Below are 72,089 nucleotides of genomic sequence, written 5' to 3' on the forward strand. Positions count from 1 at the left end.
ACCTAAAAGTTGGATTCCCAACCAGAAACATATAACCACAACTCTAAAAACACCCTCATAAATCACAGCATGTCAGTGACTGATAATCTGGATTCGAACAGAGACACTGTACATGCACAGTACTGTATAAAGACCTTATCCAGGCCCAAGACCACAGCAGCCCTGCAGCACAGAGGCATTGTGTTGAGTTGTAATGTCTCCGGGCCACGTGTGACAATATAATAGTGTCTTTGTCTTCCACTTATCTGGCTGCAGCTCAGGCTGCAGAGCAAAGTGTTTCAACAGCCTCTGTCGAACTATCAGAGCTAAGGACACAATCTTGCTCCTTGTGTGAAGGCTTATTGTCAGCCACTCTGCACGGACAAAATAATCATCTGAGCCGAGACAGATAAGTAGATTTTTACACGCCCACACAGACGCCATTATAGGAGGCTGGAGCTAGTGGAGGTTAGCTGCTTTTTCTATTACTGCATGCATTTAAATGCTGCACCAGAAGTTGACACTTAAACATGAGACAGGGGACATTAGAGTGGTTGTTCACGTGCAAAACACTTACATTCTCCTTTAGTTTTAGCACAACAAACACAAATACTCTGAATAAATGTAGAAATAAAGAACTGATCAGATAATAAAATCTTTACTTCAAAGTGTGAGCTCTGAATTAGGAAATGTCCTTGGCTTTTTGGTTGTTTTCACGGTGAATCCCAGAGTCCACCCACACAGGCAAGCCCTGCAGAGACCTTCTGTTCCTCAACCCAGGATTCACACACAAACATGCACAGTAAACACACACTTGCACACACACCTACAGTGAGAGATGGACACAAAGAGGAAAAAGCAACAACAGAAAGTCAAAAGATGACTGTTAGAGCAAAGCATCCTGATTATTTGATGGTTTTGTCAAAGTCTGGCATTTTCTACTGGCTGATTTTACCAAGCAATGTGCAGATGGTGATCTCCATAGAGGAGGATGAACAATACAAAATATCATGCATGACTACTCGCTGCTAACTTTGAATGTTTGACTCAGATTTACTCTAAATGAAATGAGGACACAAAAGTAGCTAAATTAGATTCAATAGCACGCATTGACACCAGCAAAAACAGTTGGGTCTGTGTGTTTTATGGAGCCAGCAGAGAGCGGAGTACATATGGACGCCTCACATTAACGCACATAGCACTATAATGTGGTGCGGTAATGGCCGTGAAACCACATGTCACTGTGGATGGGAGAGAGACTCCAGAACAGAGGCGAAGGCCCCGAGCCAGAGCGATGCTGCAGTTCACCTTCAGCTGCTCTCTATCTCTGTTTTACTCCACGTCTGTTTATGTCATCTCTCTTTTTTCTTAATCTATTCCAATCTGTGTCTCTCATTGCCTTCCGAAATATCTCAAGTTCCTTTCTTGTGCTCTGTGGATTTTCCAGACTTCTCTACTTCTCTACAAGGGTTACTGCCTCAGAAGGAATGTCCTGCACAGGCCAAAGTTATATTGTGGTTATTCTTTGTAAGAGTCTATTTCATGCCTCTCTATAACATCACTTCAAGGGTAAACCAATGACAATCCCAGGAGCTGAACTTCTGTGTATATTTTTTTTATTTTACAACACTTTCAATCAACTTTGCCTTGTCCCTTTAAGACTCCTTCAAATGATTCTTGATAGCTGTCTTCATACAGTGCCGTGAAAAAGTATTTGCCCCTTTTCTGATTCCTGACTTTTTTGCATATTTATCACACTTAAATGTATCGGATCATCAAACCAGTTTTTATATTTCACAAAGACAACCCAAGTAAATAGAAAATGCAGTTTGAATGATTATTCAATTTTTTAAGGGGGGGAAAACTCCAAACTTATCTGACCCTATGTGAAAAAGTAATTGCCCCCCTTGTTAAATCATAAGTTAACTGTGCTTAACCACAGTTTTTGGAAAGCTGAGTTCAATTTCACTGGCCACACCCAGGCCTGACTACCAGCAGATTTGTTGAATCAAGAAATCACCTAGATAGAAGCTGTCAGACAAAGTGAAGTACGCTTCAAGATCTCGAAAAGAAACACATCATGCCACGATTCAAAGACATTCAAGAACAAATGAGACACAAAGTGATTGAAATCTACTAGTCTGGAAAATGTTACAAAGCCATTTCCAAGGCCTTAGGACTCCACCAAACCATAGTCAGAGCCATTATCCACAAATGGAGAAAACTGGGAACAGTGGTGAACCTTCCCAGGAGTGGTCGCCAACCAAAATGACTCCAAGAGTGCAACGATGACTCAACCAGGAGGTCACAAAAGAACCCAGAACCACATCCAAAGAAATACAGGCCCCACTGGACTCAGTTAAGGTCAGAGTTCATGACTCAACCATAAGAAAGATACTGAGCAACAATGGCATTATGGGAGAATTCCAAGGCCAAAACCACTGCTGACAAAAAAGACCACTAAGGCTCATCTCACATTTGCCAAAAAAACATCTTGATAATCCCCAAGACTTTTGGAGAAATATTCTGCGGACTGGCGAGACAAAAGTGAAACTTTTTGGAAGGTGTGCGTCCCGTTACATCTGGAGTAAAAATAACAGCATTTGATGAAAAGAACATCATGCCAACAGTCAAACATGGTGGTGGCAGTGTCAGGGTCATGGTCTGGGGCTGCTTTGCTGCTTCAAGACCTGGACCACTTGCTGTGATTGATGGAACAATGAATTCTGCTGTCTACCACAAAATCCTGAAGGCGAAAGTCTGGCCATCAGTTCGTGCCCTCAAGCTCAAGTGCTTTCGGATTATACAGCAGGACGACAACCCGAAACACACCAGCAAGTCCACCTCTGAATGGCTAAAAATAACAAAATAAGGTTTTGGAGTGGCCAAGTCAAAATTTGGACTTAAATCCAAATGAGATATTGTGGTGTGACCTTAAACACTCAGTTCATGCTCAAAAGACCTCTGCTATTTCTTTAAAATTTTGTCTTCCCTGGACTTATTGTCTTAAAAAGCTTGTAAAACATCAATCCTGTGGGGCACAGTCAAGCTCTAAACATCATTCTTTTAGGACCATCAGGGCTCTCAGAATATGAATGCTGCTGTAATATCACTTGATTTATTAAAAGTAAAGGGACTATAAAGACAAACGAAAAAACTCAATGAAAATTAAAGCTCAACGAGTGGCACACAGTAAACAAATTTGTTCTCCCCTCTCCTGGAGACCAAAAAGTGAAAAAAAAATTAATTATTCCTTCACCAAGTCTTCAAAATGTTAACATTTTCAAAAAAGGGAGTCCTTGTACATTTTATATTGGCTGATTATGAGCCATTATTCAAAGAAATTCCTGCCACTGATTGTCACAACCCATGGGACATCCATTTTAGGAAAACATTATGGTGGCTAATGCTAAGCTAGCAGCAGAGATAATTGAAAATGGATGTAAATGGATAAAAAAAGACATTCAGTATCAGAGATACTAGTGTGGAGGAAGAGAGGAAAGAGGAAAACACAATAATAGGCCTTTCAGACTGGCAGGGCTCCGTGCAGGTTCTGGTTGAAAAATAGTTTGGAACCTGAAAAGTTGGAACCATTTAATTCTTCCTCGTAAAGTGGGACATCATCAGTAGGTGTGTCATATTCTAGGCTGTGAAGATGAGTGGGAAATAGAAAAAAAGACTGTTGATTTATATCTGCTGTCACAAAGGGGCAGACAAATGTTAACACAACTTACCAGGCAATCCCACCTCCTCACTCACTATCCTCCACGCTGCTTCCTTCTTTATTCCTGTGCCGGTAGAACAGGCACATTGTGTCATATAGCTCGGGGTAGCCAAAGACAGACTTCACAAGTTTCTCCTCCATTTCCGGTTGAATAAACCTCCTCCCCTCAAGGTCAGTCCTTCTGGGATCCTCTGGTCACTGGGGGATCTCCAGGCTGATTGGCCATCGTACTGCGAGTGATTCACTTGAGTTCAGATTTTAAAACGCTTGTGGATAAAGAGAATGAAGAGATGACACTTTGAACGGGGCACAAATTTGCACCATTTTGTGCAGTTCGCACTGATTTGCATCTGCTTTCTTCTTTACATTGACTTTACGTGTAATTAACGACAAAAATGATTTTACTCGCACTTGGTGCGAACACAACATCAGTGGGCTAATGCAGATATTCCTCTGTCATTTCTCCTGCAGCCAGGCTGATAGCACCTCACTTTAACATTTTTCAGTGTGATACAGTGCACTTTCTACAAAGGCAGGAGGTGTTTTTAGTCCTTATTCCAGAGCATGCTGGCAGCCTGAGCCCTCTCATGTTTGTGACCCCCGTGAAACACTGCCTGGTAAAAGTCCACAGAGGCTGTTGACAGTGGACTTTGGAGGCTGGTGGAGAGATGAAGGCTCACACCACCAACACACAGCAAAAGATACGCAAACACAAACTCACACTTGGATCACAGGCTGGTATCGCCTCAGGCTACTGCTGGGTAATAAAGTGATCCAGAGAAAAAGCAGGAGGAAATGACAGGGACATAACCATGTGCGTCTTACAGCTGCTACTCTAATCAGATGTATGCTCTCACTACATTTAACTCGGGTCTTGTTTGACTGAAGGAGCTTTATTGCAGACACTGGAGAGGGGTGTTATGTGTGCATGCATTGCTGTTGCACATAGAACTGCAGCGGTTACATGAATTTATTGGTAGTTTGCGACAAACAGGGCTGTGGCAGGTTGTTGAACCCTGGGTGGGCTATGGCTGTTTCACCACCTTCTGCCATTGTGGCTTACCTCTCTGGAAACTGTGGCTGTGCTGTTGGCACAATGGCTGCCAGATGTAAGGTACAGGCAAAGGTGAAAGTTGGCAATAATCGAAACTTTTAGGAAAACTAAGAAGAAGAAGCAAGTGATGCAAAATAAATATCAATCAACATTCATTTATCCTCAATCGTTTAGCACTTTCATGCTTGGATAGAGATTAGACTGTGATGACATTCAGATTTAAAGACACACTTACTGCAATGTTTCTCGCAGCCAAAACCACAGTTTCATTAAGAAGTCTAGACGAGACCTCAAGTGTTCCTGATTTCTGCTCCAATATGTGCTCACCTCCTGTCACACCACAACCTCAATTATAACACCTCGATTACCCTTAAAAGAACACAAACATACGATACAGTGCACATTTACGAAGGCATACAACCATATGCATGGTAACACGTTTTCATAGGATATATACACACACATACTACTTATCTAGAGATCATCTGCAGAGAGAGAGCTGTTATTATATGTCCGTCTCAGACGTGATGTCACTCAGCTAAACCTGACACACTTCTAAACTTCTTCTATGATAAAGATTGAGCCATTCTATTCAAATTGATTTAAAAAAACATTAATTTAGGTGAAATCTATAGTTATGTGAGTCATGAGGCTTTGTGTTTGAGGACTTTTTGTCTTTGTGTCTCAGTGAGTTATATATTCTACTGAAGTAGCCACAGTAAGAGTAAAAGCCTCTTCATGGAGAGGCAGCAGAGCTGGATAATTATGGGGTGTGTTTGTGTGTATGTATGTGTGTGCGCATGTGTGGTTTGGGGTAAAGGACTACAGGGGGAAAGGGGAAAAAAATGTTGTAATTTTTACAGTGAATTCCAGCTTTTTAACCAGAACCAGCTGGCTTTTGTCTCTTAAACACACACACAGACACACAAAAATATACAGAGGGAAAGTACTCACAATCCTTAGCATAAACAGTTGTTTAGATAAATATATGAAGATGAGAGTGAAGAACTACAGACTTAGTTCAATGGGTGCAGATGACAACTTTTAAACTTAAGCTAAGCTTGGTGGTGGGCTGTCAGCAGGTATCAATATGCTCACCTGTGAAATTTCTGCCATAAAATGGATTTCTGTGACACTGTCATCACCGGTTCAATTGCATGTGTTGTGCTGTAGCGCACACCATTAGCATATCAGATATGTGACAAAGAACAGGTCAGAGAACAGCCTGGTTACAAGCCAAACATAAACGCTTTGTGCCAATGTAACGCACAGCAAGGTTATTATAGTTAATTTCAACTGACCAAATAAGCAAAACTAAAATGCTAATTTTTTTTTTAGTTAACTGAAACTAAATAATAACAAATCTTTCCAAGATGCTCCTTGGGTTAGACAAGAAGCATGCTTTGACTTTCTAGGGAGCGCATAGCTAGACACCCCCATATGGATCAATACATTTATGACAATATGTCCTTTATATATGCTATAAAGGAGGAGGCTGGGTTGGAGGTGGTTAAGCTTTGCCAGCAGCAGCAGCGTAGTGCACTAGCATTAATGCAAGCAGGTATTAGTGAGAAGTCCATTGTATTTAAATACACCGCTGTGTTGAAAGAAAGCACTGGGAGGCCATAATTGGGAACCACTGGTCACAGCTAGGTGTATGACTACCAGGCCTGGCATGAACTTACTCTAGGCTGCATTTAAATATGAGCTTAATAAACTAAATACAATTTTTAAAAAATAGAGAGAAAAATCTCCTTAGTGTTAGTTTTTGACAGCAGCAGACTGCTTTACATGTACACTCAAGCCTGGAGAGGGTAAAATGGCCTAATTGGATTTACGGAGACTTCAAACAATGGTTAAATTTAGGTCTTGAGTTGTACTCAAACATCAACTTTAGATAGATTAAATGAAAAATGAAGAGTAGCCATTTTGAATATGTTTTTAAAAACTGTATTATGTTTGTTTTTTCTGTCCCTTTTGTATCTCACCCTTGACAAGCATACCATATTGCTGAAAAACTAAAACAAACATCAAAACAAATCAAATTTAGTTTAAACAAAGCATTTTTGTATAGTAAAATGGAACTTAACTAACAAACTAGCAGGAAAACTAAAACTAAACTGAAATTTAAAACAAAAAGTAAAACTGAATTTAAAGAAAAACTAATGAAAAATTAAAAATTATAATAACATGGTGAACAGCAATGAGTTAAACCTGTTCTGTAGTGTATACAATAACAGCAACATACAGCAAGTGTCCTTGTTTTGCACAGCATCTCTGTCGGCCTGTCTAGGGCATAAACATAAACTGTGAGCTGCAATAGATCAACCCGGTTTGCCGTGAACTCAGTGCTGTGATTCGTGTAATAACGGCTTCAATGATTGTTTAAAGGTGTGTTTCAACTCATGATTCACTCAGTTAAGTCCATGATTATTGATAGATATGAACTGTGGCCTTAAACAAGGTTGGAGAAGCGGCTGTTAACACGGTTGCTCCTTACACTTACTAGCACATCTACTTAAAATAAATCAATGATAAAAATGTTATTTCTGACAAGTTCTTCATAAAAAAGAGTCCATAGATGTTATCATACTTGAGTACCTTTATTGTGAATGCGACATCCATAAACGTGTTGTTGTCAGTAGCAACTTGACACACCTCAGCAGGAGATAAATGAAATTTAAAACTACAGGTGCAGTTAAAAAGAAGTGAACTTAGAGAATCTTATCATTTTTCTGTCATCTTATGCTCTCATGAGTTTAGTAGTCATCAGGCTTGTTTCAGGGTAGAACGGTGGCTGTAACATCTGCACATGCATTTTAATGCATTATCTCTATAAATAATTTATAAAACTGTGATATAATACTGTTACTGCAAAAGTCAAATAAACAAAAACAAAACTGTGACACAAGTTTCATGCTATAACTCCCAGCCCTAGCTGAACTCCATGAAAATAATAAATACTGCAGCCATCATTGCACAACCATTTGCAGTAATTGCGTTGTGCAACAATATCAACATTTTTTACTCAAACAAATCATGTGTTTATACTCCTTCAAGAATGGCATTTAAACATTCCCTGCACACATTAAATATCAAGTTTTCTTAGTTAAATGATTTAAAAACTAACATATTAATGTTTATACAATATCTGCTTGATGGAAAATTTTATGGTGTAAAAGATGACTAACACAAGTCATGCTTTAGAAATTGTTCAATTCCCTTTTGTGAATCATCCTGTTCATCTTAAAGGACCAGTTACTAGACAACATCTACACACACATAAACAACAGCAGTTATCAGTGAGATAAAAGCCACGAGTGTGACATGTGTACGCTCAATGTAAATGGAGGATAAACCACAGGAATATCTCCCACAATGCATTATCAGTATAACAATAGTTTTCAGCCCTATGCACTTCAACCTCCAACGTGCACACAGATTGCTCAGCAGTTGACATCTCTACTAAGCTGCCTCTCTGACCCCTGTTGCTCCAGGCAACCCCTTGTTGTTGCAGTGTTTAAAAAGATGTGAGAAGCACAGTCTCCCACCAGGCCGACACTGGGAGTGAACACAGATTAAAGTCTCCTCGGCTCACAATGGGAGCCCTTCAGGCTACACAGAGGAGAGTAGGTCTACATGCATACGTGTAATTTTTGCCTCTGCGTGTTTGTATGAGGATGCAGCACCTCCATGAGCGTGAACCCCCTACTTCTATCTTCCATCTCCAACATGTACGGCCTTTAATTTTGAATGGAGACAAATGCTGCGCAGGCCCATATTGAGGCAATGAAAAGAACCATTTCTCTCTACCTACAGATCAATGGGTTCCCATTCAATTAGAAAGTCTGAAACCATTAGCACCCGGCTAATGACTCCATTCTGGGGAGCTGGGGAGCTTTGGCCTCAGGGTAGGAGGGTGCGCGGGTGGAGGAGCCAGAGAAAGCATCTAGGCTGGGTGGGGGATTTCTTTAACTGCATTCATTACGAGTGCATTACACTTCTTTAGTGTCTTATCGCGCAACACTTTCCAGATAGCATATTGCAGCAGGGTGTTGAATGCTCTGTCCCCCTGGTATTGTTCCAGGAAATGTTAAAGCTGCGTGTCTCCTATACAAACTCCTTTGTTTCACTTTCATGGTTACTTCTGTTTTTTTTCTATACCAGCCTATTTTCTGTCCAGTCAAATCAGAACCAAACTTAGTGTCTCCAAATTAAGCATGGGGTTAAACTTCAGTTTCTTCTTCCATTCCTGTAATAATGACAGCTATTCATTAGTATTTAATGGCTCTGTTTGATGAAATCAGACATTCCTCCACCTCCAGTTTTCTTCTTTCCTTTTCAAAACACAGTCCTTGCCAGTCATATACATAGAAACACACACTGACAACACTACCTCTAAAGAAAACGGCAGTTGGTTCAGACAGACATGTTAAAAGGGGAAAAAAGTTCAACTTATGTCCTCTCCTCTCCAAATTTAGGGTGTATAATATATAATAACAGCAACATACAGGTAGGGTACTAATTTTGCTTGGTTAGTAATTGGTTAGTAAGTTAATTTTGGTTAGTCTTGAGTGCAGCGCTGCTGCTGCTTACTGCTTAATCAACTGTTAGGGCCTATTGAAATGCATAGGATTATAATTATTTCATATGTCTGGCTTGACTTTTGAGTATCTGAAGATGCATGAAAACTCATGAAAACTGGTATGAACATGAGGCCTAATGGAAATGTTCATATTTTATTGGTCCCCAGCAGGAGTTTGGGAAATTGGCTCAAAGCACCCCCTAAACAGAAACATCCGAAGACCTTTATCTTGCACCAGTACAAAGACCTTGACTTTTTGTCCACCATGATGACCATGGCGATATTTTGTTCGCCATGAAACAGGAAGTAGTTTGATCAAGGGGTAAAAAGTGAATTCAGCCATGAAACTTTGTCAATAAAATTTGTAGTGTATTTAAAAGCTCATTGATATGAATTTCATTGGTGGCTTAATGTCTAAGTGGCACCCCCTAGAATTTTTTTTATTCCTGGAAGGCACATGTGTCATGCCAGGACCTACAACAAAGCCTCTTGGACCCATATCGCCAAGTCAACAGGAAGTCTGCAAGTTTAGTTTTTTGTGACAACACTGGTCAACCAAGCCTTTTCCAGGTGTTTTACTAGGATTATCTCCTCTGAAGGTTTCATCCGACTTGGTTCATCTTGAGCCCAGTGATGCCAAAATTTGTGTAATAACAGCTTAAACAATTGTTTAAAGGTGTGTTTCAACTCATGACTCGCTCATGTTAGCCCGTAATGATTTAAAGATCCGAACTGTGGCCATAGAAGAGTTCAGCGATACGGATATAAACAGGGTTGCTCTGTACACTCACTAGCAATCACTGCTAAAGCTAAGTAAAATCAATGATTAACATGCTATTTCTGAGAAGATCTTGACAATTAACGTCCATAGATGTTATTTTACTGGAGTGCCTTTATTGTGAATGCCACATTCAGTTTCACTTTAATGGTTACTTCTGTTTTTTCTGTATTGACCTGTTTTCTATCCAACCAAATCAGAATCAAGCTTACAGTCTCTAAGTTAAGCAGGAGGTTAAACATCAGGTTCTTCATCTATTCCTGTAATAATGGCAGCTATTCATTGGTATTTTATGGCTCTGTTGGGTGAAATCAGACACTCCTCCACCACAGTTTTGTTCGAGTTTTAACTAGAAAAGCACTTGGAGAGCGCAGACCTCCGCCATTAGCCCTATCTCCCAATAGTAAAGAATCCTTTAAAAAAAATTCCTGGATCCAGATGGTGATCTGGATCACTCCCAAAATCTAACCAGTTCTTCGTTATGCCATTTCTGACATTTCCTGAAAATTTCATCAAAATCCGTCCATAGCTTTTTGAGTTATGTTGCTAACAAACTAACTAACTAACTAACAAACAAACCCTGCTGATCACATAACCTCCTTGGCGGAGGTAATAAATACAGTCCTTGCCTGTCATATACATAGAAACACACACTGACAAACGGTACCTTAAAAGAAAATTGTAGTTGGCTGAGATCAGCATGTCATAAGGAGGAAAGAACAGAAAAAAGGAGGAAAAAAAGAAGCAGACAGAAATGAGCAGAAAGTCGGCAAACAGCCAGGCAGACAGAAAGCGGGTGTATACAAGAGGGTTTACAGGTAGGAACCATGTGGCTACAGGCTGAGGTAGGACGCCGTGGACAGAGTCCATATCCTGTGTCTTAATAATGCGTGCCACGGCCTCAGGGGAATGGCAGCTTTAATAGGGAGGCAACCGGCCACTGGTAAACACATGCTGGAGCTCAGTGAAAACACTGCTGGCAAGGAATTAGGTCATTTGTGATAAGCATGAGAGCAGCGCAGCCTTGAAATCATTTTTGGCAGCATGTTTGTGTGTGTTGTGTGGAAACTCTGCCCCGTTAAACATTTGTTTAGCCTGACGTTAGTTTACCTCAACATTCTGTTTACTAGAGAGGTCTAAATCAAACACTTTGTGCAGTTAAACATAAGAAAACTCATTCACTTTAGGAAACAATTCATTTCAAATTGTCTGTAAGGGAAAAAAAAAGTTTTCTTTGTGCCACGAGTTACTTAAGCTGCAGATTTTGACCCAGCTCTCAGGGATCTAATGATATTAGATTTCACAGCAGCATTTGTACGCAGGGAATGAGCCATGACACAAGCCGCATGAGGTAAGGAGTTGGCCTGGTACTGAGGTAGCTGAGGTTAAACGGAAAAGCGGGGGGATGTGTCATTAGACTGAAAAAACATTCGTCATGATTCTGGTCACTCTGCAGCGAGGATCAAGTGTTAACATAATCACTTCTCCAGATTTCAGAGGGGACTCATCATTAGAAGAAGTGGAGTGTTTGATGGAGGGGACATAAGTCAAGGTTCATGAAAAGAGGAGAGGAGAAAAGAGGAGGAGAGGAGCTGCGCGGTCAGCCAATTGCTTCCCGTTTGATTGCTCTGGTCTGGCTCATCTGCTTCAGGAAGAGCCAGGAAAAAGGGACTGGGTCTACTCAGACTCGACTAACTTGGCCTGCCCCGGTTTCCTCCTGGGACAGGCGATGGGTAGTGTGGTATAGGGATGCACAGGAGAGGAGTCAGAGAGGTTCACAAGGGGCAGGGAGAAGGAGGAAGGCTGCAACATAGGGATGAAGAGGAGGGCGCGCAGTTCTCTCCCTAAGAAGTGCTAACTTGGACAGTGGGAGGAATTTTCTGTGGTTTATCCAACGAGAGCTGCTCCATCTGTATAAACTGGAGCCTGCCAAAATGTAGGCTCCCTCTCCATACACACAAAAAAAGGCACACGCACACGCAACAAAAGCTGCCAGTGTCGACTCCCTCTGTCCAAAGAGGAGCAGAGAAACTTAACTCCCTCATTACTCGCTTTGATAACTGGTGATAAAATGTAGAGAAAAAAGCACATGCATGCTTGCACCACATACACGCTCATTCCCCTGAGAAGGTAAGCGTTGAAGCTCTCTTGGCTCAAGAGTACTTAAAAGAATTGTTTTCGCCCGTTCTGCCGAGCTGCTCTAATGACAGTGGTGTGGAGACAGAGGTTATGTAAGTGTGAGCTGCAATCACACTCCACGCCACTTAGACGTGACTCAGCTGGCCCAACGCCTGCGTGAGTGAGCGTGTGTAAATGTGTGTGTGTTAAGGAAGAAAAGAAAGAGAGGGATGCAGTATGAAAACAGCTCAGTGAGTCCTAGTCCAAGTGAAGGACGATTGGCGGGAAAGTGGGGGAGAAAAGTTTGGTGGGAGGTTAGGAGCCTTGGTGTGTGTATGCGTGCATGTGCATGCATGTCAGGGGTCTTCAGAATATTTGTTATTGACCTTTTAGGGTATCACGTCAATATTGTTTGCCACTTGTACAGAAAAACAGCAAAACAAACCAGAGGGGTCTGGCTGCAGACCGTACAGTTCTGACAGCCACTATCACACTGAGACACCGCATATCTCTGAAAGGAAGTGCCGTGATTGGCTGGTACAACTTATTTCCAGTATTGTTGTTTTTTTTTTAATTTCAACTTAATTTATAAACAAAGTCTGGCAGCGGCATGCGTGAGATACCCACGCTGCAAACATTACAGACTAATCATTACATAAATTAAACAGAAAAAAAGGTCAGAGGTCTAACCCAGGATTAAATTATGCATTGACATGTTTTAGAAGTAGTTACCTGAATGGTGGCTAGCTTTAGCAGCATTAGCTGAAGCTAACATAGCTATGCTAGCTACTTAATTTACATCATAAGCCATTGTAGCTCCATAAGGTTTAGCAACATGAGCTTTAGCAAACCTAACAAAAGGTAACATATCCATGTACATAACAAACCTTTGTAGCTTACATAGCTGCTTTGTGAGCCTAGCTTTAACTCCATGAGCGTAGCTACAACAGCAACGTAGCTCTTTTATCTACAGTTAAGTTAGATGTAGCAACATAAGCTTTAGCAAACATTGCTAAAGCAAACTTAGCTACATAATGTAGATGTAAAGCTTATGTTGCTGTTAGTGAGCTAAGCCTAATCTACGTTAGCTATGTAGCTCTGTTATCTATGTAGCTTACGCAGCTACCATAGATAGGTAAGCTATGCTAGCTACATTAGAATGTTTTCCTGGAGTACAAGCTTTTTTTCCAGTAAGCAGACTTACCTGGCTTTATTAAAAGTTTTGCAGATCAGGTAATTGACTTTTAACTTTTGGTAGTCTAACCCTATCCCTAAACGTGAGTTTAATCTGATTTTATTTTAAAGTTTTAACCTGTATTCCCTTTCTGAGATTCTGAAATACATAGCGTCTCAGAAAACCAGTCTGTGAGATTGGATGTCAGACTGTCGTATGTAAGGCAAACTTGGTAATGAAAAATGTAACACAATGTCCCAAGTAGGCCTATCTTTATACACGTTTTAATAACCTTGATATATATAAACTGTTTTGTTTTTTTTCACTTAGAATAAGCATTACACGCAATTTCCATTTACAATGTCTGTGCTGCGCTCTGCAGTGCCATGGTTTTGCTTTTGAAGGCGGGCGACCTCACCCACTGGAAGCATGTCCAGAGCGCTGCACTATGGCGCACAGCCCTAATCAGTGGGCAGAGATCACAGGAGATCTGCAAGTTCACACAGGAATAGTATGTCAACAGGAGATTTTTTTTTTTTTTTACCTTTATGGGGTTAATTTATCATCCCTTCCGCTATGAGTCCATGATATTATTGCTTTTGTCGAGGATGAGTACATTAGGAAGTTAAAAGGTTAATTTTGAAATAAGGATGTGTGATTTTATGCAACATTTTTTGGCTAAATTGCCTCAAAAATTTAGTTTTCCTCGTCAATGGTGCTGTTGAAGGTTTTATGTCACACTGATTGCCCGGTGACTCTTTGCTCTCACTGCAGGATGAGACATAATGTCAATATAGTGATGATGATTTTGAAAGTACTGGATACTCTATGATTTTGACTTCCTGTTTGGAGCTTTCTGATCAATGGGTATTAATGCGATTTGGCAGGGATTTGGCAGCGGACGGTGCTGAAAATACACCTGCAGCGTATCTCCAGCGAAGCGCAGCGGAATGGCCCCTTTAGGGACACGAATGTGCCGGACTGAAGCGCGGGCAGTGGAACTGCTCTGATTGACTAGCAAGGGAGCAATTTGCTCTGCAGTATGATTCGCTGGCGGATCATGGCGCAGCTGCTGTATGTGGAAATTGCGGCTTAGAGTCATACATAGGACGGGTCCCCTGCAGAAACTCCACTATACAGGATTTTTCCATCTTGAAGGCCTCTATAGTACCACAGAAGGGACCAAATAACATAACACAATCTAGAATATGACTGCTAAGCCCAGTTCAGACCAAAGATTCATTTCAGAACATTGCTGTTGATGGTTGCGGCTGCAGCAGCTCGAATCAGGTCACCAAGTCACAAATGATAGCAGTGTTAACTTTGACAGCTATTTTTCATTTCAGTCTCAGTCCTAGCCTTTGGATTCAGTGCCTTTAAGGCTTAGTCATATTTTGGTCATTTCAACCCTTAAATGTTTTAGTCTAGTTTTAATCGATGAAAACTAAAAAAAACATTTTAGTCTAGTTTTAGTCCATAAAAAGTCCGATATTTTAGTCTTTACTTTAGTCCAAGTATTTATTCTCTCGCCTAATCTGGTACCAAACCATGTTAGTGGGATCTATGCACTCTGCCAAACCTGGGGTCACTGATATCTACAGCTGAGAGGCAGAAGATATACAGATGCATTGTATTCTGACAGATTTATCTACAGTGGAGAAATCTCAAGGATTTTGAATGTTCGACAAAAACTACTTTACATTTTTGTCCCATTGTAGTCATCTTGATGAAATCTTCACATACTTTTTGTCAGTTTTAGTCATCAAAGGTCTATTTTTGGCAAGTCTTAGTCTCGTCTTCTCATGAGAAAAGTGTATCCACAAACATATTTAGCACTAGTTTGATTTGACGAAAGAAACACACAAACTTGCGCCTGAAACATTACTGCCACTACCAGCTGTACATGTAAGCAGTATGCTCAGCACAATACAAGCTAATACATGAGAAATTCAAGGCTCTAGGAGCTACATTTGGCCTTGTAAAAATAATTATTCTCAGCAGATACCTTAGTTATGACAAGACTCATTTTTTGTGTTTATATGTGCCGTGAAATTATGATGCCATGCTGTTGATGACAAATGAATTAGTGATGAGCAGTAATCATACAGCCTGATGTTAGGCATTATCAAGATGATAAAGATGCAGGAAAAACTGTTAATGTGCAATACTGCCCCCCTTAAAGAGATAGATTTATTGAGCAGTAACTTCAGAACTAAATCTCTTTAAAATGAGTGACTGAGGGAGTAGCTGCATTGTCCCCATCAGTTGTAGTTGTGTGAACCTGGAGGTTTAGAATTGCAAGTTTCAACTTGTCCTGTCATGGATCTGGGCTTTAGATGTCTCTATTTTCCCAATTTTTACACTGTGTACCTTTAAAACTCACATTTGCATAGCCGTGGCTTGAAACAAAACAACAGAAGTGAGTGAATACTGAAGTGCATGTGCATAAGTGTGACACACACAGTGGCCTCTCAGTTTCCCAGCAGGGCTTGTGGCAGAGGACTGACATCTTTCCACAGGATATGAGAACTGTGTGATCATCCATCTGAGCTTGGAGCGAGAGGTTAAACAACCACTCCACAGCGCCTCCTTTCGTGCCTTAATTTGTATAACTCTCACTCACACTCTCTCTCTCTCTTCTACTGCTCGTGTCTCTTTAAAACTTTGCTCTTCTTCAGCCAAGGGGGCAGGGTTGTACTCTGTGAGTCACTGGGCTGTCCCTGGCACAGACAGACACACGCACAGAAGTGCACACACACGTACAAACACACACTTGAGGCTCTCCATGTCTGTGAGTGGAGCTGGCCCGATGCCCGGCCTCAGGGCTGCACGGCCCCAGCGCTGTAGTGCTTAACCCTTGAGGAGCTCACACTGGTCCAGTTTAACCCCTCAAAATTTGAAGTATCAGTTCAGTGTGTCAAAGTTTGACTGTAGACTTTTTAACTTGATTACCTGTTGTCCAAATGGCTGCAGGAAAACACAGGATATAAACATAGCTTCCATGAAGAGTTCAACAACTTTTCAAGTGAGCTGCTCCTTTAATTTCAGTGAAGTTTCCTGTGTTTAACTCTTTGCTGGGCCTGTTTAAGGAGCTGCAGTAGTATTGCTTTATCAAACAATAAAGAAAATATGTTTTTATAGCAAGATTCATGCAGACACAAACAGAATTTGCTTTAAAAGCTCATGTTGTTTTTCATTGCCTCTAAATAAACCTGATTCCATCTGTTTAAAGGAGAACATGTTTTTTTAATTGTCTGAAGCTTTAATTTTGATTCCAGCAGAGTTTGAATTTATTGTATGACGTGGTGCATCAGACACACTTTTAATACAGATGTTTTCAGAAAAAAGTTTGTTCTATCCTTCACACTGATGCTACAAGTATACCTGTACAGGCCTGCCCACAGAATTGGCTGGGCCCACCTCCAGTTGTGATTTATTGATGATATCAACACGTGTGCTGGATCAGCCGCATTGATTCTACTTCCCTGCTAACAGTTACCTCATTTTGGAGCTGGAAAGAGTGTCACACTATTATTGGGTCACGATATCATTTCAATTATTTGTGCCATGTTTAACCCTTTTTCAACACTTTGTCTACCCATTTTTAATCTTTTTTTGTTTTTTGTTTTTTACCCCTTTTAACTAATTTAGCCACCCATTAATGTCACTTTTTACCACTTTTAATACATTTCTGCCACTTTTTGACAAATGTTGACACCTTTTGTCAATTATTGCCCCTTTTCAACATCCACCTTTTTGGCTTCTTTTGGTAATTATTTGATAATTTTTCCTTTGAAGTTATTTCAGGTCTTTCTACTTTATTCTCTGTAATCCTGACGCTTGTGTGTGCACATCATGGCTTCGCTTTAAAGTCTGACATTGCTTTCCAAATGGTTTGGTAAATGTGCCCATCTAAAAAAGGTAATTCTTTTTTAAGAGAAGAGGTTTACAATTGAGAAAAGGCTATGTTTTACAACAGCTTAAATAAATGAAATTTACTTTTTGTTTTTTGATAAGAATGGTTATTATTCAGGGTGCATATAAAATATTGTTAACACAGATTAACTGTAAAATGGACCTCACCTCCATGGGCCCCCAAATTGTCTGGGCCCCAGAAAGCTCTCCTTTTTATCCCCCTCATGGGCGGCTTTGTACCTTTACTTGTACTCACTGTCATATTGCAAGTGCAAGAGCCACCAACACACATTGCATCCAACCTAACACTATTGAAAATTTGCTCCCATTCACTTTGTATTGTAAGTGGCTGCTTTGCTTCACAAAACATGCTGAGATACAAATGCAGACCAAACCAGTGACACCAGTTTTTAGCAACTTTTCTCACTCATTAGGTCAGAATCATGCATTTAATGGAAATGGTGGTATACTGTTACTGAAGTGATCTTTGTGCATTGCTGGTTTGATTGAAAAGACTCCTAAGATAAACACTGTTTACATGGTGCATCAAAGATTTGTTTTGAGTATTTGGATACCAAATGGCAGGAATTTAGTCCATGTGTCAATAAATTGCTTTAAAAATAAAGAGTCAGTGAGGCAAATTAGCCATGAGCTAACAGGCTGGCGATACCACTTGAACAGCTTTTCTCCCTCATCTTATCCTTTAAGATCTAAGCTATTTTTAAAAATTTTGTCTCGCCTGGACTTACTGTCTTAAAATGCTTGTAAAACACCAACCGTGTGTTGCACCGTCAATCTCCTACATCCTTTTTTTACAGCCTGCACCTAAAGAATATTTGTGTTGCAGTAATGTCACTTTCATTCTTTTTAAGACTAAATACGGAAAGAAAACACTTTCATGTAAGACACAGCTAACAATAATGACTAACTTTTGTTTCTTTTGCACAAACTTGTTCTCCCATCTCTTCGGGGCCAAAAAGTGAAAAAAAAAAAAATCTTCCAAACACTGACATATTTACAAAAAACATCTATGTGCTTTTTTGTCTTGGCTCTACTTGTGCTGTTATTCACAGCAGTTCCTGTCAGCAGTGACAAAGGAGGTGATGCCACAGGATTACAGGATCACAATCTCCACCGCAGTTTGACAACGGTTGACATGACGACTGAACAGCATGCCATTGGTTGTCACAGCCTGTCACAAAGCACCGCGGGGTGTAAAATAGTGTTTAGTATTAGCAGCTAGCGGCAGAAACTTTTAAAAATTGATTGAAAAAATGGATAAATAGCTGTAAAATATTGGATTTGCTGGTTTGAATTTCAACTTAAAGATCCAGGAGGTCACCCAAGGTCCAGGCTCGCAAGAAAAGCCTCTGTAGGGAATTTGTGGGTATAGATAGGGTTAACGGCAAACTTCTAGAGGAAATAAAAATGGTAGGGGCTAAGATTTATGGCATAAAAGTTATTTAGCTTTTTACAAACTGTCAATTCTTGCCGTATATGGCAATGTCTGTCTCAGAGGGTTAACCTGCTTTTGATGGACACACTGATGTGTTATTTAGCAAATAAAAGAAGGATTGTCTTTGACTTCATCAGAGCCAGTTACAAAGATTGATTTGCTCTAATAATGGGTATATTTTACTTGCTGGCGGTTTAAGTTACATAGACTACCAGCGGTTCAACCAAAGACGTAAAAAAGGCAAAATGGAACCAAATGAAGAGCTGCTTGGGAACTTAAAGTGGCTCCCAAGAAAGAAAGGTTCTGCAAAGTGGCTCACATGTTGTGGGTCTGTACTTTACAACTATCAATTTGACCTTATGTAAGATATAAACTACCAAGGCGGCACAGAACTTGAACATTGTGGGCTTTGTTGATAGCAATGGAAGTCTTCACATAGAAAAACAAACTTTTTCACCTTAAAATGGATCCCCACTGAAACAGACTGAATCTTTCATACGTCAACTTAAATTCAGGATTTATGGTAAGACTTCTGCATGTTACAGCATCTTCTGTTTTTGTCTTTGACACATTTCTCTCAGTGCAGATTTCCTCTTTTTGAGCGTAAGGCAGGGGAAAGTCAATATGTGGGTTATGATGCCAGTAGCACACCCCTAATGCTGTCAAATGTTTAATACTTTGATACTCTGATACCAATTTTATACAATGTCCAGTACTTTAATGATTTTATCTAAATTGCATAAATGCAAGCATGGTGTGCAGGATTTTGAATTTTCTGGTATTGTGACAACCCAATTTATGGTGAACAATCTGTAGAAAACCTGTTGTCTGATCATGTGAACACAAAAACATATAGAGCCATGGAGTAATGACTGTGCAGTACCTTGAAACATGACTCAGACTGTGTTGGTCAGAGATGGGATGTAAGGCCATTGAGAGCAGGTGTAAAGTACGGTAAGTATGATGGCTGCAGTGACAAATGGTTTGACCTTATCAGCTGCAGTTGTGCGATCTGACTGTGAAAGACGTTGGAGCTCCTCTCCTCTTCGTTTCTTGTGAGATAGATCCCCAAGGTGCTATAGCCACTCCAATAACCATGTCAGCTCAGAGGCAGGGCTATTGCCCTCCCACCTTTACCAGAGAGTAACCTCTGGAGTAATCCCTGGAGGGTCCAGTCTAATAATAGTATATGGGTATGATCCTATGGAAATGATAGTCCAGCACAGAATTAAACGGCAGTCAAATGTATGTTAAACACTGCTTGCTTATATGTGGTGAATGTAGAGTGTCGGAGGCTGAAAGCGAGAGGTTTGGGCTGTTTTAACTAGAACTGTTGGCAGCACCTGAACATACAGTGGCCGAGTCAAAGAAACATGCATACATACACACTAGAGGGCATGTACACACATATAGCGAGTGTGGTTGCTGAGGAGTGTTCTGTAATTCTAGTGTGTGTTAATGACTCTCCCAGGCACACTGGAGAAGACGTTAAAAACTCTGGCTGTGATTTAGTGTGCAGCGATGCAAGCTGGGACACGACCCAAAGATTCACACTGTGGCACGGATACAGATTTAGCCTCACACACAGAGGGTGGAATATAACAATAGACAAAGGAAGTTTTATACAGCGATAACAAGCTTAGATTTGTAGATGGAACAATTATTTTAGAAACTAAGTAAATAATTAAACCAGTCACATCCTCATCATTGGGCCTTGCATTTGCATGTACTTTGTAGCTTTACAGCTATTGCACTGTATTTAAATTAAACACTATAAAGCATGGTCCAATTCTATTTGTACGGGCTGTTGACTGGCATTACAGTCACACATCAATCATGGGCCAAGTCACTTAGCAGCCATTAAACTGTAACATTGTTTGTGTTTCTACAGCTTGGCTCCAACTGAAAACAAAAACACACGTCCTCATTTGCAGACCACAAATCTCATTACGGCCATGCAAGCAAGTCATTTTTAATCCACCAATTGTAGATGAGAAAAAAAAAGGAAGAAGACATGAGTGAGTCGATTCATCACAAGGCTGTGGTAGGTGATGGTTTTGAAGTATCACCGCAATGTCGCGTTGCAGTTTTTCCAAATGCCTCTTCAAGAACTGAAACTCAAACAAAGAGCAGCTTTTTAACCACTGAAAACAGTAAGACGATAGGTTTTGTTTTATAGCAAGCCTTTGTGTGCTTTTGATTTGCCTAGAGCTACACACCTGCCCTGGATTGGCTCTGTAAACCCCCGCTCGGGGCACACACAGGCCTCAACCTAAGTCACCTGTATTTACCTTGGATTTACTGAACGTCTTGGCCAAGTGGTGCGATTTGTAGGATATACTGCGGTGTGGATTGCGACACGAGTTGGGTAACATCCCCTCTGGTCGGGTTAAGAAAAGACTGGTGGAGGGCCGATGAGATTTGTTTTGGAGAAATCTTCGCCCCACCTTCAACAGAAAGGGTTTGTAAAGTCCTATTCCCACAGCTCCATGCCCTACTTCTGTCCTCCACCAAGAATAACATGCACCTTGACAACACTGACCCTTTGGACAGCTGCAGGAAGGGAGGAGGGAGAGTGAAGGCTAAAAGAGAAATGATTGAAGGTAATAATGTGGCATTCATAAAAGCAAGAGAGGATAAGGAAGAGAAATCAAGGATTGATGGGTAGAAAGGAAAAGGAGGAGGGAACCCATAAAGTTACAGTGAATGAAGGAGACAGAGAGATATGCCCCCATCCTTTAAAAAGTTAGTTGAATCTCCGGAGGTTTAATTGAATTTGAAATGAGTCGGGAGGCAGAAAGTTAGCAGAAGCTCTGGGAGGCTTAACGCCAAAGATGAAGAGTGGGTGAATGACAGGAGAAGAAACCGAGGAAGAGGAGGAGAAGACTCCCTAACAGTAGCACAGAGGAGTCCTGAGCGAGGAAAAAGGCTCGGCCACGCGCAGGTAAATTGATCTCACGGGAGGGTGAGTAATAGTGAAGTAAAAAGAGGAAGGTATGGATTGGAAATGCTAAGGGATGAAGAGAAAAAGTGAACAAAAGCTTGAAGATGAGGAGAAATGGCAGAAAAATATGCAGCCGTACGGCTGGGAATGAAAAAGAGAAGTGTAATGAAGTTGGAGAGAAGTGGACGGAGGCAGAGCTTCCGTAGAAATAGAAAAAAGAGGTTAAGGGTGGGCCGGGATTGAGGGTTGTGAGGTGCAGGGCTCTCTCCAGAGCAAACAGAGGCTAACAGAGACAGCGTTGTGTGGGTCAGGGTGGGCCAGGGGAGGGGACAGCAACACAGGGATGTGAAATGTGACAGATCTATTTTAGCGCTCCAGCACAGGAGCCCTTCCCTGCTCTGAACCAGGTGTCAGGGTCAGGTGTCAAGGGCAGGACAGAAGAAATCTGAAACACCATTTGAAGTGGATTAGCTCGACTGGAGGAGGTCCTGTAATTTAATTTTTTATGTGCTGTGTGCATGCCAGGGCCCATTCCAGACGACTGCTCGAGCTGGGAGAAGGAGCTTTGTGATTTCCTCACAACCTACATGTAAAAATGTTATGATCTATGAGTACTTAAACACTGGAAATCAAACTGTTGGAACACAAAATTTCTATTTGCCAAAGTAACTATTTTTTTGTTTGTTTGTAAAAATGTGCATAAATACCACAGGTTTTCTCATGCTTACCTTAGTACGGAAGAGTATTAGGGCCACTGAAAAACAATTTTTGAGACAAATTTTTTTTTTTTCAATTGTGAGATTAATCTCAGAATTCTGACTTTTTTCTCAGAATTCTGAGATTAAACTCAGAATTCTGACTTTAAACTCAGAATTCTGACTTTTTTCTCAGAATTATGACTTTAATCTCAGAATTCTGACTTTAAACTCAGAATCCTGACTTTAATCTCAGAATTCTGACTTTTTTCTCACAATTGAAAAAAAAAAAAATTTGTCTCAAAAATTTTTTTTTCAGTGGCCCTAATACTCTACCGTACCTTAGCTGTATAGGCCTGAAAAAGAAAGTAATTCTCATGGGATTTCCTCACAATTAAGTGTGAAATAATTTACCGAAAATAACATCATGCAGCTTTGTAAAAGGTCAAGCCATGTTAGGCTTAAAAACAGTGTCTAGCAGATTTGTCAGGCAGAATCAAACTTGGTCCTGTACTTCTCCGCCCTCCTGACGGCCTTCCTTCAGGCCTGCACCAGGCCCATGCCCCATCTCTCCAGGTATCCTCTGGACCAGCCTGCAGGGTCCTGGGCCCCCAGCATGCTCATCGGCGCATCAGGAGCCCTTAAAAGTGCAGATCGGATCAGACAGCTAAACTTCCCATCCCTGCTTTCCTGAGCATGTCAGCACTACACACACGGTCTTGCCAATGATACCCTAAGATACGCATAAGAAAAGTTGTCACAAATGAGTCCAGTCAGTGCCTCTGGCTTACTTTTGTCCATAAGCTCAGATACTGGGAACGTCACACTGTCTTGCTCAGCAAGCCCATTGCCCCATGCATGAGTCCAAGTCTGCGGTTGGTTTCAGCCAGGTCGTCAGGGGATCGATTCCACGCTCTCACCATTCACAGACTTAGATTCAATGGCAGCATCCAAATGCCTGGATCTTTGTTTTAGCCCAGGAGACGTGTATTCCCAATGCAAATAAATCCTGAAAATACTGTGGACAGGCTTGTCATAAGGACAGACAAAGTCCCACCTGTTTGTTGTTGAAAATGAAAAGTTCAACTTTTTACACAAACTGCTTACCTGATTGGTCAGTACAGCTCGGACTACAAGTTAGGACAAATGAAAACCAGAATAGTTAACATGGTGAATACTACAACCCCTGTTTACAGCTTTGACATCTCTTTGTAGAATCAGTAAATCACAACTTGCTCTTGTTCGTATCTTGTCATATTACTCTTCTTTCTCATTTTCTTTTATGCCTAGTCTTTCTTCTATTTCCTTTGTAGTTTTTTATCAGGTAGCAAACATCTGTGACAGGACAGATCCGTTAAAGTGCAACTAATGTGTGGGAGCACACTTCCTACAGTTGGGAAATATGAGAAATCTTCTTTTTTAATCTAGCTTTGATTCTTTCATTACTGATGATAATGATGGTCTTCACCTTGCACAATCCCTGCAATTTTGCTTTGACTTTTATTTGCAACAAATTTCTTAAAAAACACCTAAAACACTTTCCTCCCCATCATAAAATCAGAATCTTGGTCATACTGTTCTTGTTACTCAAGGTTTCTCAGTGTTTTCAGTTGCTATTTTACAGAAGGAAAATCATCTCAGAACACTTCCTCTTCTCCTTATTAGAAATGTTTTACACACGATGATCTATATGTCTGGGAAGATCATGCCTATTTCACAACAGCTCTAATACATTGTCAGTTTTGGTTTTGTTGTTAAGGTTTTCTTTTAGGGATAACAAAAAACCCAACATCACACTTCTTCAAGACTTCTCGTACTCTTCATTCTCCCCGCTTCTTTCCCATAAATCCCATCATACTGCTCATACTTCCATTTCTTAAAAGAACCCAGTCTCCCACCAACCTACCTCCAACCTCCCCCTCTCTAACCTGCTCTCTGGTCCGGGCCTATCAGGATCCAGGTAGAGGGGCTGATTATGCAGGCAGCTGTCAGCCCTCTAAGGTGAGGCCCCCCAGGCGACAGTTCAACTGTTTCAGACTGAGGCTGTGCCACCGAGCCTGACAGTAGCACGAACAACACAGAGAAAAGAATGCTAATGGATCAAATCAGATGAGAGCCGGGGATGAGAGGAAGGAGTGCTGAGGAGAGGAGGAGGGCGCTGGCAGGCACTCCTGATCAGCTGTCATTCAGACAAGGGGCTCCAGTGTGCGGTAGCGTGTATTTGTTGTGTGTGTTTGAGCGAAGAAGCACTGGCCGCCCAGGATTACGCCCCCCAGTTACTGACATGTTTTCCCTCCGATGAGCCTTGAAGTTTGAGAGATGAAGGAAGGGTGTGAACGGAGGGAGGGAGGGAGGGGCTGGAGAGGCAATGGATAGATGGATAGATGTAGGAGGCTATATACAGTACACTGCTCTGTTCTTTTATTCCTCCATCTAACATGCCTTTTCCCATTTTCTATCTTCTCCGCGTTCCTCCACCTCTCTCTTTGACTATCTGTCTGCCTCGGAGCAATACCTCACTGTGGAGGAAAAGGCAACATATCAAAACTTAACGGCTTTTCCCTTTTCTGAATAATGCTGAGTTCAAGATTATTTTGTTTTGAACTTCACTCCTGCGCTTGCTTCTTCTCTCCTCCAGGCAAACCCCTTCATGACGAGAGACGTGATGCTTTAGCACCATCACTTACGGGCAGTCAAACAGCCTCCTGTGTGGTGGGAGCTTCTGATTAAAACGTAGAGAAGGGAAGACTTCCAAGATCTCTAAAAGTCTGATTGTGCTCCCATTAAGCCCTACATGTACATGTGTTCATACCATGAATGGATAATGTATTCTGACAGCACTAGACAGATGGATATATGATCACCAGCTAAAGAGGATTGCTGTGACACTGAACCAGGAAGTGCTTGTCAAATCGTGTTAGAACACTCGACTGTGAACTCACAGTAGATCTCTTTTAGCATTAACTCGATCGTCAACCACAATCAGAGGCAGGGAAGTTTTAAGTTTCAGCTATGTACAAAATTGCCTAAAACACTGGCCTGCTTTCCCCAAACAAACTTAAACCCAAACAGTTTAACCCTCCGTCCCAGCCTTACCCCCACCGTGCACCAATCCCTGGCAGATGGCTTTAATTAATATAGACATGATAACGAGATTCCCTGCCATTAATACACGCAGCAGTTATGGATTTAAGTGCTGGGGATTCCAGATAATGTGATTAACAGCGGCTGGAGAGGAGGCATCTGTCAGATGATTTGAAATGGAGGAGGGTGGAGTGGTTGTTAAATAAGCTTTAGCATATTGTGTGAGCAATCTTGTGTGTTTATATGAGAGACTGCCAATCAGAAAGAGGGATAGTATAACAATGCAGGGCACTGCTGTCATCTTAGCTCAAAAGAGAGTTTATATTCACTGTTTATTTTGGAGCCACAGCACCATTTCATAATAAAATAGAGCAAACATGAGAGAAAATACACATTACATAAGACTTGTACTGAATTTATGCAAATCCATTAGTGTTTGAAGAGTGATCTATGCAAGACTTTCAAACTAGGGATGGGATCTTACGGTAGTTTTTTACTTGAGACACACGTGAAATAACAAAAGATGATTGTGAAACAAAGGCTTATCAAACATAAAGTGCATTCAAAAATGTATTTTCAAAAACCTTGAAGTATCACATTGACATGAGCATTCAGACCCTTTGCAGAAACACTTGAAATTGAGCTCTGGTTCCCCCCATTTCTCTTGATCTTTGCTAAGATGTTTCTTCACTTTGATTGGAGTCTACCTGTGGTACATTAAAATGATTGGACATGATTCAGAAAGGCCCACACCTATGACAATGCATACCAGAGCAAAAACAAAGCAATCAGATCAAAGCAACTGCCTGCAGCGCTCAGAGCAGACTGTATTGTTGAAAGCTACAGATCTAGAGAGCCAACAAAAAGATTTCTGTTGCACTGAAAGTTCCCAAGAGCACAGAGGCCTCCATAATTCTCAGATGGAAGAAGTTTGTCACAACCAGGACTTTTCCAAGATCTGGTCAGCCAGCCAAACTGAGCAAGCTGGGGTGAAAGGCCTTTTTAAGAAAGGTGACCAAGAATTTAACGGACTGAGCCCCAGAGATCCGTTGTGAAGATGGGACAAAGTTCCAGAAGGACAAACATCATTGCAGTCCCACTGATCTGGGCTCCATGGCAAAGTGGCTAAATGAAAATTCTTACACATAAAAGTCTGCGTGGAGTTTGCAATCTCCACACAGGATCTCTGGAGCTCTGTCAGGACGACTATCGGATACTTGGCCATCTTTCTTTCGCTCTTCTCTTCTGATTGCTCAATTTGGCCAGTCAACCACCTCTTTGAGGAGTCCTGGTTGTGACAAACTTCTTCTATTTGTGAATGGTACCAGATCTGATGAAGGGTCTCATACCAGAACATTACAAATAAATGCACCTTTTTGGCAAATTGGACAGCATGCAGGAGTTTTCTGTTATTTACAAATAAAGCATACCTTCTGAAGTAGGACAGGCCAAATGACTGCTAAATAAAAAGCGTCAAAAATTGGACAAAAAGGTCCATAATACCAGAGGGTTAATAGGCAAATGCTGTATGGAAGGTGAATTCCTTTCAAACTTTTCTTTGCTGGTTTTAATGTTTCACTCACACTAGGATGCATGATCGTCCCCACTCACTAGCCTACACTTGCCTCAGGCATGACTGAGCCTGAGCATGGTTACCTGGTACATACGTCATCATGTCATAATCTGACACAGGGGTTGCTTTGTTTACAATAAGTCTCAGAACCAGTACAATGAAGAATTAAAGAGAAGGACTAAAACTACTGACATTACTTTTTTGAGTCATTTGGTAAGCCCTTAACCACTCCTGGATTCCTCTGTTTTGAAAGGCGGCACACTGATTTGCACCGAGGACATAGACATTACATACCGATGCTTGTGTGTGCACAAGGTGCAAAGGCAAACCTGTTTAGAGTGTATGATGCTTAAGCACAATGTGAAGTACCCACATTAGACTAGACAAACAAACTGGACTTTAGGGGTCAAATGTGTTTGGGCACGGTACAAATTACCTAGTGTGCGTGCACCCTAAAAAAAGAGTGAGTCATGCTTAATAGGGGCATGGCTATAATGACTACAAGCCAGCACGGTGTAGTTGTTTGTCAGGAGGCTTGTGGCCCACCAAAGCACTGCCTCTCTTTTTGTTTCTAGCCTGACTGAGATATTTTGAGATGTTTGGTAGCTGTCATAGTTTGTCTTCAAAATCCCCCAAATGCCGGATATCATTCAGGGTCCATTCAGTATTTTCACTAGTCTGTGGTTTAGACACAAGTATGCACATTAGAAAGGGTATTAACCATGAGGATAACAGCTGTTTATTTGCGTTAGACCAGCAAAGACGCTTAAAACCTGGTTCTGCAGCTTCATTTCCAGTCATATACAAATTATAAAAAAGGGAAGAACTGTTTGCCCAACGCCCTGGTCCTATTTTTGCAGTCAACACTACAACTTATTTCTATTTGATTCTCAGCTCTTGGCCAATTCCTGAAGAAAGAACTCAAAATACAAAGGAAAAGTACTAGGTGATGTGAAGGAGGATGATTTAGGGAAGTTCAGAATCTATTTTGATGGTTCCTCTTTAGCGAAAGTTTCCTTCTTTCTTCTGAACACAGGAGTCTTCTCAACAGCTCGTTCATTCCTTCACTTTCAGTGTGATTTATGTTCACCTTTTTCACATGTTGCCTGTATGGTGACACTAATCTGGACAAACTCAAGCCATATGGTACACAGTAACATCCTCTGCCCTGACCTTCTGTCTGTTGTTTACGCCAGTGGCTATGTGGCTGATATTTGTATTCGTCATGAAGCAGACAAGCTCACACAAACACAGCAGAGCACACAACCGCTCGTCTCAAGGGTCAGTGGTTGAAGGTTATCATGACAATCTGTGGTTTGTTCCAACTGTATGAAGTGTGCTCCCATACATCAGTTGCACTTTAACGGATCCGTCCTGTCCAAACATGCAGCATGAAGCTAAATAGGATGCAGTATAAAGACGACTCTGTGTGTGCACATTTGCATACTTCTCTTTGCTAAACATCTTGTATGTCATGTCCGTCAAAGGATCACGCAAGCAATGAAAATTCTCCAGTTTTGGATGAAATAAGCGACTGCTCTTCTGTACAGTTAGAGTGTGAAATAAGACTCAGACCCCTCATCAGGAAACTGAGGGAGACAGGAAGAGAAATATCCTCCAGTGCAGCTACAGATCATTTTTGACGTTTTTTTCCTCAAGAAAGCCAAGCTTATTGAAGAACAACTTGTCGCCGGCTTGTCTCATTTTCTTCTACTTTTTTTCATCAATTCCCCTAAAATCTTGAATAACCTTTGATAAACCTCCTGAGAATGTGCCCGGATTTCAGCGGAGAGTTTGACAGTCATGAATGAGAAGAGCAGCAGTACTAGTCAAAGCGCTAAAGTTAGCAGGGCTTGTCATGAAAAACTTGAGTTGTGCAGACTCTGCAGAATTGTACTGGATATAATCCCTCTACAGCTGCAAAGATACATCAATTAATTATGATTTTGCCTCTCTTAAAATTAACATGGACGTATCAAGACGACTTTGAACCCATGATTATTGTATACGGGCAGATCAAGGAGGATTTGCATGATATCAAGTGACAAAATATCACTCTTGTGTGGGAAATAAAAGGCAGTAATCCCCTTTTTTGTTGCAAAAGGACTGATTAAAAGCAAAGTAACTGATTAAATGATCACCTTAAACAGATGTTAAAAAATTAACCCAAGGCATGAAGGGGTATCGGGTTAAAAAGTCTTGATAGTAAGGATGCACAAAAATCAGATGACAATAGAAGTTTAATTATAAAATCTGCATTTCTACTGATACGAAACTGCAGCTAATAAATCAGCACTTATGTTTGCAAAATGTACAAACGCACACCAAGGGGGAATATTAAGATTGTGGAGTTGTAAGCAGAACCTTTAAGTGTACCTCAGCTGAATGCTTTTCTTTTCACATCCTTATTCCTTGAACTTTAAAGTGTATTCTGAGTACTGCAGTTTTAGCGTTGAGGTGTAGTTAGTCTAATTCTAAATGTATTTAAGATGATCTTGTGTTGTATAAAAAACTTTGTCAGGATATTCTCAGAGAACCACCCTGCAAAGCTATTATCAGGAGGATTCAGTTTCATTTGAAAGATGTTTCCATGAAAAATGAATATTTTTATTTAGTTCAGTACAGGGCTTTCTGTCAGTCAGCAGGCTGTTACGGTTCTCTTAGCACCCAACAGACAGATGATGTTTAATTCAACTTTAAGTCTTTTTTTAGAAATGGCATATAATGTGGCTGTAGTCCAAAGAACTTGTTTTTCATGACTAAATGTCTATATTTGAAAAAGAATACATCTTGTCATATCATGTCATGTCTTATTTATATCTGTTTCAAAAACAAAAAGGGCCTTCACAATAAGAGTAACCAATCTGTTATCAGTATCAGTTTGATATCAGCAAAATCTAGTTGGTTAACATGGGCAAAACAGATTAGGGCAAAAATCCAATATTGTGCATCTGTCTTTGAAAGTGGATTTCATTATATATTTTTATTATAGTTTAGCATGATTTCGTATAGGGCTGCCAAATATTAAAATTTTTAATCATGATTAATCTCAAGATTTCTGTAGTTAATCGCAACTACACCCTATTTATGGCATTTAAAATTTTCACTATTTTGCATTTACAACTGGTTTGTGTAATTTTTTTATTGTCCCACTGTCTTAGATTAAAGGTCAGGGATACGGATCTGCTTTTATTGGTTGATTGAAGATTTTAACATGAATTTTACAGTGGAGAAAGGAATTTTTTATGGACTTAAAAGAAAATAAGTGAGCAGTAAAAGTGGTAAATGTTTAATAACAAATGGTTCAGAGGATTTTTGACTTGTCCACTGAGCTGAGACATTCAGGAGCAGCGCTTGGCTTAATTTACATCACTGTGGCTGCAGGGAGGCGCTGATCTGGTTGAGCGCGAATGCAGCAGGCATTTAAAGCAGCATAAAGTTTTGTCAAAGAGTCAAAAGGCAAATCTATTGGTGACAAAATTGGTCTCAGTCGCTTGATCAGTAGCTACTTTTTAGACGTGTCCCTGTTGGATGTTTCATTCACAGCCTGATCAGTAACATCAGTGTAATCAGAGACAACAGCCTTTTTTAGAATTGGGGATGCATTTTACATTTTTTTCCTCCCTTTGTTAAGACTTTCACATTTTTAATGAAAGACATCAGCTCGTTTTTTTAAATACCATGTATCATGTACAATTTGATGTGTTTCATCTGCAGACAAATGAGCAGCAGGTTTTTTGTCCCCTTAACTTTTAATTAAGGAATTCACCCTGCATTTTTTTTTAATTACCTAAAACATGCCTGCTATGACATGCCAGCTGAGCTCTTGGTTAGTTGATCAAAATGTCAAATTTGACAGTTTGTCACAAAAATGTAATAATAATACTAACTCTAAAAAAAACTCTTCAAAGCCAAAATAAGCTGGAAATTAGATTACATGTAATTTGTTTGGTACAAAAAATGTTCTAGCTAATGTAAAACAAGAAACCACAGTAGCAAAGTAAGAGCTGTTCTCTGTTTTCTGCTTAAACACAAGTGATTTCTGTTATTGCCGGGTTATAAATATCTCTGCACACTATATATTAACCCCTCTTCCCCAAGATGTGCATTAATCTGGAAAATAAACTTCTTTTTAAAATCTACTGGAAAAAAAGATCACTTTTTATCAGTTATTGGCCATCAGGAGTGGGATTTTATCAACTGGTAGTATGAGTCCAAAAGAATAATGTGCATCACTAATATATTTATATAAAAATAGATTCCAATTCCAGAAATCATTGGTGGACAAAAGAGCCCTTTAAGAGCTTAAAGGTAGAGTAAAATGGCATGGATACACGTTTTAGATATCCTTTTTTAATAGCTCCTGTAGAAGAACTACTGTATGTCTCTATAATTTTAGATTGATGGTATCCCAAATAACCAAAGCACATGAAAACTGTATCTATTTTGGAGGACAGGTACATTGTTGAGGAATAAACCCCTCAAAGACTACAGTCAGAATTTCCCAAAAGCATTGGTGTTTTGTGCAATTTAAAGAGATCGTATCTGCATCCTCTGATAATAACAAGCAAACTATTTCCTAATACAGAGGGACAAGGGCTTTAATTGGTTGCCTTGGTTTCTGGCAGTAATTAATATGGTGTAAATTTTACTAGTATCATATCAAAGAGGAATATCTGGTATGATAACCATTGAATATTTTTTCAAACAAAGGACAAACAGCTCCATAGTCTGGTAAACACTCAGCTTTAAGTCAACAGGATGCATCGTCTCCTCCTTTCTCTCCCTCTTTTTCGGAAATCGTCCAGACTCTCTTTTGCAGCCAAGCATGTCCAGCAGAGAGAGTGAGGGAGAGTAATTTGACGAAGAAAGGGTAAAAGTTGGCACTGAAAGTGAATCAAGGGAGCAAAAGCAAACAGAGGAAGGAAGGAGTGGGAAGGGGGGAGGGAGAAAGTGGAGGAGGGAAGTCGGGAGGAAAAGGGAGAAGGGCTGGGGGGGTGGCTGTAAGCAGAGAGCGAACAAACTCCCAATAAAAACAGAGCGTCAGATGTAACACGTTTGTGCAGAGCCGGGACTGCGTATAATGACCCACTTCCACCTTTTGACAAAGAGTAGCTGGACACTCTGGTTCAAGACCCCGATCACCATCACGTTTGTTAAAAGTCAGAAAGACGTCACAGAACAGAAACGGATTACATGTCACAGAAGTATCGCTTACATAAACGATCAGGAATTGAAGTAGCGAGCTGTTTGAACACTGAGACCACTGATCTACTGTGTCATGCACGTCGTTACATACTCTGACCACATGTATACGCATACATACAGCACACAAGTACCTCAGTGCACAACCAGGGTCATGTTAACTGGAACCACTGGGACAGAAGTGTGAGACAACCATCTCTGCTTCCTGTTTTTCTGGAAATGAAACTATGTCAAAGGCAATAATGCTGGCAGGATGAAATCCTGGCAGTCAGATGGTGATCCCTAAAGATCAGACTAAACTGTACGCACACATAAAGACACACATTTTTTTTAAAGCAACAGTGCATCTGGGGGTTCTCCCAATCATGCTCCAGCATCCTGCTTTCAATCAGAAATTTGATCATTGGCAATGAATAGAAACAGGACAAGCAGACTGCTATTTTATCTTTGAGCACAGTCCTTTTTGCTTCTGGAACATTCAGCAACAGCTTGTCTTTAGTCCCTGCAGCCTCCAGACCAGACAGCAGTGTAGCTGTTAAAGAGAGAATTAACACAGCACTGAGGGCCCAAATACAAATAAATATAAGCTGAGAGTTTTTGTTGCCAATCCAAAAAGAAACAATAAAGAAGAGTGGGAACAGGGACAGATACAGGTTTAAGAAGGGAACATGATACATATGGAAATATAGAGAAAACACCTTAAAAAGAAAATGGTGCTCAAATTTTTTATGTATTTTAGCACTATAAATTTAATATGACTGGCCACTCTCACTAAGGCTACTGCAGCTCCTTTCTTGCATATCATTCCCCTCTCATTTACCCCCATATCCCATGCTCTTATCTTAATAGAGGCATAAAAAGCCCCCAAAATACATTTTAATAGCTAAGAAGAGTCCAGTCAATACAGTAGCAGTTGTGTCCCAAAATAAATAGCTGGAGTAAGATGTTTCCAGTAATGTGCCTTAAGCCAAATGAGTTGTTCCAGAACCATCAGACAAGGCAATGTTGACCATAACGGCAATGGCTGTGGATCTTAAGTTAAATATCCGAGTCCTGCAGTATTTACAGTGGTTAAGGCAGGTGAACCAGGGGTAGTAAACTGTGAAGTGTCATTTGGTGATTAACAGATCACTGATCTGGATTTTGCTGATGATGCTGTGATCCTTGCAGAGACTTTAAATGTCCTTGTAAGCGCTCTTATCTTGCTGAATGAGGAAGCTAAAGTGTTGGGAATGCATGTCACGTTGGCCAAACCAAAGATCCAGTCATTTGGGGATGCCTTGGATGTTGCCATTGAATCTGTGTCTGTGAATTATGAGAGCATGGAAATCACCTACCTGGGCAGTGTAATCCACTGATCCACTGACTGTGATGCTGAGATCAACTGCAGACTTGGTCTCATGCATGGGGTGATGAGTTCACAGTGAGGCATTCCCAGTCCTAGGATGTGGAGAACACTCAGAGTCCTTCGATCCTTGGTCCTCCCAGTCTTACTATACTCTTGTGAGGCCTAGATGTTGACTTATGGCTAGAGGTGCCAGCTAGACTCCTTTGTGGCAACTTATTTTGGGCACATCTTTGGGTATCGCTGACAAGACTGTGTGTCTAAAGCTGATGTGCTTAGGAGAGTTAAGATGGGAAGAGTCATCTGCCTGATACCGGAATGGCAGCGGAACTTTTACAGGCACCTGACACACTTTCCTTGGCCAGATCCAGCTCACCACCTACTAGGTGCCCAGGACCCGGTAGGCTGGTCCAGATGACAGAGGCAGCTGTATGCCTTATGGAGGGGTAGCTGGGAGTATACCTGAAGAGATGGGGCATGGGACTGGACAAAGGCTGTACTGGCATAAGCTCCAATACCTGATCTGATCTTGACAATGAAGTGTATTGTATCCCATTGTATTGCATCACTGCTCACTGCTCAAATCAAACTGTATCATACTGTATCATATCGTTGCTTCAAATCGAGTCTAGGACCCATTTTTTTCCCAACGGGCAGAGAAAGTGTACCCTAGAATATCATTATTTGCATTAGATCTTATACTGATTTGATTATAAAAGAAGCTGCATAAAGTTGAAGACTAATTTTTCCCACTTAAGAATAAAGTAAATCCTATGATGTTGAACCAGATCATATCGCATCATATCAGATCTATCACACTACATGGACGGATGTAATATCCAAACTTGGATTAAAAAAGTGCCTGTATTCATGTCTAGAGGTGGTAGAGTAAAAAACTTGTGTTTGTGGCTAGGGGTGTGTGTAGAGGATCTAAAACTTGTTGCTGACCTCTAACCCCACATTTTACTCACAAATCAGCAGAGGGTGTTACCTTGGACAATCTGTTCTTTCAACACTCACTTAAACTTTGCTCCACACAGTCATGTCTTTCTAACTTGTCTGCCCTCTGGCTGATCCATAACAACTACAACCGACACACAGAGACACTCAAGCCCATAAAAACTTACATGCAGAGTCTGAGCTGTGCTTGTAAGAATTTTAGCAAGCATACACAAAACTAGATATGTAGCTGATTACAACATGTTGCTGTAACAGCTTTCTCTGCTGTTGTATGCACTGCCCCTGTATGGTCCAAATGATGAGTTCAATGTTATTTCCAGCGATGTTTCCCATAAGTCCTCACATGTACCTCACCAGCCACCATTCAATTCTAAGACCCCCGTGGGGCTCACTCTGTTTTGCCCCCTGGTATCACTCTGCTCATTGACCCCGCACGTATCCCCTGGCCCCTATAGGAGGTGAGGGATTGTACAGGAGACAGGGTCTGAGTGGGGAGAGAAAAGGAAGGAGGGTGTTTGGGGGGGTCAACTGCAATAGAAAGAGCACTTCTTCAGGAAAAGCATTAAAGAGGCAGGTATTGATTTGGGATTTTAAATGTTTTCCGCAGTGATATATCCAATTAGCCTCTGAACCCTATATGGGTGTAGAGCAGGCTCCCCCGAGGCTGAGGAGGGGGCCACTATGACGCTTTTTCTTGACTCCCTTAAATGATAAGAAATAGATAATACCTGTTAGAGTCCAGACCCATAACGGCATGGTGCTGGAGGGCATTATGAAGCATGTGAAGAAATTAATCTGTACTTATACACTGATGGAAAAACTAAACCGTCTCCCAATGCAGCAACTGTTTCTGCAACTGTTTATATTATGCTCTCCCATCTCTGGTGTGGGCGACGCGGTGACTTGTACAGGCAGTGTGGACAGCTCCTGGATATTGGTGAGCTTTAATTCTCTCTCTACACATCCTATGTCTCCTCCTCCACCTCCTCCTCCATCTTCCCCCACTCAATCGATGGTAAGTTATTTAGCAGATAAAAGAGTTGGATCAATCCAGCAGCACATATCAGAGTGCCAGCAACTTGTGTATATTATCTGGCCTGTGTGCAAGAGTGGGGTTGTGAGTGTCTGAGTCTGAAGCTGAGCCTAAAACAGCACTGTGTCTACTCTTGTGTATTTGGTCAAGTGTGCATACCTGCATGTTGAACCCACGAGAAAGAAAGAGTGAGAAAAAAAAGGTAGGAGTGTGTCCTTGGCTGTTGAACGACAGTCACCTTTTATTCTTTGTGCGCATACGGACGACTTATCAGGGCATTCTGCGCCTATTGTAAATATCTAATTTGATTCCAGACGTCATTATAGGCATCTGAATTGAGGCAATTGAACAGGATAAGTGGAGGCAGCTCCAACCTGTGTAGGAATACGCCTCCAACTAAAAGCTTAAGTGTTATTTGTAATTGAAAAGGAATGTGAACGGAGTGAGAAAGAGAGAGACAGAGAGAAGAGTCTGTTTGAAAAGTAAAGAGCACACATGGGCAGAAAGACAGAACGATCCTGAAGAGAGGAGTGAGGGGCAAGATGTTCATTTGAATGTTATGAGCAACAAAGGGAAAATGTTTATTTAAACCAGAAAAAAGGAAGATTGTGATACTAACTCAAAGCAAATGTGAGGACAATAAGCTGAATACAAAGAGGTGAGTGTTTTTCAGTGAGGTGAGTGCAAGACAATAATGAGGTCAAAGGGGAATAACTGTAAACTTCAGAGGTCACAGCCAGACACAAACGGACAAGCACGAGCAGGCGTAGCAACACCATACTCAAAGATACATGGATACTCAACCACAAAAAGAGTGTTTATTATGTGTTAGCTTCAAGCAGCAACCTCTTATGTTAAAAAATGAAGCCAGTTCAAAAAGGCAAAAAAATGCAATTCCTCATGTGTCCACTGGAGGCTGGCCTCAAAGGACAAGAACTCCCTTTAAGCCCCATTTTAAAACACCCATCTTTACATCAGGAGAAAAACAAGTTTACAGCCAGGTACAAAAAAAGAGATGCACATGGTTAGCTGGCTAAACTGCTAAATTTGGATATAAAATTAGCCAGCACAAGATTTAAAAGTCTTCTAAACTAATTACCAATCTTTTTTTTTTTTTTTTTTTTTTTTTTTTTTTTACAAACACAGGCCTGACATGAAGGTCAAAGCCGACACTGGCAGACACTGCCAATTGCTGCTGCCTTCTAGTCAGAGCTTTCCACCACCACTTACTGGGATGTAAACATGAGAAACAGGGTTTAGCATGTCATAAAGCGAGATATGACCATTTTTTTAACTAAAAAAATGGAAATCAAGCTGGATATAGACTGTTGAGAGTTATCCTTAGGTATAACTACTCAACCAAAGTGATGAGTTACCACAGAAAGCACAATACTAATTTGCAAAGAGGGCTGCTTGCTGCTGATTTTAGCAACGCTCGACTTAGCACACCAGGCTCACATAACATACCCACGACCCAGTGATGAATTAGACTAGCCAGTTTATCAAATTTAACTGTGTGTTTAACAAATACAGAATAAAGCCTCAGAACATCCTTGGTACAAACACGTAATATCTCAATTCTTTATTGTTACAAACTGCAAGGGAGTTATTTCCCCTACCAAACCATTACCTTTAGATGGCCTTACAGCTTATTATTCACAAAGTTTTGTAACAGGATGCAAATGAGATGTCTACAGTCATGGAAGAAAGTATTGGCACCCCTGGAATTTATCCAGAAAATACACCATTTCTCCCAGAAATTGTTGCAATTACAAATGTTTTTGGGATACACATGTTTATTGCTTTTATGTGCATTGGAACAACACAAAAAATTTGAAGAAAAAAGACAAAATTGACATAATTTTACACAAAACTCAAAAAATGGGCCGGACAAAATTGTTGGCACCCTCTTAAAACTGTGGGTAAATCATTTTATTTCAAGCATGTGACTATCCTGCAACGCAGGATAGTTGGAACGGTGGATAAACATCCTCAGTCAACTTCCACACAAATTCAGGCTGTCCTGCAGACTCAGGGTGCAAAAGTGTCAGTTCGGACCACACGTCATCATCTGAATGAGATGAAGCACTATGGCAGAAGACCGAGGAGAACCCCACTGCTGACAAAGAGACATAAAAAAGCCAGACTGGAGTTTGCAAAAATGTACTTGAGTAAGCCTCAATCCTTCTGGGAGAACATTTTGTGGACAGATGAGACTAAGGTAGAGCTTTATGGAAAAGCATGTCATTCTACTGTTTACAGAAAACGGAATGAGGCCTACAAAGAAAAGAACAAAGTACCCACAGCCAAACATAGTGGAGGTTCAAAGATGTTTTGGGGTTATTTTGCTGCCTCTGGTACTGGGTGCCTTGACTGTGTGAAAGGAATCATGAAATATGGAGACCATCAAAAATTTTGGGCTGCAATGTAGGGCCTAGTGTCAGAAAGCTGGTCAGAGGTCATGGGTGTTCCAGCAGGACAATGACCCAAAACATACCTCAAAAAACACCAAAAAATGGTTGGAGACAAAAGCGCTAGAGAGTTCTGAAGTGGCCAGCAATGAGTCCGGATCCAAATCCCACTGAACACCTATGAAGAGATCTCAAAACTGCTGTTGCAAGAAGCACCCTTCAAATCTGAGAGACCTAGAGCAGTTTGCAAAAGAGGAGTGGTCCAAAATTCCAGTTGAGAGGTGTAAGAACCTTGTCAATGGTTATAGGAAGTGATTGGTTTCAGTTAGTTTTTTTCCAAGGGCGTGCAACCAATTATTAAGTTGAGGGTGCCGACAGTTTTGAGTTTTGTGTAAAATTATGTCAATTTTGGCTTTTTTCTTCAGATTTTTTTGTGTTGTTCCAATGCACATAAAGGCAATAAACACATGTATACCAAGAACATTTGTAATTGCAACAATTTCTGGGAGAAATGGTGTATTTTCTGGAAAAAATCCAGGGGTGCCAATACTTTCTTCCATGACTGTAAGTGGGCATGCTGTAGTTGTTTACCAGGACCCTAAACGCCTGCCAAAGTAACACCCTTTTTACTTGTTTCTGAGCTGTTTTAAAGGTATAAAGAATCGGTTGGCTTCGCAGAAAATGGCAAATGGTTATGGTAAGTGGACTTGAGCTTTTCTTGACATCTGACTACTTTAAGTAGGGATAGATTATATTTGATGTTTGCCAATATTCAAAACGTACATGTTCATTTTAGTCAGTACAGATATGGATACTCAAATTCACATACCCAGTTCAGAATTAACACCTCAGTGCTTAAAACACACTTTGAAGTGTAAGAATGACAAAGGAGATATAATGTCCACCCCTTAATCCACACTTTCAAGTTTAAAGACCCTGTAAAGTGAAATCTAAAGTTTTTGTCTTAACATACTAAATATTTTGGAATATGATTGCTGTAAACGTGAAAACACTGAGATCTACATGTCACTGAATTCTGGCTAAAGACTTAAAAAGTTTTTCACCTCTTTCCTGGCTGGGTTTAATTTGGGCGGGGCTAATTTGTGGGCTTGTGATCTCACAAGCCCACAGTGAGGAATAACCCCGCCCCTCTATTTTCTATAACTAAAGTAATAAACTTCAGCCCTTAAAACACACTTTAAACTTAAAAAAAAATGAGGATAAAGAAAAAAGACTAAACTGAGGTAGATCTGTTGATCCTACCTTAAACTATGCAAATGTATTCTTACATAAAGCCAATACTTACATCTGATACAGGCCAATATTTACAGCTTACATACTTGTAAATCTATCAGCATTTTCATACTGTATAAGCCGATATCGATAACTGACTTTCAAAGCAAACATCTGTCAATATGGATATCAAGTAGATAACATTGGGACAACCGACTAAACCCACTGAGCCTCAGCCCCCCCATTTAGGGGGAGCCTGAGTGATGCCAGCCATTTGTTTACTGAAAAAGGCTTTGAAAGCTAATTCACTGCAGCCCCCATATTGAAAATGCCATGTCATACTTACCTTTAGTAACCTAGTGTTATAGAAAAAAAAGGTGGAGTTGAGACGGGTCTTAAGCCTTCAGACAAACAGCTACACCACACTGACTTGACATTATATCAGTCATGTCTCTAATTATGAGTAACTCAAGTCCTTACTTAAACCAAAATGGACGACTTATAAAAGCAACCCCCACACACATTAATGTGTGGCCATAACAACATGAACTATCCTGACCAAACTTTTTTTTTTTTTTAACCAGGCCAAACACATGCTTATTTGTGCATGTTAAAATGGGTTGTGTATGTGACTTCTGGTGTTTCAGCCAACCTCAAGTGGACACTTCAGGAACTGCATTTTTTCTGGACTCCTGCTTTGTCTTCATTTTTCAACCCCTGAGGTTTCTACTTGTTTAAAATAACAGAACAGTGGCTATGTCCATGTTTAAGCCTGTTTGTAGGTCTGGTATAAAAAAAATGTGACTCATTTAAGAGCTGCTTGTTTGTGCAAGTGTCCCAATTACCTAAACAAAGCGTACCTAATATTAGAAAACAAACACATACACACCCACATACCCAGAGAGAAGAATACACACTCACAATGTACATGCACACAAATAAAAATGTTCTCACCGACCTGCACTACTTTCACCAGTGCACACATGCAGAGACGCGCACCACACAAACACAAACACACACTTAAGATTGTGAGTGAGTCACTGCTTGCCCAGCAGGGCCTGGGGAGCTGGGGATTTCCACACGGAGAAAAACAGGTGACATCTGCCCAGCTCCCATACAGATCCATGTACTGTACAGCTGCTGTGTGTGCAGTAAAACCTGTGAATATAGGACAGGAGAGAAGGAGCTCTTCTATTATGTGAAAAGAGAGAAAGAGAGAGGGAGACCGAGAATAGGGTAAAAGTCATTGGAGGTCGGTGAAGTAGTCAAAGAGCACTTGGCAGAGGCTAAAACAGCTGAGACACACCTGCTAATGTGATTGGAAACACATGCAGTCCCCACCCCTGGAGATGCAGCCTTGTGCTTACCCATATACACAGATGAGGTAGCCACGCATGGCCTGTTTTCACCTCAAATAAAGTTCACAGAGACCGTACACAAATCGGTAAACATCCTAGCTTAGCACCAAACATCGCCTGGCTCTTCCTCCTGTACCACTGCTTGGGTTTCAAACAAAACTCACTTCCTCCTTCTGTTCTAGGTACATGCATAGCGCTCAGATTTTTCTGCCGTCTTACCTGTGTCCCTGTTTGTCTGGAGTCTGGAGAATGAGGGGTGTCTGAGGTGATGTAACACCATGTCTGGCCTTTCTTTCGACAAGCCCCCACAGATGACTTGAATGGGAAATTCCCCATTTAAGAGTTGGCTCCAAATCAGATCAGTGGGCAAGATTTCATCATTGTTTAGTATGTAGATTAACAACACTGATTTAACTGACTGATACAGTTACATAACAACAGCTGAGGTTACTGGAGTCATTGTGATAATACCAAATTATGACATATTTATTATTATTGAAAAAAAAATTGAAAACTCTGCTGTGGGATTGGATAATCTGGAGTTTAATTTAATTTCAAACATCAAGACATGAAAATAACATAGAAACCCATTAAAGGCAGATAGTTTTACCTGCATACTGTGTGTGAAGAATTATTTTATAACCACTTTGTGCTCCTTAAGGGTGTGGATCAAATAAAGAACATAGCTAGTTTTATTCTTGAAAAGCATATAGTCAATATCAGCCTGCTGTGTGTCATTTTTATGAATGTTACTCCCTCCTCAGGAACATGTTCTGTATTTAACCGATTTATTGCATCATATTAAGCTCTTCCTTTGCTAGTACTGTAGACATTTCTTATTAAATGGGTTAAGTTTTGTATTTTAAATATTTCAATTCGTAAATAGTGAAAAATTAATAATTTTCAAAAATTTCCCTCTTTTTCTCAAAATGTCTTACAGGCCGGATGACACCTGCTGGCACCCAGAAGTGGCCTGCGGGCTGGAAGTTTGACACACCTGATTTAGACGGAGGCTTTTTTAATTGCTGCCTGCTGATTCTCTGTGACTTCTTTTATTTATTTACTTACTTGTAACTTGTAACTATTTTTCACACTTTGTGTTCCATAATCCTTCTGATGAGATTAACCAGTTTTGGGTTTACAGGAAGTCAGTTTTGTTGCAGTGGTATCGCAACCTGTATTAATATTGTTTGATTTTTAAAAGTACTGCATCTAAATACTGTATTCATTATATTAACGAGCAAGGTCTTTACATAAAATTTACTAAAAGGCATTTAGCATATTTAATAATGCTCATTGTTTTTTGTTTGCATTGGTACAAATACCCTGAAAGTTTAAGGGTGAGCAAAACGTGTGAAAACCACCAGAATGTCACCCTGACTTTACCCGAGCTTTTTCCTGCCACCTCGACGGTTACATTTCAGCCTGAAGTCTGGGTTAGCAGATGTGAGAACACAATATTCAGAAATATTCAAGAGTCAGTGGGAGTATATGATGACGTCTGTAGCCTGCGTTTAGTGCACAACCATACATGGTGTAATCTCCATGCTCACCCTCTTTAATTTAACTGCTTCATTATGTTTTCTCCTTTTTTCACTATGCTCTTCTGTGCTCTTTTACTGATGCTATGCTGAACTGTGCGTAATATTGATATAAAAGCAAAAACTGTCATGACATAATCAGCTTCTGTTGCTGTGTCTGCCACTTCCACTTTAATCTTCCTAAGACATTTCCCCCTTCCTGTCTGACAGGGATACTCTCCCAGAACCATATCACGAGGATTTCAGGGGCAGTTTGCATGAAATTATCTAGAAATTTTCAGAAATCCATACGGGAAACAGTTATATGCATCCTGTTTGTTTATTGTGTGTGTAGTAGAATTTGATTGTCTGTATTTGGCAGCTGCACTGTACACTCGTCTGTCTTTCCCATGGTCAATTCCACAACTATTCTCATATTTGTTTGTTTTTCTCCACCTGTGGGCCAGCAGAGAACAAAAGCTGGGCATTGATTCCGGTGTCTGTGGTGGACAGAGAGATGTGCAGTGTGGGGAATGGCTGTGGGGATTGTTTGACACAGACCAATATTATTCAACTTGGACAATATCCTAAAATGGCTAATTATACGGAACAATTAGCAGGCTAATTAGACAATTATCTACGCAGACGATCTATTGGCTGGAGGTAATCAATACAGGGGAAGAGATAGTGGCAGAGATTAGGATTTGCTTTTTATTACCTAACCTGCACCACTTGGAAAGAAATGCTCTGAGGTTTTCACACAATCAGACCTTCACCTTTTTATTTGGCACATCTCCCTTCTCAACAAGTTTATTTTGCGGCGACGTTGAGTTGTAATTGGAGTGTTTCCTCCGGGCATGTATGTCTTTATGTGTGGAGCAGGCAGGAGCGAGGTGACAGCAGATTTGTAGGAAAGAGTCAGAGATGTTGTTCCCACAGGACAGAACGAGTGAGTCAGGTCCCAGCACAGATCTTATCTGATCATCGTGTCAACACTATAGACCTTCTCTCCTTCCACTGCCCTAGTCCTCTCTTTCTGTTTACTCTTAGACTATAGCTTTTTTCTCTCTAAGGCACAATCACACAAAGGATTCATCAGTCATCTTCAGTTATGTCCCTGACACGATCACATGCTTATACACACACACAAAAAGCTCCTCTTCCATGTGCACAACACTGGCATCCAGTCAAAGTGCCGCTAAATTGTATTAAAATAGTGCAGCGCTCGTCGCAAATTTACATGCGAATTAGGGAGAGTAGAAGTAATTACTCCGGGCCAGTGCGGCTAATTGAATAAGGGTGCAGCCTTTTCTCTCCTCTCTCCTCTGCTCTTCTTTCATTCTATATACACAAGACTCACTGCTTCTCTTCAATGTCATTATGCCGCCGCTCTGCCCTCTTCAAGGGCCCACACATGCATGTGTGCATCTATAGCTGTTTGTTTTGCCAAGTTGTTTTTGCGCTGCCTATTGATGTGAGTATGATGGCCTTTTGTGCCCCATGTGGGATCAGAAGTGTGTATTTGTTTTTGTGAGTCATGTGGGAAATTAGGCTGATAAAATCTATGCACATTAAGATGTAGATGTGCTGTTTGGTGGGTACTGTCATTCTCCTCAGGTCCTGTGGGAGACAAATGAGAAGCAGAGTAAAAACACGAGCAGAAAGGCAGACATGACCAGAGCAGGCACAGACAGCCCTGGGGCTGTGTTTGAAGTAGGCCTGGGAGAGCACACGCTGCCTTTCAGGTGTGGTGTGTGTGAGAGTAACTGTCACACTGACACACACAGGCGTTTCCCATTGGAGCATTTGCATGGCAAAGTGTCCGCTGGCTGATTCCCAGGTCTGCTTAATTCTGTAATAATAAAGAGCCTTACAATAAAAACCAGTATTGCATGAAGTGATCCCTGCAATACACCTGCAGGGGCTCGGTGTTGCATGAAGCACGCCTGTGGAAACAAACGCATTTCTCCTCCTTTTTTCATATTTCAAAGACACATAAATCTTATTTCTTTCTGCAGGTCTGTGTGTCAGTCATGCAGTGTGAAGGGGAGCAGCGGGCTGCTCTCAGGAATATCAACCTGTGGCTGTCAGCCTTATCAGATCTAACCCACTCAGGGAGAACTAAACACACTCTCTCCCCCTCACATACACACTTGAAAAAGGCAAAACACACACGCTCACTATGTACACATATGCACGTTTAAATACAAACACTCCCAAAAGACCAGAATGCATGCATGAAAGAAAGTCGCTTGGGTCACTTCTCCCAGGTAGAGAAACACTCAGCTAGAGACCCTCCCGCCGTCAAAACACAAGTTGTTTTTAAGCTGTCACTTTAGCACATATCAATCAAAACAAACATAATATCTTAATTAGTTTAGCTGTTAAAACGAAGGCAGACTAGTTTACCTTCAATAACAAGAAGGAGAACATTTTCCTCTTATTCTTCCAGTTTATAAAACCACGTACACCATCCTGTGAAATCAGGTTAAGACCCCACACTAACAGGTTTTTTTTAAATGATTAAAATCACAAACTAACCTTGGGCTATTAAGACATACGATTATTAAAAAGAGAGACAACAGGTCACTGTCTTTCACCTCTTGTGTCCTTAAACCTCTGGAAAACTTAAGACCAAAAAAAATTAGATGACTGATCCAAGTCCAGGTGTCCAGGATGATTTTAAAAATGTAAGAGGCCTTTAATTCATAGGACTAGAAACATTTAAAATACATCAAAATTGACAGATGTAGACTGATTCCTCTCGAAAGCACCTGCCTTTATCTTTCTGTGTAGATCAATAGTATAGTCAAAAACACCATATGCCAACATAATCCAGTGTTTCCCATCATTTAGACTACGGCAGCTCATCATAATCTTCTCTTTACTGTCATCGTCTATTTTGCCCCACTAGTTAACCCTTATACGCATGCAAACTGTGCTTGGAAATTTCATGCAGTATTTTATTTATTTGTTACATCTAATTTGTTTAACTTAGGCTTTTAGAAGTATATTTAAATCACAAGGTTGGATGTTATAGTAACACATGATGATTGGTTGTCTGTGTGCGCACAAACTAAATTCCCCCCAGCACAAATCATAGCCTGGATCCCGCAACTGAAAACTCTAGATACACCCCTGTTCTTAAACTAATAAACACAGGTTACACATGTTAGATTAACAACCAGCTGCAGACAGAGAGGTCTGTTTATGGAACATAGAGGGCACATCAACAACAACAGGGGAGGAAAGGGACTGACCTATCACTCACTTAAAAGTCAGACCATTTTTTTCCTTCCTTCATTGATTTGATCCACAAAGATGTTGCTCCTGCTCAGAGTCTTCTTTCATACCTGTAAAAACCTATAAAAACAAACAGTGAGACAGACAAGTTCAAGAAATAAATATTAAAAAAAAACAAGAGGTAGTGTAGTATCCATATCTGAACATTTTCAGCAGGTACCCATTAGGTGTGTTGGCTTCAGTGTCAGTGTTGAAACTGTATTTCCTTACTCATCCTGAAGTGTAATTTAAATTATCTTATAAGCAAAGGAAGAGAGGAGGTCCATGAGGCTCAGTTGCCTTGACCTCCAAAATCTAAATCCTTGAGTCAGTGTAAGAATCTTTGCAAAGTTTGCACAAAATTCCTCAAAGGACTCTTGAGATATCATATTCGCAAGCGACATGAGGCTCAATAACCCTGACCCTTAACCTCAAAGCTTAAGATTCATCCTTAAGTCTGAGTGGACATTTGTGCAAAGTTCAAAGAAAATGCCTCAAAGAGTCCTTGAGATAATTCACAACCAAGGCACTAACATGAAGCCCTATGACCTTGACCTTTTACTTCCAAAATCTAATCATTTCACTCATATGGGATACAGGCTATGGACAATGGATGGAATGATGGATGGATGCTGCATCCTCTTCTTTAGTGAGCTTGCTGCCCAACTGGCTCAAGTCTTCTTCCATGTGAAAATCCAATCTGAGTCAGTTCTCTCTACAAAACAGGATTTCTGCATGTTAATACTGAACATGTTTTATAGTTACAGTCTGAGATTGTGTTCTTTAGTGCAACACCTCAAATCACTGGAAAACACAGAGGGAAAATCTCTTGAATCACCCAAAAAGGCCCCAATTTTTCCTGTTTAGCTTGTATTTTGTACCACGTTCATGTGTTTAAAACCATCACTTTATAAAACATGACTAAACACCATACCCAAGACTTAAGGAGTCAAGCAAAGGTAGAATCAGGGCCAATCAGCTATCTGGTTGGAAAATGTAATTCACCATTTTTCTTCCAGCTATTTCCTTAAGTGCCAGGTCATGTTCATCTGTCAATGTGTGGGTGTGTTTGCGTCTTCCCTGGTGGCGATATTATGAGTGAAAATACCTGCTGACGCACAACAGCCAGACTCAGAGGTCAAACACTTGAGAGCTTGCTTTCATTGATTCATCGCCCCAGGTACAGAGCACACAGTTCATCCAAGTGTGTGTGTGACAGAAACAGAGATTCAGACAGGAAGAATCTGTGAGCGTCTGTGTCTGTTAGCGTGTCTGTCTGCACCAGGTTGCTATTGCCCCAAACAGAGCTTCAGGCCAGCCTGTGTTTCCTGGCTGGGGGCGCAGTCACTGTGGTTAGAGTGTGAACAGGAGGGATACATGAAGAGAGAACAAAAGCTATGCCTGGAGCCAACACTGAAACGCCTTTTAGGAGCAGGGGAAGATCACCATGATGGTACGGAGGGGATGAGTGGGCGCAGGAGGGGACATACAGTGGTGTGAGACTCTTTGAAAAGAGGGAAGGGTTTGTCACTCTTGTTTCACATCAGAAAAAGGGAAGATGTGTCACGAATGTGCTTTACAGTAAACAAGAGTCCTCAGAGCTCCCCTATCTGACTAATCCTCTCAGCTCCTGTCAAACAAACACAACAGAGAGAGGGAGAGAGAGTTGGAGAAAAAGAGATGAAAGGAGGAGAAAAAACTCAGAGGTGAACTACAGAGGGAGAAGTTAAGGGTACAGAAGCGATGAATCGTGTTTGGACTGCGTTCTAGCTTTCATGATGGCGGCAACTGGTCGCGAGTCACTGACATGGCTCTGAGGGATTTGCGGGGCACGTGCGTGTTTTTGTTTGGGGTTTTACAACATCAAAACCTCTTTGTTTGGCAAGAACATCCTTAGATAATCCAGGTAGCTTACAAAGAGCCATTCTGGAGTGCATAAACATTGTTACAGATTATATTCCTGTCTAAAACAATAAAAGAAAGCTGTCAGTGGAGCAGTATGAAACATTTATAACTTTCTAGTTCAGCCAAACATCCTTAAATCTGTGATATTAACATACATCATCATGACCTTGAATCGCTAACCATAAACAAAAATATTAGCCTGGTACATAATATTTACTCTCCTTATTTCCTCTTTAGGGACATATGTGATTCCTCCTTTGTTCAGATGCCATCTATCTGTTTAGAATGAAGCCAGATTTTTTTTTTTCTCGGTGAAATGTAAAAGTAAACACTTCTGTGGAAGTCCCTCCATTTCCTGCTGACTTCCTGCCATGGGGATTTATGCACACACAAACATACATGCACTCATGCACACACTGCACAGGGAGGGTTGTGCTCTTTCTCTATTTCCCAGCACAGCTATGCCTGTCAGCACTACACTGACCTGTCACAACCACAAGGCAAACAGGTAGGAGAGGGGAGAAGGGGAAGTCAAACAAGTATTTAACCCCTTAAAAGGAGGGTGCAGCTGGTACACCACAAGGAGTCGATACCAAGATATGCAGCCAATTTTCTTTTCACAATGAAAGTTTCATTTAGCCTCTCATTTCCCATCAGTGCCTCTCAGCCAAGCCTTAAGTAGACTTCACATCTTTTCCTCATTGAAGAAATCCCCTCAAATATTTGCCAGATTTTAGATTAATCACAGATCTGCACATAATTTGCAGAAGTTATCATCCTGCCTAGACTTACCATAAATCCACACTTGCTTTAAATTCATAAAGCTTTTGAGAACAGCCAAAACCAGTTAATTCTTGTTCTGCTGCTGTAGTCTGAGGCGCAAACTGTGACAGCTAAGTACATTATAAGACTGTAAAGTTAGCAAACATGCAAGCATATGGCCTAAACTGTTACTGGAGTGTGTAACTGCAAGACAAATAGGAACAAATAGATGACTACTCTACTATCAACATATAGACAATAACTCTTAACACAGGTGCTGGAAAATATTAAGACAGGGCAGAATTACCTGCAGCTGATATTTTCCTCCATGCAGCCTCTCCACATTTGGTACTAAGCAGCAGGAGCACAGCTGATAGGTTCTTTGCAGATGATGTCACACAGCAGTGCAGAACACCAGTTGAGGGGTATGAAGTGATTTCTACATAGAAAAATACAACCAAAAAGGCCATGTTTAGAGCTGTTTACGACTGCACTCAAAGTGCAAAAATGAAAACTCTCATAATTATTAAGCGACTTTTGTGCCAGAAAAATGTTTCACACAATGCCTGTGCATGGTCTGTTTCCACAAAGTGGTCTGGTTCAGTACATTTTGTCATGGTTAAGCACACTAAACTCTGATCTTGTGTTTCTCAGCAGATGTCTGTCCACTTTATCTGGTGTGATGGGAAATCCGTCTCTTTTCAGCAATCCAGCATTTGTCTCAGCTCAGTAGAGCTGGCTATTTTGCTCCAAAATGGCTCTCATTTTTTAACAATTTGGCTTTTAAATGTAGATAAATAATGACAACTAATGGGGGAAAGAAAACTGGCTCTTAAACAGGAGCTAAAAGAGCTGTTTCCTAGAACAGTTTTTTTAATGACCTATCATTACACCATAACTTACTCCACAAAGTTTACATGGTTCATGGTATAGCAGTGTTTAAAAACATGTTTGTTACAAATAATCCATTTTTATATGTTAAAGGGGCTCAGCTTGCCTCTTAGCTCAGTACAAGACTTCTCTAGACTCTTGTCTCCCTTCATCAGGCCAGACAACCCTAGACACAGTTACGCAGAATGAGCTAGGTAAACTGGACGAACTGTGGGGAAAAAACACTTTTTGTAAAATGTAGGGATTGATTGAAATTTTCTGATAATAATTGTAGTGACCAGGTCCATTTTAAACTGAAAGTCCAAACTTTCTTCCGTTCCCATTCATTCATAATAGGTGTCCCACATTTCCTGACCCAAACAGATATTCAGGATCACATGATTGCAGTACTAGTTCTAAGCAATGTTTACACTTCTGTGTCTGACATACTGATGCACTGTCTGCACTGTCTATGAAGCTGTAAGACACTCAGCTTGTCATGTTTACATTGAAGAAAAAATGCCAAGACACACTGTGGATTCTATAATAACCCAGTAAAGACACAATCTAACAGACTGTGTTACATATCTACTGCATAAGACATGTCTCATTCACCACAGGCCAATCAGAGCGACAAACATATGATATGTGCAGCTCCAGAGACTGAACTCAGCACAGTAGCCACAAACGTTGCTAACAATCAGTGAAGCAAATTGGTGAACAAACTCTGCCAAAGCCAGTCGAGAGAAGAGCAAAAGCATCTACTCTGCCTTTCAGTGCAGTTCTTTGCTTTTCTTATAAGAAAGAATTATTGTCGAATTCTGATAAAAACTGCAGCAGCTACATTTGAGCTAATCCCAACACCAGTCACTATTTTCTACCAGTTTGCAGTTCAACTAAACCCCGCCTGTAGCTATCACCTCGTTCTTCTCAAATGATGCCGGTGGGCTGTCCCTTCTCAAAACCATTCTCACAAATGTACAGTCGTTACAGTTTGGGTCTTTGCAAGATGGATCTGTTTGATGACAGATATGGAATCTGGCCAATCCTTCCCAAAGGGTTAGGTAAGAAGAAGCCTTAACGTGTACGAGGTATGGATATTAAATAATGAGACTGCGCTTAAGAGGATGAAACCATGTGGTTCACAGTCACACTGTTAGATATTAAAGGCTGAGTATCAATGCACAACTGCTGTAGGTTTCCTATACATGATGTCTTTAGTTCACTGCTAGCTACTGACTGAAGTGCACATGTTTTTTTGTTAAGGCGTCAGAAAATAATTGGCTTAAAAGCTGAATCTTTTCATACATTAACTGAGGTGTATGGGGAACACTGCGCGTCAAGTGCATGTGTGTTTGAATGACACAAAAGATTTTGGAAGGCAGAGAGAATGTCAAGACAATGAACTTTCTGGGCGCCCAGGCACATTGAAAAAATGATTAACGATTCAGTATAAGAATGATAGCATAAATGATCTCCATTGATAAAGAGACAGTTTGGCAAATTTTTCATGAAAATTTGAACATGACAAAAGTGTGTGCTAAAGTTTTCCCAAAACTTCTGATTCGGGATCAAAAGGAAAAGTGCAAGCAAATTTGTGGAGACATTTGTAACAAACGAAGGAAACCCAATCTTTTTATATAAAGCAATTACATGCAATGAAACTTGGATCTTCCGATATGATCCTGAGACAAAACGGCAATCAGTGCATTGAAAAACACCAACATCCCCATGGAAGAAGAAAGCATGACAAAGCTAGTCCAAATTCAAGGCCACGAATTGATTTTTTTCTTTGACATTACGGGTATAACTTTGGAGTAGTGGGTTCCAGAATCAACACTATTACAAACAGGTTCTAGAAAAACTGCTAGAAAAAGTCTGAAGAAAGAGACACCAGTTGTGGGAAAATAGTTTCAGTCTTTATTAAGACAAAGCGCCAGCTCACACTGGGCTCTTGCTAAAGCAGTTTGTGGCCCAAAAATAAATCACAGCGCTTGATCACCCTCCCTATTTCATCATGTGACTTTTCCTTTCTCAAAATATCAAACCTGTGCGCAATTGAACAGGTTTTGAGTCTGTGTCCGAAGTTAAGAAAAGAACAAAAGCGGTTCAGAGACAACTGTCCGAAGTAGATCCACTGCACTGCTTTAATGAGTGGTTGACCTGAATGCAGCGGTGTGTTAATGCAGAATTGGAGTATATTGAAGGAGAAAGACACTGAAAAATGTTCATATTTACCAGGATTGTACAGCATTAGGCTTGTGTTTTATTAGTCATAGCTTTTATGCTAAGTCTGCTACATGAAAGTGAAGTACTTTAGGAATAAGTGAAAAGTGTGAGCTCACATCAGAGTTAAAATAAGCAGAACAACAGCAAACAGCTGCTGTCCATCAGGAGGAATCTGTGAGCCATTTCTAAAAGGACAATAAAAATAATAAGATCCACTGTGATCATTTTGGTCTGTTTTTCCTTTTGGGAAGAACAGCTGAAAGAGAGACAGGAAATATGGGAAAAAAGAGTGGGGGAAGACATGCACTACCATGTGCCGAGACCGGGAATCGATCCCAACTCAGCTAACCTGGTTCTCCTTATTGTTCTTTTTAATGTCAAATAATAGCTTGCAACATTTGCATGCATAATAGACTAAAGAAGATCCAGATAAGCACCTATTCAAAACAAACGGAGGATGGTTTTTTTAATTCAATAATCAGTTTGAACTGAAAAATCTATTCTGAATCGCATAGTAAAGAAAGATGCACATTATTTACATTATTTGCATGGATAAACTCATGGTAAAAGTCGAGCACCTCTTGTGATTCCTAAATCTATTTATACTGAGTACCTGCCATATAAAAAAAGAAATAAAACTAATGATCAACAACGATACAAGTATTCCTCAGAACAACAGGAGAGTCAGCTGTGTGATATGCTTTGAATTATGATTGGATCAGACTGGATATGAAATATTCATCTGCGGTCTCCTGCAGGGATGGCATGCTGTTAAAAAGGCATTGATTTGACAAGCCAAACAAACGCTGATGAGGCCTGATAATCAATGGCGGCATTGATGACAGTGTGTGGTGGCCCTGGGCTCCAAGCGATTGGATGGGCTCACGGTGAATAATGAATGAGGAGATTCCTGATTGATCAGTGAGGTTGTCTCTCTTTCAGACACTCCGCTGGCATTTCAATGGGGCCTCAAGCACACGAGACAACACGCCAACAACACTGTGATATCAGTTGTTTGGCAAGACTGGTCGCATCGCTGCTTCCCAACAAGATTAAAGACAAATGTGATTTAAAACAGTCCATTCATGATTTCAGAGGTGGTTTAAGAGCAAATGAATGGTTACAAAACAGAATTCTGTCAGAAAAGTAGAGGGAAAAGCTTACAGTGGCTACAAGTGCAAGTTAGAAACCCTATAGGGTCTGCTATAAGTTTGTCCTTGACTAAGAAATGTCTGGACTTTTTGTCTAGGACCCAAGGGTGCACACACATAAATACACTAAGACACAAGCATAAAACACCCCCACACACAGGTGACAGCTGTGGTGGGGTGCGTTTTGTTTTGTCATCTTCCTGGCTTCCCCACACCAGTGCTGAATGTCAACTCTCTCTTCTCTTTTGTACTCGTGAATGATGAGAGGAACAAAAAACGCCAAACAACAAAAAAGGTCCCCCAACAATGTCGCTATCTTCGTGGCATCTACCGCCGCTGTCTCCTTCTCTTCGCCCTCCTCTTCTTTCTCTCTCTCTCTTCCTTTGTGCCCCCACCACCACCACCTCCACATTCACACTCCCTCATAGAATATCACTTAGCTCTGCCCTTGAATCCTCCTCCGTAAGTGCACACACCGAGGTGCACTCTGAAAAGACTTGAAGAAAGAAAGTGGGTGGGAAGTCGCCGCAGCAATGACACAGAACTGCCAGTAGTTTTTTGTTGTCTTTTCATACAACAGAAAGTTTCTGACCATGTATGTCGCATGCTTTTGTGTTGCATTTAGTGAGTGGTAATTAATATACAGCGGCGTCCCTAAATACACATACATGATACTTTACGCCACTTGTCCTCTCATTATTTGCTTTGCATAATTGTCCTCGCTTTCCATCTCTCTCTCTCTGAACTCTGAGTTTCTCTCCCAGTGTGAATATTTATTTCAATGATGAGGATGATTATGCAAATCACAGAGAAGTGCATCTATCTGTCGAGCCAATAAAATAACGTCCATTATGTGGTCTCAACTAATTAGCCAATTCATCTGCTTTTTTTTTTGTTTCAATAAAGACAACCCATTATTATCCCTTCACTTTCTTTCCAGCCTTGAAATAAGACTGCACCTCTCACATGCTTCCTTCTCCCATTTCTTGTGTCTCAGTCTTTTTTATCAAAGTATTCTTCACATACTTCCCATGTGCTCATCCCTCCTACTTTCCTTTACTCCTGACACTACAAATCAAGGCAAGCATTGAGGGTTATTGATCCTTAAGGTAAGAAAAGAGGAGAATGTCTAAAACTCTTCTCCAAGGTTGTCAAATTTTCCAGTATTTCAATAGTTTTTCACATGATGGGTAGGGGTGTGATGAGACACTTACATGACAAGACGAGAACAGATTTTGGTCTAAAACGAGAGAAGATTTCTATTTAGAAATGGTTGAACTTATCCTCTTGTACTGAATATGGCTGCCTATATCTAGTTTAAGTCTTGTCTAACTCTGACTCAAACTCTGCATTTTAACAGCACTTAAAATCAAATCTCCATGCATTTTTACAGTGTCACATCTTCAATTTACCATGCACTCATTGCTACAATTGTAATAATAGAAACATTTAGATAACTTTGATTGGACTTTAAAAACTGAAAAACTAAAAAACAGACTGAAATAAAAAAAAGTTGCATCATTAAAATTAAAGAAGTAGTGAACACTTTAACTTTTTTTCAGTTGTACACTGCAGTATCTGACTGAATTATGATAAAACACATCAATGCTGGTGTTATTTCTGATATTTGCACTAAACTGATAAAAATCTGCATTTTAGGACTTTAATTAGCTCAAACGGACATCTGCTTTGAAAAATCGTTTCTGAAAAGGCGGGGCTCAAGTGACGTAGTCACAAACTATATAAAAGGTAAAATGCTACTGCCTCAAACCAACGTTACCATTCAGAGACCACTCCCATCCTCCCCTGCCTGCACAACTTCAGTGCCGAGGGCTCCAGCTTTAGTAACGCTGGTTCTGGAGCAAACGGCCCAAACAGGTAGTGCTCAGGACCACGATGGTCCGCCACTACACCACAGCCTGCTTCAGGGGACTATGGAGGGGAAAATTCTCCATCTCAAAATAAGGATTGTTTTAAGCGGATACCAACAACTGATAACCATCCACTCCTGATGGCTAATATAAATGTGATTACCGGTAATTTGTTAAACCGTTTATGTAAAAGATGTTTGTATTGCATTTCTTTTTGCACATCTTGGGGTAAGAGGGCTTTATATGAAGTGAACAAAGATATGCATAACTTAATTTAGCTTTATTTTAACTAGCATTTCTTTGTGCCAAACAAAGTACAGCACAAACTAAACATCAATCTACTCTGGTTTAAAAGAGGTTTTTCTTTCACTTCAGCCAATTTAAATGTTTTGAAAACTGTTAAATCAGACGAATTCAGCTGGCACAGGAGGATCACATCCATTTGTTATAAGCTTTGCTAATAATGCATGTATACTTGGTCATAGTTCATGGTACTTTAGTTAGAATACTTAGTGCAGCTGGTAACTTATGATCTATATTATGCATCCCTTATAAAAAAAAAGTATCAGAAAAAAAGGAAAAACAGTATTAGACCAAAGAATTTCCTCATTGGGACCTTCCAAAGAATCGACTCAGCCCCCACCAAAACTGAAACCAAACCTACACCCTTGTGACTCGGCGTATCAGCTCTCAACAGCACAAGTGAAGCTCAAAGCACAACTCCTGCCATTCCCTACATCCCTTTCTTTTGTTCAGTCAGCACAAAATCTTGTTCACTTTCAATAAGAATACCAGCAAATTTCTTGTTTACAAATCTATCTTCATGATGTTTCCCACCAAGTCCCAGCTTCCTCGACTCTCTGCCTCATCTCCTTCTCTGTCAGAACTCCAGAGGTTAATCTGCTCCTTTGCCTCCATATCCGTCTCAAAGAGTTAACATTGCTTTGGATCAATGCCAAACCACAGCTCACCATATGGGCTTCTCATCTCAGACTGAAGACGAGCCTATAGTCATTGTATACTGGTCATTGTGAGACAGTGTGAGACAGTGTGTTTCCCTGGTCTATCATATGCCCAGAAGTTAACAGCCTTTGGCAAAATCCCAGTTTCCTCCTCTCTGCTCCCAGGAAGCGGCCTCGTCCCTGGACTTCAGCCAACCAAATTCTCTCTCTAAAAAAAAAAACAAGTAGTCTACGCTGGAAGAAAGAGAACAAGAGAAAGCACAGCGAGAATAGCTAATACCAATGTTTGTTCCTTTCAATTACAGTTTTAAATGGAAATCAATGTAGCAGAGGGAATGAGCAGAGCCCTTAACGTTGGGGTGATAATCACATTAAGACAGGGTTTAAATCAACACCAGACCTCGGCCTCTGGAGAGAGAAGAACAACATAGAAAGAGCCCAGACTATTAAATTCTCTCTCTCTCTCTCAAGTAATCTATCCATCACTCTCGTACAACAGTCGCCTCCTGCTCCCAAACCGCTGTCTAGTTGCCGAGATACCACCCATAAGTTTCACCATGGTAACATCTGGAATAAAGGTGGGTGGGCAAGGTGCCAGGACAGGCCTGAAGTTTCACTGTGGCCATAAAACTAACAAAAATAAATCTTTGTTCAACTGCTCTTCCCAGCATATAACACCCACACATACACACCGTCACGAAAATCTCCACCAGTTTAACCCCGCTTAACTGTTTCTCAGCTCAAGTATGAGACATACAGTGGCCGCTCTTATTTAAGCCCAAACAGGGAAGTAAACACTCAGCTGAAGTTATATTTCTGGATGCAGAATTTGTGCGTAAGTAAGAACAGCATGCTCTATTTTAATGTAGGTTGCACTGAAAGGGGGCATATTCTGGAGGGGCAGTGAGGTTTTTCCCCTCGGTATTTTGGTGATTCGCCAGGCGCTAAATTAGGAGGAGAGGCTCTAAAGGGGCAGTGGCACTGGTAATGAAGTGAAGCACTACAATTGGGTCTGTGTTAGATCAAGCATTAGCCTGTTCAAAAGGGGTCAAAAGTATTTCCAACCACAACTAAACTGTAGTTTTGTTTTGATGAATACAATAATTCCTGCAAATAAGGGATATTGTTATCATCACTCATCAGCAACAGCTCACAAGTATTAACGCCTTATGTGTGGATTAATTAAATCACTGCACGCTCTTCTAAAGGTGGATGATAGCTATTAGGGAACAGGGAACAGCCACTATATCCATTCTATTCCCTCCTGCACCTGCTATGACACTAACATGCAACCTCTCCTCCTCTCACTGTTTCTCTAATTAATGTCGTCACAATCTCATCCTCCCTGTGCCCATCCAGTGTAGTGGAGTGTGATACCCTGATGCTGGGAGGAAGGAAACACGCACACACACACACACACACACACACCCACAGGTCCCCCTCCTGTGCACACTCTCTGTGCTTGGAGGGCGAAGATATGCAAAGCGTCACTACCATCAAAACAAAAACTGCAGGGGAATATAGGGCAATTGAGTGAATTAAAATGCATCCCTAGAGACATGTCTTTCTTTCTTTCTCTGTGCTCTCTTCCCCTCTTTCTCTCACTGTTCTTGCTGGAGAAAACAGGGTTCTCTTTGGGATACAGTCCGGAATATGCATCCTTGATAAAGCCACATGGTGATCATGTCATAGCAGCAGGAAAAAGAATCTGCAAATATTCAGATTAAAAAAATAACAAAAACAGTGGAATTTAAAGAAAATACAAAAAAGTGAACTAACAAAATATAATTTTTGCAATAATTTTGGCCAATGACACTACGTTGGAAATTATTGTTAGGATAAAATGTTTAAAAATTTGCAATGAAAGGAAAGTTTTCAAGGCAAACACCAGAGTTGAGTTGAGCCAAATTAGTGTCTTAGGTTATGCCTGATTTATACTACATGATGCAAAATTTTTCTACATGTTCCCAAATCTTGAAACAAGAAAAAGCTGCACAAGATGTCTTTGTGGTGGAACAGTTTCTTTTCTTTGGATTAAATTACATAAATAAGCTAAACTGAAAAAATATACAGTGCTTAACAAATTTATTAGACCACCCTAACCCTAACCAAAGTAAGGTTTATGCCACAGCTGCCCTAAATTAACAGCATTAGTAATTACCACAGTCATTTTTTATGTTTCTGCAATGGTTAATACACCAATATGTAGAAGCTCTTTAACCCAAATGATATTTTTAATGTTAAAATATGATTATTATTGTTATCCATGAATTTTCAAATTTACTGATTTACAAAAAAAAAACGGAAAAAAATAGTAAAGCACATTAATATTTCTTGATTAATATGTCAAATTATAGTTATTTACTTGCATTCCTGAACAGAAAAATTAGTTTTATTGGTTGATTGTTATGCTTGATCAATTTCTGACTTCTCAGAGAAGCCCAGTGAGCCGGCTCAAATTTGGGTGAATTCAGTTTAAAATTCCTCATTCCTGTTCAAAATGGTAAAATGTGGAGAGCTCACTGAAAATGAAAGAGTCCGTATTAAAGCACTTCATGATGCTGGATGGTCTCTGAGACAAATATGACAGGTGGTCTAATATATTTATTAAGCACTGTATATATATAATCATTACAGTATAAACATTAATGGCATGTTGATGTAAAATGGTGAATCAAAATTTTGATGTTGTGGGTTAAAGATGGCCCAGTGGTTAGGTCACTTCCCACGTACGCAGGCAACCTGGGTTCAAGTCTGGCCTGCAGCTTCTTCCCGCATGTCTCTCCCCCACTCTCTCATCCAGTTTCCAACTCCATTCAGTGTCCTTGTCTCTAAATAAAAACTAATATATATATATATATATATATATATATATATAACTTTGAAAAAATTATTTCAAGATACCTTACCCAATAAAAAATTTGTGAAATGAAAGCATGGAGTAGCTGGAACTTATCCAGTTTTTACCAAGCTCGCATGAAACCTTTTGTGAATAAGGTGCATGACCGCCAATGCCTTCCATCACTGAACCCAGAACAAGCGGTCTTCCATGACCGGATGCTTATCCTGATTATTACAGCAATTCTACTTTTAAAATGTGGGAACATAATCTGTTAGCGCTTGTACAATCATTCCTCTTCATTCTACTGACAAGACATGTAAGGATAGCATGAAGAAATAACCATAGACAACACACACTAGCATATTAGCTTCTTTTAGCTCCATTGCTAAGGCTACTTGGTTTTTTGTGCAAACATGTTAGCTTAAGTTTCTGAGAAACTCTGTGAAATAAATAGCCCTTTTTACCTGCACTAGAGGATATTATTTTTTCTGCTCACATAAAGTTGTTTCTAAACTACTTTACAGTATTTTGATAAAATATTATATCTCCAGTAATTCTCTTATATCAATTACTCCAGTTATATCCAGGGAGGAATGAATGAAAATAAACAGTCACAAAGGCAAAAAAAAGGTAAAACAATACTTAGGAAATGCAAAATTGGTTAACATGGACGCTAAAGGCATAGTGGTTCGAGTCCATGTCTAAATGTTAACATTAAGGGGAACAGGAGGCCTTGCAGTAAGGTCGAGCTCCATGTACGAGTGTTTCAGGTCTGGCCTGTGGCTTCTTTCCTGCATGTCTCTTCCCCAATCTCTCATCCCTGCTTCCAACTCTATCCACTGTCCCCCTTTTTAAATAAGGGCATGGAAAGCCCAAAAATATATCTGATAGTTCTCATTACCATTGCCAAGTAACTGCCATTCAAAAGTCACTGGCAGTACTTCAGATAAAAACTGAATTATTCCAAGGAATATTTTCTCACAGATGAACTGGGATGAAAATTCTAGTTTGTTCAAGGTTCTTTATGAGTACCCAAAAAGATACTTTTGTTGTGCAAACAGAAGTTTCAGTGTTCCAAAGACAAAAATAACATATACCAAACACTGATCAGGACACAGGACACAATCAAACAAAATACATTACAAACTAACATTAAAATGTTCAAAACAAACAGCATGATTAAAACCAGGTCATGATAAAGTGCTTTTGAAGATATCCATTCTAAACTAATGCCTTATAAAGTGCCAAAGTGTATTTAAAAACTCTCTAAATAATACATATTCTATTAAAGTGCATCACCTTGTGCTAGTTTTGTTGAGAAGTGCTATAGATGCAAGTTCAAAAGTGTTCCTGTAGCATTTTGTTCTCCCTTTAGAAGCAACAAATCAACAACCAGAGTGAGGAAGTAGAAACTCTTAATTTAAGGGAAGCTTTTGGGCTTGATGCTAACAATTACTAAATAAATTACCTAAAGTAATTAAGAATGTAAAGCAAGACTGACTGTCTTACTGTTAAAGCACATAACAATACAATGTTAATAGAAGCTAAACTATTTTTTCGCATCTCCATGGTCCATAATGCCACTGTTGTGTCACCTGACTCTAGGGCTTCTTCTTCTCCTTGTTATTTAAGGTGGTTAGCTAACAGTCTTCAGATGCATTACAGCCACCTTCTGCTAGTGCTACCCCATTACAACTAAGAGCCAATAACATTAAGGGTTAAAGCTAATTCTTTAAGATGAGATAAAAGTTGCACAGACACTTTGCTTTTCTTTAAAGTTGGATAATTTTGGGCTTGTATGCCTTAACTGTTGACAAGGTAGTGGATGGATTCAGAAACTAAGGCGAAAGAGTGTGGGAAATTAAAAGTGGAAAAAAGAGCAAAGCCAGGATTTGAACCCAACAAATCCAACCCCAACATCAAGGACAACAGCATCTGTTAAAGCAGTGTTACTCAACCCTGCTCAACCAAACAGCCACATTGTTGAAAAATACCTTTGAAAGAGCCACAATATAAATAGTAAAATGGTTACAAAAAAATGGCAAAATTTGGTTAAAGTAGTGATAAAAATAATTTAAAAGTGACAAAAATGGTCAGAAAGTGGCAAAGAAGTGGCAAAAAACTGGGTGGAAATTGGCAAAGTAGTTTTAAAAAGGACAAAATTAGGTAAAAAGTGAAAATAAATGGGTGAGAAGTGACCAAAAAATCATTACAGGTGGCAAAAAGCGCCAAAAATATGGCAAAAATGAGTGGTAGGTGACTAAAATGGGCAAAAAGCATCAAACAAGTGGGAAAAATGGGGGGAAAGTGGTATTTAATGGCAAAAAAAGGGGGAAATGCAGGATAAAGTGGCAAAAACTGATTAAAAAAAATGGAAAAATGGGATAAAATGGGTAGAAATGGGCAAAAATAAAGGTTGATGGTGTAGTTTAATAATTGAAGGCTACAGTATAAGTGTGGGAAACAAACTTATTGTGACTTGCAATGGATAATTACTTAGGTAAACGTTTCCCTTTTTAAGGTCTTCCGGGGACATAATATTCTAAATTAACACATAAAAGAGCCACAAATCATCACAAAAGAGCCACACATATCACTGTGTTAAAGGGTGTGCAGATATAACCACCATGCACGAGCACCCACACTTTTATAATTTAAGTACAAATACCAAACTCAGCCTCTTTTTTCATCTTTTGGTGGACTAATGACTGTGGGCCAGACAGCTATAACTGGGCTTGAAGAAGAGGAAGTCCATGTGGTGGTAATGGAAGTGGAGGTGGTGGTGGCCGGTGCATGTTCAGCCGATGTCCAGACAGTCACTGATCAATAAATCAATGTTCAGGTCACACAGGCAGGTGGTTAAAGAGTAGATATTCAGAGCTGCTCTTCATCTGATCACGTTGTACCAACAGAATACATGCTTATCGCTGTTTTCTTTCTTCTTCCTACCCAGGTGAAATCAAGGGAATATTGAACTCCAGTGACGTGATAGCTCTATGAGGTTTCAGAGGGTTTATTTTTTTTCTACAGTAGTTGGGTGTGAATTTAAATAAGATTCCCAGAGACACTTCAGTTGTGTTGAAGTAAATCGCTACAGTTAATGTTTTTGTTTGAGATATAATAGCATCTTGAATCATCTTCACTCAGGAGGAAGCGCAGCCAACCACCCGCATGTTCTGCTTTAATCCATACTACTTAATCTTTGCAGAAAAAGGCTCCCCTTATCGTGTCCTCCGCATGTAAGTCTGTTTTTATCTTCTCCTCTCTCTCCCTCAGACGCCCGCACACACCAAAATGCACTTATGAAAACACTCACACATATACATACACTCACACAGAGGAACACACCGTGTGTAAAGGCGCATGTAATTACCTCAATACAACACTGCTACAAAATGCCAGACAGTGTTTGCATCAGCGTGTATGTGTTTAGAGTTTTGTAATTAGCAGAATACATTTAAATACATTTGGCTGCAACACTCCTGGGAGACTTCCTGTTTGCTGTGTCTGCCTCGATCTCTCGTTGCCTTTATTCTCCCTGCTTGTATTGTGCACCGCCTGCAGAACTCCTTCTCTTTCAAATTTACCAATCAAACTCTTTTCCCTTCATGCACTGGTGTTTTGTTCTCTCTTTTATGTTCTACCTAGCCAGAAACTGGTGGATCAATGTGCTTATTGACCCTGCTGCATCGTTTGCATAATGGTCAACCACAGTGGCTGAAATTCAGCCACAACGTCTGGGCCTACACTCAGCCACCACAGAATGACTTAACTTCCTTGGGGACATCAAAACATTTCTGCACCCTTTGCCGTGACTAAATCTTGTTTGAAACTTAAGCTTAGAGTCTGTTAACACTTCCATTTTGTTTCAAAGCCAATCAATCATCAGACATACACAAATTCACAGATTCATGCCACAGCAGCAGCACATTTTCCAAACTGGACGCTCTCCTCCAGTAAGGACTTCCACCCGACCTCCCCGCTGAGCCCCTCCCTCCTCATCAAACCAGTCTTAATTATTCAGCAGGCAGCCCGGTGTCTTTCATCTCTCTGTTAATTGCTGCGGTCGACTTCTCACTGGGACCACTGTGCCCAATGAAAGCCCTCACTCACACCGTATTGTACCACCGGAGGATGCATGTGGAGCAGTAATGTGAGTGTGTGTATGCATATGTTTTATGGTGAAAAATGTGGTGACGAAAAGGTCAAGAATGAGAGTGATTATAGCATTAGGGCTTACCTGCTTACAGTGATGATCGAGGACTCAGAGGAGTCCAACATATCAGAGAAATACATCGACAGATATTTAGAAGAGTGTGTTTTTGTGGATCAAACATTGTTAGGGTGCTTTAAGACTGTCCATAAAGCAAACTTAATCTCATTCAACATTCCTCCCATCAGAAGATGAAGAAAAGGAAAAAGGAGAAAGAAGATGATGATTTACTTTAATAATCTTTAATAAAGAACTTTAACTTTTACAATCTGGAAATAAATAGGATGTAAATCACCAGTGATGATACGATACAAAACGATACGATATGATGAAATATGCTGCGATTCATTCAATCAGCTCAATTAAGGCATGGTTGAAAAATAACCAATTACATTTATTCATGTTGCTGTAATTAAGTAGCTTTTTTTGCACATTTTTAAATAATTTAAATTTTTACTTTTACTTAAGAATATTTTGGGCAAGTTTTCACTACATTTTAAAAACCATCAAGAACTGAGGAGGAAAAAAAGGAGGTCCAAGCCTTCTGGCAACTAGTGATGTTCCTATGCATATAATTTCTCATCTGATCAAATGCAAAATATAATTGTGTTAAGCCAAATAGTCTAAAGTCAAATAAATACATTCTTTAAACCAACTTCACACTGCAATGGTAGAACAACATCCCACCAGAAATCTGCTTAATTGTAGGGCTACACGATTTTGGCCAGAATGATAATCACGATTATTTTTTCGTTCAACTTCCCATTTTTTCCACTACTTATTTTTTAATTTTGAAACCCTTTTATCCTGCTACTTACCTCTTTCCAGGGCTACACTGAGGCAAACATTCTGCTCTGGCATTTAGCCCCTAATATCTACTTTGAAATTTAGTCAAATGTGACACAACAGTAGCACCATCTGCTCCACTGATAGGCTTCACGATGTTTGTGCTGAAAAATGCTTAAAATAAGGAGTGAATGTCAAAGAGTTAGAACTACAGTGCATCTGGAAAGTATTCACAATGCTTCACTTTTTCCACATTTTGTTATGTTACAGCCTCATTCCAAAATGGAATAAATTCTTTTTTTTTTCCTCAAAATTCCACACACAACACCCCATAATGACAATGTGATAAAAGTTTTTTTTTGAGATTTTTCTTTCATTAACAGAGGGGTACCAACAATTTTGTCCACGTGTGCATGTACATGTGGTGTCCTAATTTTTTTTATTTTTAAAATTTTTGCAAAAAAAAAAAAACTTTTTTCACATTGTCGTTATGGGATGTTGTTTGCAGAATTTTGAGGAAAAAAATGAATTTATTCCTTTTTGGAATGAGGCTGTAACATAACAAAATGTTGAAAAAGTGAAGTGTTGTGAGTACTTTCCGAATGCACTGTAGTGTTCAGAATTAATCCTCATCTAAGAATGGATTTTATCAACTGTAGTTATTTTCTTCTGTTATGTTTAAACTGAGATGTTTTCCTCAGCAAACTCTTCTCTGCTGTACTTTAATTTGTCGTTCATATATTTTATGTCTTTTTCACTGTCTTATGATTCCTAGTACACTTTACTTCCTGTTTGGAAAATGCTCTTATTTTGAAAGACAAAAGAACTTCCAGTTTATCACCAGTTTAGCTGTAACTCAACTACTTAACTACTACAACTAATATTCGGTCCTTGTTTCAAAAAATTAGAAAGGAGAAAAAGTGACAGACAAACAAAAGACTGTATGCAGACACTGCCAGACCGCAGTGACACACTTCATGGTGGAATACGAGTAACATGAGGAGCCACTTGATTAATCATTATCCTGAAAAGATTTGTGGAGATCTGTGGAGCAAAATCCAGTCAGGCAAAAAGACTCTTAAGCAAGCATTCGCGGTCCCACTTCACCACAACAGCACGAGGGCTCAACAGATCGTATATCTGTGATGTCTGCAAAGACCTACTCCTGTTTTCAGTGGACAAAGGTTTAAGTATATATCTTTAAGCCTAATGCACACCTACTGTGCTTTTTTGCACATATTTGTAATATTTAAAGTGCAACTGTTCTTTAATAAATGCTGACATCACTTTTTGTGCCAAGTCTTCATTTGTTACCACCAACTGGGTGGAAACTGTAAATCTGGCATGCAAGAGGAATTTTAAAACAAAAGCTTAAAGATCACTGTGTAGATCAATGTTTGTACTTTCTATCAATTTAATTCAATTGTTTATTTAATCAGCCAATCGATGGGTTGTTACACCCCTGCTGAACATGTTAGACACATTGGCTGACACAGATGATATGCACACACAGGATCCTATGGACATTCTTTAAAGAAGGTTTGTCAAAGTGAAGGGCAGCTGACATGAAGGCGTGTCCATCCAAAGCAGCTGGATGTTTGGTCCCTTGTTTAAGGCAGTGTTTCCCAACCATTTTTCCTTGGAGCCCCCCCTGCATGTACCTAAGAAAAGCAGAGCCCCCCCAGGACCCAAGAGAGAAGAAAAAGTGGCACATAGATTTGAATTGTTTTACTGATAAAAGCCTTAAAAAAGGCCTACGCATGCTTTTCTTATAAACTACTTTATAACTGCTTTTTGCAAGACAAAGCCTTGCGCATCCCCTAAGATCTTTGGCGACCCCCCTGGGGGATCCCGGACCCCAGGTTGGGAACCAATGGTTTACTGGAATATTGTCAGTATTCAGGGAATGAGGTGCCATCTTTTCAGCTACCAGACCAATTTCTTAACATGGTCCAAGCAGGACTTGAACCAGGGAAACTTTAATCTGGGCTCAGGTGCTTAAAGTAAAACCACCCTAAAACTTTGTGCCCCTAAAGGAATCAGTTATCTGTGTTTGTGAATGTTGTCTGCCAAATTTAATGCTAATAGTTTTTTCAAACTGTTTTTTCTGTTTGATTTATATGTGTTAATACTTTCTAACCACATATTCCCCCAGAAACTTTTAGACATTCTTTTAGATTGTAGACTATAAGCCACAATCATCTGTCATATCTGAGAGAAATATCCAACAAAACGAGCACAAGACAGAGAAAAAAAGACTTTAAGATGAGAAAAGCATAGCTGGTATTGTAGTTAGCAGATAAATTGCAGTTATCCAGACAGTCAGCTCCATAATCAGAAGACAGACATGCTGGCGCGTGAGCACACTGAGCAGGAGGAGGAGTGATGGGGTGAAAGTGATGGATAAAGACGGAGAGATGGTAGGGAGCCTTGGCCATGAGGATGAATGGGTTCTTCCTTTGCTCTAAGATATACAGTTTGAAGGGAGACATATACATGAAACGTGGCTGCCTGGGAGGAGGACACGCATGGAAGAAAACAGAAACTGTACGAAAAGTTGGAGACAGACATCAGGAAGAAGAGGAGAAAGAAAGAAGTGGAGGAAAAGTTAATAAAACACAAGAGAAAGAAATGTAAAAACCTACCACAGTGAATGCGCATCATGACAGGAATCCATCATGTTTTCTCAGACAGTCATTTTAGCTCTGAAACAGTACATCCTGACTGGATCTTTTAGAGCACAACACACTCCTACCTGCACACAAACACACAGATACGACAACATACATCAGTGGGCTGGAAACAGCACATGATAAATTCTGAACACAATACATTTTGTCCAAAAGATTTAACATCTAATTCAGACCTGACAGCTCTCTCCATCTCAAAGGCAGGCCAGTTACATTGATCTCCACACCACGCACAGGCGGCCTTGGACTTCTCACACACAGACACACACTCTCAGAGAAAAAAAAAAAAAACACACACACACAAACCAGGCAGGATAAGACAGCCTTCCTGACCCACAGAGCCAACAAGAATCTCTCAGAGTTGAGCTTTAAAAATTATCAAGAAGAGGTGCAAACTTACCCCTTAATATGGTGTCTAAAATACTTCTCTGATACTACTCCCATGGGAATCTTCAGGTCTCCTTTTCTTTGTAGACCATTTGGAGGAGATGAAAATCAATGTTACACCTGCCTGTATGTGTTTGCATTGACTTCTGATGTGCTTTAAAGTGTTTGCAGCATTGTTGACAGGTCAAAAAGTAAGCTTGGATGCATACATGCATGTACAAACATGCATGTATAAACATACAGAGATGAAAAAAGAGAGTTAACAGCAGCTGTGTGTGGCTGCAAGAGATATATGTTTACTGCAGTGGCTGAGAGTTCCTTGGTGAAGTGAGCCAAAAACATGAACTTTGATCCTGATAGAGATGCAGACTGTGAGTTGCCAGAGTGTGGATACAAAATCCAAAGTGTCTTTTTTAAACACAAACAAAATACAATGAATAAACCAAAGAAAAACGGTTGGGAATCACTGGTCTAGACACACTGGGTCAGATTGGGACAAACTGATGCATTACACTGCCTTAGATTAGGAGTTGGCTTGATGCCCTGTGGCCAGCGCAGTTAAGAGTTCAGCAGGTATTACAGGGAGGACATTGGAGTCTCAGATCCCTGGACTCCCAGCTCTGGGACTGGAGCCCAACGGAGCAGAGGGCAGGGCAGAACACTGACAACATTAACTCATCACTGAGTGGCACGGAGCATGACATTGTCACTCTGTGTCTGTGGGTGTGGATGTTCACTGGATGAAATCCAGCAGAAAAGGGGGGGTATTTTTCTTTTCTCTAAGTTTTTTGAATGAAAGATGTTTTCTTTATGAACTTCTGGGAAGCTAGCATGGGCCGTGCTGACTGATATCAGCTGATATCAACCGATACATGGTGGAAAAAACATGACTGGGCAGTTTGTTTGAAATGTGAGGGTGACAAGCAAAAAATGCACAGTGTCAGTAGGTTTCTGCTGATCCAGAGAGACCACCTGAAAATGAAGATAATAATGATAACAACAATAATTTTCCATTCAGGTTTTAGAAGCGTCATTACCCATTTTATGAGAGCCAATGCTGAGTTTATACTGTAGGGTCCAAGATAAAAGAAATCCATGTCTTTGTGAGTCTGATCCAAATGACTGCAAGTTTTGCACGTGTCACTACATCAAAGTTCTGCTTGGTGAAGTTGTATGTATAAACTGCATAATATATGAAAAATACATTACAGGCATGTCTGCTGGGAAAGCAGTAGTCTGTTTTCTGGTTTTGGTGCACATGCATACATAACCAAACTGTTATTGATTTTGGCCAAAGTTACCCTGCAAAAAACTCTTGGGGTGCTTTTACATCAAGGACCTTGGCCTGGATCCCAGTCTGCATGAGGTCAAAGTCTGGCTCCGTTTGGCCAGTATGAACACAAGCATACTGTACACAGGCACCAGGCCCAAGTCCCCCTGTCATGGGCACAGTATGCGGGAACACAACAGGGACTGAGGACTGGGTACTTATCAGAAAGTGGAGTTGTAAAGTTAAGTCTTAACGTCTCAAAGTCTGGCGTAACCCTGCAGCACCAACCCATTTCATCCTCTAAGCAGCAAAGTAGATGTGGAAGCAGGAGGGCAATCATTGCTGGTGTTGGAAAATAATCTAAATCATCCATAGTAGCTTGCAGGATGGGTGCTATTGTCTGCACAGAGCAGAAACAAATATTGACCCAGGTGCCATAGTTGTCAATTTTTCTTCTTTCCAATGGAAAATTTTCAACCAACTACACTCACATCACCATCTACAGTGTCTGACTGTGTAGATCCTCTTAAGATCCTGCATGCACTTATGAGGACATAACATTGTGGCTTTCTGCCAACATAGTAACATTCTGCAATTGGATTTTTTTTAGATAACTGTTGATAATTTTAATTTAAGTTTAAGTAAGTCTGGGAATTTACTTTTATAACATATCCCCAAATTTTTGGAGGTGCTTTTAAATTTGTAGGTACTTTTATGGGAATTTGGGGGATTTATTTGTAAACTGAGTTGGATTTTCTTCTTTCCCACATTTTCATGAAAATTTTTGTGGATATTAGGGAAAATATGTTTGAAAATGCAAACTGCTTTCATCATACTTGTACGATATTACGAAGGTGAAAAGTGCTGGAAGATATAATCTCCACTCTGTGACTCAGTCACAAGACTTACTCTGCTATATCTTCCCAAAGTCCATCTTGAAATAGGTAAAAGGAGTTTAAAGTACGCTGCTCTTGCAGCCCAGAATCTGCTGATGGAGACTTTGTGTGGGGGAGATGGTCTCTTTAAATCTTTTCTAGATGCATCAGGTTGTAGATGTTTTTTACTAATGACTTTGTGATCTGTGACTTAGGATTGGTTGATCTGTGCTGGTATTTGCTATGTGTCATGTGTTATGTCTGTCACGCTGTTGATTGTACTGCTGCCTGTCTTTGCAAGGATACACTTATAAATGGGATTTTTGATCCCAGTAAGGCTTTCTTAGTTGAATAAATTAAAAAAGAAAATTTTCATGGAATTTTTGGGGAAATCTCTTATGATTTTAAAGGAAATTTTCCAAGATATCCAGATTTTTTCACACTTTGTCTCAAAAGTTCTTGTGGCCCATTATCAGCAAAATTCAAACGCCTTTTGTTTCTTAAGGATTGACACTACTTACTGACTGAACGGCCCCTTAATAACTGGACGACACAAAGTCAAAATGCAGACATCCTTTTCAGTGAAAACTACCTCCTGCCCAAGCTTTGGTTTTATTCTTAGCAGGTCCCACTTATCCAAAAATAACTGGAAGTAACTAAAAATGCATTTCAGATTAAACTTCATTTCTCAGGAGGATATACACAAGAGTCCTCAGATACAGAAAATGTTACTGATAAGAGAGCAGGCTGCAGGGGAGAAGGAGGAGCAATCACACCTGGGTCGTTACAAAACACTTGCTCCTAATGTGAAAATTATCTCATTTTAACCACTGTTTTTTTCTATTTGTTAGTCAAAAAATCTCATTGCACTTATTGTAGGTTACATTTACTTGAAAAGTACATAAAGGCTTCTGATTCTAAGATATTTCTGATAAAGAATACAGCTTGAGCAGTCTCAGATGCAGGCAGCTAAATTTATCATTAATTGTCTTAAGAGGAAACCAACTTCTTGTCAGATGACTATGGTTAATGAAAATTTAAATGGCATTTCTTTATTCTTTTTTTTTTTACTAGAAATTAGACAATACACTTGATAAGACGTGTTTTTGGCAGTGCATAAAAATTAAAAAAACTTGAAGCAGGAACTGCTTTATTTAGAAAGTTTCAGCAGACATGACATATTAATGAAGGTTGACGTGACTGCAGAGTCCCTTTTGTGCCAAAGATACATTGGTATTTTGAAACCATGTTGCACTTTTGAGAAGTTTGAAGTGTGTGGTAAGGATATTTTTCTTTGGTCTGCTTTGATCAGGTCCAAAATCTAGGACTGGTGAGGACCTCCAGTATAAGAAAGTATGCAAAGATTTCAAACCCAGCCCTGGTGAGAGGAATTGAGTCAATTCAAGCCAGTGTGTCCATGCAGACATACACAAACATACAAGCTGGCACACTCCTCCCCAGGTCTTGGGGGACCATGTCAGAACATATTAGTGACAGCGCCCCACACTCTGCTCAAGCAAGGTAACACCAGTCCAATTTGTTTCCTTAATAGCTGGTATATTATTCACTCAGTCACCCATTCAGCTGCACACAGACACATATATATACACATGCTAGACTTATCATTATACAAGTATACCCTTGAGCAGGCCTCAAGTTCATCTGTTGGGGGTGCAGAGGGAGCCTGGCTGATATTAGGAGAGAGGTCACATTGTACTGTAAACACGCTTCGTCTGCTTATTCATTTATTTACTACACTCTCCCATCACACCACTCAGCGTGTCAGCAATGGGGGGCCAGAGGTGGTGGGGTGGTCTGAGTGGGGGTGATGTATGCGAGTCGGCAGGTTGGAAACACTTTGGGTGATAGATAACTCAGGACTGCCTTTGTTTTTCTGTAAAAATATTCATTTTTTGAGACAATTACAGTTTGAATTTCATGTATTTGGATATCCTGCCAAAAAAAAAAAGAGGGAACAAAACAGCATAGCGTGTCCCTGTGTTGACTGTAGCATCCCTGTCCCGGTATCGACCCCACTACTGTTTAATATTCATTAAGTCTATTTCAGCAGCTTCAGTCGCTGTAGTGCTGTGACGCTCCCACCCTCTCGCTAAATCCATTCCCATTGATCACAATTGGCTTTCCCAAACGTGCATCGATCGATCCCGTTCAAACTCACGCTCAAGGTCCCCTCAACACACACTCGCCTCACAATTCACTTACAAATGAAGTCCTCCCCCCCCCTCCGGCGTTTCATTAAAGATATTATTTTTGATCTTTTTACCGTTGCACAATTACTGTTCTCTGTGAAACCAATAAAAGTTGATGTCTGCTATCGAGTCCAGACCAGATATGAGATGTGTCACTCTGAGATATTAGTTTTACCATCACAAGTCCAAGACAGAGCTGTTTTGGATGGAGAAAGAAACTGCTTTAATCTTTTTTGTCACACTTGCATTTATCTGTTGAAGACTTCTGTAATAAATTGTTAGTAAGGCAAGCAAGGTTGTCAAAATTTGCTGTATTTTGATAAATTTTGATACCACTTGTTTTTTGGAATGAGCAACATGTTCTTGATCCAAAGAGAGAGAGAGAGCTGACTGAATTTCAAAAATACATTAGCAATGTTTGAGTAGCAAAATGTTGCTAGTGTTTGCATAATTTAGATAGTGCACCAAAGTTTGATTGCAATATCTAGGAAAAATATAGTAATGGGAAGAAATTACCCATTTTGGAAATAAGGTTCCAAGCAGGCAGCCCAGGAAGGGTGGCCCAGGAAAAGGCCCTGTTATCCTCCACTCTTTCTGCTAGATTTGCTGCTGAATCCACTGTACTGTATCCTCCAAAATAAAAGTAAAAAAGCCCCCCAGTTGCGCCTGTGTAGCTATATGGGTGGAGCAGACATTCATGGGCAGAAGCTGTGGTCCTTAACGCACTGATCACTGGATCCTTTCCCACTCTCATCTCATGTTTGGTGCATGCCTTCCCCCATTCTCTCTACCCTGGTTTCTTGCTTCTCTTCAGCTGTCCTAGCAAATGAGGGCAAAATACCCCAAAAATAATTTTTAAAAAGCCCTCAAAAACAAATCTTTTAAAAATGAAAGAAAGAAATGACTGTGGTTAAAACAGGTATCAATATTATCTGAGTGCTGCTAGGTGCTTTCTGTGAGCATTGTAACTGAAAGTGAATGATAACTGTGCCATACCCCACATTGCACTCCCTTAAGCCTGATTTATGCTTCTGCATCGACGTGGACCCCTACGTCGTAGCCTGACGCGCACATCCAAAAAATCCTAACTACGCGTCGCAGTGACGCAGACCGCAAGGGCTGTGATTGGTCCATTACAAATGTCATTCCCAGCAGTTGCTTTTTCTGGTCTTGCTTACTGGTATTAGCGTACATATCGCAATGTTACATCATCGGTCATGTGTGCTTATGTGCAAACAACATGTGATATGGTTGTAATCACACACATAGACTAACCAAGCATCCACTCTTTTATTAAAAACAGACGTTGTCCAGTTTAGCGGAGAGCGACACAGCTGCTCGGATGTGACCCCTCTGAAACCACACACACACACACACACACACACCCAGTCAATTGCAAAACGACATGTTCCCTCGACGCAGAACTTCGAATGGTCAACAACGGCGTTGCATCATTGATTTTGTTTTGTTTAGTTTTTTTTAAGAGAAGGAAAACCATGCATATTGGATTGTGGGTCATTCCTGCTAGTGGAGGATACATATGTGCATCCTTGAAATTTCTCTGTTGGAAGGATCAGTCATTGGAAGAATTCTGAGGATCCTCTACATTGAAACAGCCTTCTGACGGCAGTCGATGATGT

This window comes from Cheilinus undulatus, linkage group 11 (genome assembly GCF_018320785.1).
Source record: "Cheilinus undulatus linkage group 11, ASM1832078v1, whole genome shotgun sequence".
In the NCBI taxonomy this organism is placed as follows: domain Eukaryota; kingdom Metazoa; phylum Chordata; class Actinopteri; order Labriformes; family Labridae; genus Cheilinus; species Cheilinus undulatus.